Source organism: Wolffia australiana, chromosome 8 (assembly GCF_029677425.1).
Source record: "Wolffia australiana isolate 7733 chromosome 8, ASM2967742v1".
NCBI lineage: Eukaryota > Viridiplantae > Streptophyta > Magnoliopsida > Alismatales > Araceae > Wolffia > Wolffia australiana.
Genome location: NC_135842.1, coordinates 6,120,652 through 6,192,740, shown reverse-complemented (window position 1 = coordinate 6,192,740; position 72,089 = coordinate 6,120,652). Strand labels below are relative to the sequence as shown.

Here is a 72,089-nt window from a genome sequence, read left to right as displayed (position 1 = left end):
CAACGCGACTACGGATCAGCGGACAGTCAGCGACGGCTGGCCTGATCAGTGAGCGCAGGCGTCGCATGATATCAGGCGAAGATCCACGTAGACGGCGCTGTCAAGGCACGATCGTGATGGAGAATGACGGGAAGAAAACACGGTCGCGAATGAGGGCACAAGAGGCCCTTTGGCCAACCTGTGGGCGATGGTCCTGAGCGAGATCGTGATGCGTCATGATTTCTTCTATCCGTTGTCCAGTCCATCTTCTCTTCTTCTTTTCTTCTCTTCCTCTTCTTCTTCCCTCTCTTCTTCCTTCCTCTTCCTCCTAGGGTGAGATCTGCAAACGATAGTAACTGCAACAAATTCCAGATCTGAAAAAAGAACGTGGGGCCATCATGGCCTTATATAGGGCCATGATGCGCCCCTTACAAAGGGTCCAATAAGGGGAGTCCAATAAGGGACCCCCCCCTTTTACAACAAAAATAAACCACATTGGAATTGAAATTACGAGACGGACGAAAACAACGATGAAAATAAAACCGATACGAACGAAGATGAAACATAATGATGCGACTGCGGACATGCTCTAACCAGGGTATTTGAACTCGGGAATCTTCACAAATGCTTTGGCGTGCCGGTCAGGCTCGACTCGAACCGGTGGCAATGCTGATGACGGCGATGACGGCTCCGCTAATGGCTCGTTGGCATCATCTTGATGCTCTCCATCACTTTCGCTGCATATCATTTTTATTTTTTCATCCATGTCAAGGCCTCTAGAACCCAACAGTGTCATGACGCTGGATGTCTCGTAAGAAGTTGGAGGCATGTCCAGTACTGGTGCGTTGTCACTGTCGCCATCATTATACTGACGTCCCTGAATACGTCTAATGACCTAGTGAATTATGATGAGATCATAATACAACAATCACTTGTACATGTATTCTAAATATTCCAATTAGATGGATAGTCAAGATGGAGAACGAATTATCTGGATAGAATAGCACTATCTGATCCTACTAAAATGACCAATATGGTTGATCATATGGTCATAAGTGTAGAGAAATTAAGGACAGATGGGGGATACTCTTTGAAGAAAGAGTTCATTAAATTGACCCATATGAATTCCTGAATAGTATTGTACCTAAATTGCAGTCATGTATATGAGAAAGATACATTAGCCTAGAAGGTCACATGCATAAGATCATAGGAGCGTTGATGGATATATTTTTATTAATATGTTTTTTTGTGAAAAAATCTAAAGTAGAATATAAATAGAGGTGATTCATGTCATGATTTTATTAGTGACATATTGACCTGAGATAACAGGGACATCTTATGGATGAACAACTTTGTTTTGACTATGGCTTACGAGTATCTAGCCGTAGGATTCAAACAATTCTTAACTCGGATATAGTACAAAGCACACAGAGATGATTGAGTGGTTAAGATGGGATCATCAACCCTCGGTATAGGAGGAGATTGGTTGAGGAAGATGATGCCTAAATCCCTGGCCATGTAATGAGGCTATTTGATGTTGTGTTCTCCAATGATTCTCTTTTAAACATAAGTAAAAATCGAATAATGGATTAAGGTTTCATAACAAACCATACCCTAAGTTATTCGAGAGTCTCGTGCAGATGAAGGATTACATGTATATGGTAGATGATGACAGTAAAGCTTCAATGAGAGAGTTCGGACACTAGACGGTATCTTATAGAGCATGAAGTGTAGCTTGGTACCCCATGGACTTGAAACTTAATATATTGATTCGGTTAAATCACTGTATAGTAATTTATAGGTTGATGTATTTAATTGATAAGTTAGTCTAATTATTGTTATTGTGTTACTTAAGTTATTAACTAGAATGATACATGAGCCTAGAAGGTCACGTGCATAAGATCATAGGGGCATTGGTGGATATATTTTATTAATGGGTTTTTTTGTGAAAAGTCTTAGGTAAAATATTTATAGAGGAGGGGAACCCATTTTAGGTACCAGGCTATCTCCACTCATCCAGGTAAGGCGTCTTCATGATTAGAAAGTCTACAAGAACTTCAAGAAGACTTGGAGAAGAAAAAGCGGATATCCAAGAGCAACTTGATTGCACGGATGCTTCTAGAAACTAGACATGTGAACGACTTCAGAAAAATCTTCAAGTCAGAAAGTCAAGGGTGTAACAATTTCCCCACAAGGTACATGTGATGTATGATGTTTTACAGATCAATTTGTAATTGATCTTAGCTTCCACATCATAGAAAATAATTTTCTACCCTCTAATCAAGGCACCAGAACCCAGGAAAAGGTTCTAAAAGAGCATGAGGTGTAGCTTGATACTAAATGGGCTAGAAACTTAACCTAGTGATTGGGTTAAATTGATCTTTGGTTAATTAATTTTATGTTGATATAGTTGATTAATAAGGTTGGCTAATTAATGTTAATGGCCATTAAATTTATTAACTAGAAAAAATTACCACAAATCCTTATGTTTTGCAGAAACTTGTGAGTGTAGGTAAGCTCCTCGTTGACTCTATTGCCTCTTCTTGCACACCTAAGAAACCAAGAACATGCGTAAAGTATATTAGAAACTCATTAGCTTTCAATCTGCCTACAAGCATATGAAGCACATTTAAGGATGAATTTGACAAGGATTCAAATGGCATGAATGGAAAGAGGGAATGAAGATGATGTGACACTTAAAATTTCAGCTCAATTGACCCTCTAGATTGTGAGATATCAAGCTTTGAAGTTAGAGAAATACTAGTTGTCCATTTTTTCTCCCCCTCATCATCGGCATTGTTGCTTCATCATATTTTGTTGATATTTACAACATTAACTAATCAATCATTTAATGCTTGAGTCATATTCCTCATCTTTTGTGAACGCCAAATCCAAGAGTGGCAAATGTCCCTGCGTAGAGGAAGAAAACAAAATACACTTTTATTACTCATTTTGATGTGGCAATGCATACCTACTTGCCTCGACACCATTTTTTTCCTTTTCTTCTTTCTTTAATAAATGACATGCTGAAGAGTGTGGTTTATGTCAAAAAAAACCAAAAGATTGCATATGCTTATGTGATGTAGCGTCGTGTTTTTGGGTGCCACATCATAAACATTCTACTTTTAATCAATTCAGGTGATACATGTGTACATTACATGTACTGCTGAGACTTTTGACATTTTGAAATATATTTTTAAAATCATTTGTATCTCAATTTTTTATTCACATTTACAGAAATATAGGTCCATTCTTTTTTCTATTGGTCTACATCATCCCTGCGAATAAAACAATAAGAAAATGTGTTAGTAATGATTTGCACGAGTAATCATTGCAGAAGCTCTTGATTAGTTGCCATTCAATTGGATCAAATGGCAAAACGTGGCAGGTTCAATTTCCAGACCTTAACTATATTAGTTAATATCTGTAAAATAAATCCTCAGTCATAATATTGAATAAATATATATATTCCTACATAAAATATTAATATTTCTTTGAATATAATATTCAAAAATGGATTAAAAATATATTTTTCCGACTCAGAAAATATATTTCATTAAGAATATGATATCATAAAATATTTAAAAATATCACTCTAAAATAGGTTTACTAATATTAAGTTTGATAACATGGATAGATAATTATTTTTAATGTATAGACTTGTAAATTGAATAAAAATAACTCACGCTTGAAATTATTGTTAGCTGGAAAAAAATCAAAATTATTAATCCCTATATAATTTGATGGATTAAAAAATGTCAAATGGGTTTATGTAGTCCTAAGCATATATTGTTTTTGACTCAAAGAATCTGCCATTTTACTCTGAACACTTGGTTTATGTCATGACACAAAATTAAAGGCTTGTAAGAATTCAGCCCACTTGGCATGCATGGTTAATATACTTTTGCGAGTTAAAGTAGTTACGACTTATGATCATAGAAAAGAATGCCTTTGGGGGAAATAGGTACTGGTGCTAGAGTTGGAAATTTTTTCATATGTTGAATATTAATATTTGGTTACATTCAGTCCTTCACTATAGAATGTGATAGGATGCCCATAATCATTGACAACATTATTTAAATGTATACCATAAGCATCATTGTGTGACTTTAAAGACAACATTAAATTCTAGGAAGAAAATTATAGGGGCTTGGTCTAATAGGTCCTTGATTTTTGAAAAGGCACTATGTGCTGATAGTGTCCATAAAAATTTTCGTATCTTCAAATTGTCCATGACAGTATAATGATGAATATAAATTATTGATAAAATAATGGTAGAAGATCAGTTAATTACAAAAACATTTTGGGATTAACTGATATTACTTTGTCAACTATGATGAAACCCAAAAGGTTTACTTCTTTTGGTAGATTGTGCACTTCTTTTGGTTGAAAAATAACATTTGTTATTAAATAATTATACTAACTTATTTCATGGTGAAAATATATGTGGTGGCAAGCCAATCACACCTTCCACATCTCATTCAGAATTCCTTAATACAATCTAATCATTATAATGCAGTTACATTCATGATATGTCTTAGTAAATTATAATGAGATCATAATACACTGATGACTGGTCTTTATGCATTTTTTTGACATATTCTTATTCAAAGGGTACTCCAGAATAACATCAAAGTATCCACATAAATTACTTTGTGTAGTCTCACTCATATGATGAGTATGTCTGATCCCATAGCCATTAGTATATGGATACTAAAGATAGTCTGTGGGTCTTCTTTAGCAGAAATAGTTCACTGAATTGATTTTAAAAAATTTCTGAATGGTACTTGATAGGCCTTAAAAGTTGTTAGTCAAATTCAATTAATTATGTCATTAGAATTAGATTTATGTAATTAAGTTTTTAATGTTTCCCTTTATCAGAAAATAACAATAGTAAGATGAGAAAGGGGTCGATCCACATGGAGGAAAATTTTAAGAAATTCTCATGTTTTTATTTTGAATAAAGTTTGAGAAACCTAAGATGTACTTAGCGAGCTTCCCCGTTGTGCCTTATATTGTTGTGTAGTAACTAGAATGTGTTTATATTTTTATTGGAAATTAACTTTTTGGTCAAATAACTTCAGAAATGAAATTAATGACCTATAGTTTTAGTAAAACTGAGATCAACATGCTGCATCAAAAGGACTATATGAAATAATTTTTATGGTATTTATTGAGAATCATTAAGAAAATAGTTGGATTTTAGGTTGGGTAGAGTAGATATGGAATTGAATTTTTCAACAATTATTTCCAATTCTAAAGAGAGAGAAGAGGAAATAACCTAGAGAGAGAATATAGAGAAAAATGGGGGAAAAATAGTTTTAGGTTAAGTTCGAATTGGATGTACAGATCTAAGATAACAGATGAGATGAGAAACAAAGAAGCAACATATTTTAGATCTAAAATCTTGAACCAGAATCAATATGCAATGCTCTTCACCACTCAAAAAACATCCAAAGGCACTTATATCTCGCCCATGCCTTGGCGTTTTGGAAACATTCAAGAAAGTATTCGAAGGTGAAGAAGAAAATTACCAAATCAGCTCAAGAATCAAGAAGACTCGACTTCAGAGGCAGCTATTGTGTCCTTCCTAGCCAACCAAGTTGGGGGAGAGCTTCCTTGGTGCTTTTCCGTTCTTTCTGATCTTTTTTTATGATCCAACCATATGGATCATAGAGGATGAAAAGATAAACATACCCTCAAAATTTGGGCCCAATTTAACGGTTAGATCTCAATATATTGCAATTTTAATTTCATTTAATCTCATCCATTAGATTCATTTTTTATCTCCTCCACATGGGCATGACTCAGACAAAAAATGTGTTGTGATTCGCCAGCGAGTTTCCTTATTTTATCTGCCATCGGATCATGTGCCACCACTTGTCATATGCATTAAATACAAAGTAATACCGAACCGATAAACGATAAAGAAAATATACCTATTGGACATCTAAGATTGTGCCACATGTTCCGATCTGTGTTGTCACATGTTGTGTAATTAATAGTAAAAGGTAATTTAGAATTATTTATATGTTCAAACAAAGATTGATCTGCCGCGTGCATTTATTGCACGAAAAAATGAGGATTTTTTAATCAGGCCACGTTCGGGTTATCATTGCATTTAATTATAAAAATAAAGGTTAATCTTGAGCGCCACGCCGTGTGTGCTAAATAATATCATTATTGGATACCTATGGCAAAGGGGATGAATAAGAGAAAAGAAGGAAGGTTCAGAAGAAAGTTGACCTGAAATATAAAAACTACCTTTAAATATGGAAAAATCGTGAAATCATAATAAAGGCTATTTTGGTATGTTTGACTATGATAACATGCAAATATGTACATTAGGACACATATATTAATGTAATATGCATGAGTATTCAAAGTTATTTTTCAAGTTATTAGTATTATACCAAATTGTCAATCAGGTTTATTCATGTCACAACTGTGTAAGTGGTCCTTAGACCTCAGACACCAAATACATCTTGTGGATGAACTGTTATACTTTGACTATGAAATATGAGTTCATAATCATGGAATTCTAAACAGTTTGACATGGGGGGCCAATAGAATTTCACAAAGATGATTTAGTGGTCAAGATGGAATCATCTGTTGTTGGTAAAAGAAGAGATAACTCAAGGAAGAGAATGTAATCAAGTCCTTGGCTAAGTTAGTTGAATGTTAGATAACAATTATCTGATACTTTTCAAATGCATCAGAACTAACTTAGATGACTAATTAAGGTAAGATTGTTGACCATATCCAAATTCATCCTAGGAGCATCAAGCGGATGAGGGATTATATGCACATGATAACATATGGCAAACAGATCCCATGATTAAGTCAATACACAATCATTTGTATATTCTAGAGTACAATGTATAGCTTTGCACCACATGAGCTGGAGACTAGGCCTATTGTTTGGTTTAAAATTGAGCCCTCATTAATTAATCTATACAATGATATAATAAATTAATTTTGACGGCCAATAAAAGTTATAGGGCCATTGGAGTCATTAGTAAGACTAATAAATGGGCCTAGAGGTTCCCATGCAAATGATCGTTTAGACATTAGAATGTATACTTAATGTTTAGGGTTTTATGAAAAATTTCCACATAGTATAGATAGGTGAAGACTATGAATGAAATTCATGTAGGGCAGAATGGTGTGGGCCTCCCTTTCTTGTCCCTTCACCCTTTGGTTCCTCTCTATTCCTGATGCAATCAAAATGGTGTAACGATTGATGATGGTGGAGCATAAATGGGGCTTGTTAAGGACAAGAAGGTTGGACATGTTAGGGATCATGTGGATATGTCTAGTGGCTGCACACTCTATCAGCTCAACACCTCTCACTCGAGGATCCAAGAAATCATGGATCCACTTTTTAGTTGTCATTTTGATTTCATTATCCATCTTCCGTTGCATGAATCCCTTGTGTTTCATTATCCAAGTCAAGGTTGTATAACCTGACATGTGAGGTGCATTGTGTTTTATTCTCTAGTCTAACCATAGACTAGTCATTGTTGTTAAATGACGCGTATCATGTGTAACTTGTTCTTTGTGGATGAGCTGTAGTGATGTAGTTGGTGATGAAGGTAAACGGGGGGTGGTGGCTTGTTCTTGCTCTTTTGGAAAAATGGTGTGAAAATCCATTTAGCTTTGTGGGTAAAGGTAAAAGAGTTTTACTATGAAGGATAACCTTCAAAGACCCAATATTATACTACCGACTTCCATTGGCAAGACATCTAACCTTGCATCATCTAAATAAGATGAGATTTGTAGACTGAATAAGCAGAGTTGTGTGACAGGAATGAATTCAGAATCAAGCCATGCAACCTAATAAAACACTGGACATGAATTTTTATGATACTTTCAGTTTCGTGATTGCTCCTAGGGGATTATCGCTGATACTACTTCCATGACCAATGATGATCATTTAGTGATTTGAACCTACACAATTGTAGTTAATTGAAAAGACGCAGATGTTTGATATGGTTAAGCGATTGATTAAGCAAGCAATGTATAACATTGATACTATCCATCTCATCAATTGGTTTGCAAAATTCTTGCATAACCACATATTCTTTCTCTTCAATGTACTTTTCACCTTCTTTGGCAAAAACACTATGTGAGGTAGAGCGCTCGTAGGTTATGATCATAGACCAATCCAGCAATGTCTAGATACCACCTAGGGGGAATTATAAAACGTTTAGTATTTTCAAGAAATCTTATGCAATGAGTGAGGGTAAATATTCCACTATTAAACGGCTGACTTATCCACGACCAAGAAATAAGAGAAAAGCATAAAACAAGTATACCTTGGTATGTCATTGATAGGCCTCATATGCCAGAAGCATTTTCACATCCTCTAGTGGTGTTGGTATTTGTAGGAGAGGAGGTATTATCATCCCCTTCATCAAATGTTATTGCAAGAGTGTTGCGATGAAGATAGAACATGTGTAGGTCATTGTGCATGGATGTCGCCAACATCTATGCTATGCACCATTCTTGTGTGGTCCATCGAGGAAGAGGATGTGTAGTGTGTGACTAGCTAGTTTGTGAGTCTCTTAGTACAATGCCTACCTCATGGGAGTAAGTTCAAGATCATACAACCTAGTTGGTGAGCACGTCTATTGTCTGATTCAGCTTACAATAGCTAGTGGAAGATATAAGTAAGTCCCAACACAATGATAACATCAAACTAAGCCAGAAAATGTACTTTCTATTATTTTTCTGCTTATGTTTAAGTTTGTAACTTAATTATTCACCATTTAACATTAAAGCGATGTAATTCTGATTTTTCTAAGTTTTTTCTGTAGTTTATTGATTTCGGAAACTAACCCTTGCTGACTGCTTAAATTCAAGTGGATTTTTCTCACAAATTCGGGGAATTTTATTTGAAATCTAAGACTTAGGTGAATGAAACAATGGATTTTGGATGCATATAGGAGGAAATGAGAGGGCCAAACCATGTCCTGGACCAAAACAAAAAGTCCAAGCCATGCAACATATAATAAAGAGATGGCCAACACATAAGAACTTCACTCTTTAAGACCATTTAACCTTTTTCTTAAGAACATGTCAAATAAAGCCGAGAATGGTAGAACTATTCTGTAATTTGATCTAAAAAATTCAAGTTTCAAGGCCGGAAATCAAGTAATTATAACCCTCAATTTGTTGGATTTCTGCTCACTACTTTTTGGTGGGCCTGGTCCATCAGATTTCCTTAATCTATTCTTTTTATACAAGAGTGTGGGAGAGAGGGTTCAAGATTGATCAATATTCATGGAGAAAAAACTCCAATGAGCCTCTAGGGGAAGTAACCGAAAGGTTTGTGGGATCTTCTATCTTTTTCACTTTGATTTTTTTTTCATTAACTCTAGGTAAATGTTTCGTCAGGTAGTCCAGAAATCAAGTTTTCCAATCCTGCAAACTGTTTCCACAAATTCAATAACGTAAATTACCATCCTTAGATGAAGCCCCAAGGCAGAGACTGACCTTATGGCCATCCAAACCAATCACTTGTGATCAGAAGAGACACTGATCTACAGGGTTTGAACCACACTAATTTAGTCAAATCAAATTGACTGGTCCAAAACAAAGTGAACGGCTCAAACTAACCAACTAGCTAGAACGAAAACAACCAAAAGAGTCAACTCTATCCAAATAGTCAAACCAAATCGACCAATGACAACCAAACCAACCAGCTCCAACCAAACTGACTAGCTTAAACTAAACCGACTGGCTTGAAATGAGTTGTTTCCAATCAAACTGACCCCTGCAAACCATTGAGTTGGAACTGTGTCCCAACTGATAAGTTCAAACCGATATGACCAAAAACTGAATTCTTAATTTTAATTTTAGAAAATTCCATAAAATTCTCAAAAATATATTTACATTATTAGAATATAAAAACACTAAAACAAAAATTTATTTCATATGTTTAGATTAGTTTTCACTAGTTTTCTCTCATTTTTTATTGAAATTAATAATTCCAAATTTTTAAAAATCCACAAATATAGAAAAATGACTCAAAATATTCTAAAACAGATTTTTTTAAAACTTTACAATCTCATTCATCACCCACTACCTGGTTATTCAACTCCTCTGATTGCATAAGTCAAAACCCTAAAATGAACTATTTTAGCCCAATCTCTGGTTTATCATCCTATAACATGTCTTGTCCTTCCAAATTCTCTATAGACTCTTTAGTTCAGCTTTGATCACATTATCTTGTGAAATATGTTGTGTGTAACTATGAGGTTTGTATTTTGGCATATAGCTAATAGATGATGAAATCTTCTGAATGTATAACATTGTCAATTTAATGTGTGTCACTAAGACATAGGAGATTGAGCATGCGAAGAGACCACATGAGACCGCATGCTACATTGGAAATTGTTAATGGGAAGGCCTGAGTCAAAGTAAAATGGCAATGGGGCTGATTTGGAGGGCCTTCAAATACATTTCTCATTGGAAGATTTCTACCAGAGAATGGGTTTTTGAGAGTTCGTTGTAGTCACTAACTAGGGATTGAGCATCAAGTTTCTTGAGGAAAGACTCTAAGATTAGGCACAATAATCTTATAATTGAGGGAAATAAATTCACTATATTCACTGGTTAATATGATTGTTTGAAGGTCCCCACATAATAAAAGCTCTCTTTTTATAAAACCCCATCAAACAGTAAAAAAATGAGATCGTGACTTTTGTGGTTTTATAAGCCTCATTCATATTTACCCATATAACAAGACAATATCTCCCCCAAATTTAGTATTCTTTAGGGCCCTAGGACCCATCAAAACTTGGTGACTCAACTTTATCTATGTGATACTCATGACTGGCGTTCTCCTAACGACTATTTCTGCCTCATAGTGGCATCTTGATTCTTTACCACGCAGGGGTAACAGTCTCCCTTCCATAATAGTGAATTACCTTTAGAATCATAATATGAATGATAATTTAGTCCATGATGAGTTTCTTCAATATGTTTTCTGAAATTCTTGAATCCAAGTGGGCATGGTTTCTTCTTTCAAGAGTGAAGATTTAAGGATTAGGTGCTTAATATTTGGCTTCTAAATAGGTAAAAGGAAAAGGAAAGAAGTGTACTGATAAAGCAAGTTTGGATGTGTTAATGTCATCATTTCTAACTATACTTTAATCAAATGATATTTTGGGAGTGTTTCATCTTGCTCTAAGATGTACATCAGAGAGTAATGTTGTCTCCTCGGGGATTGGCTCTTGAAGGCAGAATTAGTTGTTATTTAAAAGATAGGGATAATGACTCTATATTGCTAAGACTAATCGGAAAATTTAACTTATCATTGTTGAAATTCCAGATAGGAAAACTTGGGAGGGGATCTTTGAAGTCATTAAAGTGCAAATAGAGAGGCAATGAAGGGAGTGAAAATTAACAAGAATAAACTTAGAATAAAATCTTAAGTGATGAAAATCAAAGACTTCACTAGGTGTTTGTAGAAATTTCTAAGGGGAAGTGAGAGTTTATATTAGTTTTTATAAATAAAGTTTACTCAAAGATGGAAAGTTTTATTATGATAATATATATATTAGAGAATTATGGTCATTTTTATCAATTTTATAGAAGTCGAGTTACAGAAGAGACTACTGAATAATATTTTGAAAAAATGTGAGTATAAATTATTCGACGAAATGCCCAAGTGAACAAGAGTAGTGATATAATGTTTTTCATGCAGAACACAGATGAGTTTTGGATACTTATTATCATTAAATCAACAGAATAAGACGTGTGACTGTTTATGGTTGTTATATATTTTTTAGAGATTTTAATTGGTTTAGAATTATTTTAAAAGAATGAAATAGCATTTGTTTGGAAAGCAACACAGATGAACTGTTTGATGAATTGTGCATGAGGAAAATTCTCCACATACGATGTGAAATTTGTGCTCTGGTAGTATGTGAGCATCTCCTAAGTTTGCTTTGAATCATATAAATGTTCAATTATTACTTTTGGGTTCATGTTGACTCACCAGAATTCTCTGCCTTTTTGGGGTCTTCAATAGCTTCAGACCTTCCTCTGCCTGAGTCATCCTCTAGGTGAGCCCTCGGTCCTCTGATGGAAAGTGATGTAAAACATAGAAATTCGGTGCGCTAGGGGCATTTTGATCATTTCCCTTTACATGCATCTCTTTCTACACATATAAATAAGCTGGATAGTTATGTCTCCTGTCTCATCACACATCCCTGATTTTTAGAAATGATCCGTCACATGTCACATGACATCGTGTTATATTAACAAATAAAAGACTTTTTCGTTTAAGCTTTTTAAGAACTATTATTGAGAACTAAGTTTGTGAGACTTAGATTAGCTTAATTTAAGAGAAATATTTTTATTACTCAGAACTCCCTCTCTCTCTCTCTCTCTCTCTCTCTCTCTCTCTCTCTCTCTCTCTCTCTCTCTCTCTCTCTCTCTCTCTCTCTCTCTCTCTCTCTCTCTCTCTCTCTCTCTCTCTCTCTCTCTCCCTCCCTCTCTCTCTATCTATCTATCTCTCTCTCTCTATCTCTCTATCTCTCTCTCTCTCTCTCTCTCTCTCTCTCTTTCTCTCTCTCTCTCTCTCTCTCTCTCTCTCTCTCTCTCTCTCTCTCTCTCTCTCTCTCTCTCTCTCTCTCTCTCTCTCTCTCTCTCTCTCTCTCTCTCTCTCTCTCTCTCTCTCTCTCTCTCTCTCTCTCTTTGTGACTGTAGGTATATCGCTCTATCTCTCTCTTGATGCCACATGTCGCCATTCAATTCGCCTAACGGTGACAAATCATAGCGCCTGATGATGATTGACACCAGCCAATCATTAGTTAAGTTAATGATTGGCATCAGCCAATCATTGACCAGGAAATCATCACTTCCCGACTCGCGAAGTGATGATTGCACTAATGACTAACACATTTTTTATGAATTTTTGGCGCAGGGTGACGTGGTACATTTGTGTCCACTCATTTTAAAAAAAAATTAAAAAAGAGAAGAAATAAGAAAAAGGGTGATGTGGCGCACTGACGCGCCGCCCCATCAGCCTCGAGAAAGAGTTTTTTAAAGCTTTTTCTTTTGTTTTTTTCCTTTTTTAACTACATGTGGCGCGGAATACAAAAAGAGCCTGTGCGGAATACAAAAAGTGCATAATCTCAAGGGCTTTGACTTTTTAATGGAAACACAAAACAAGGACGATGATGAGGAGAGAGAATGAAATCAAGGGCTAGGATTAGCTCAACTTCAAACGACCATAACTTTTGATCTAAAACTCAGATTGAGCTGAAATTTTCAACATTGCTTCGTCTTCCTCTCCTATTTCCATCCATACCCTATGATCTATAAATAGAAGCCTGGATCATTATGAAATTCATCTTGAACTTGCTTCCTACTTGTATGGGGCGATTGAAAGATAGTGAGTTTTGAGATCCATCAAGTGTGTTCTTGGTGTCTTGGGTGTATGGGAGAAGCATAAGACAAGAGGAGGAGCTTACTGGCACTCGCAAATCGCCGTGATCCTGGCAGATGGTAAGGATCTAAGATAAGTGTCTTCGCCTTACGTTGTTTCTCTCCCAACACATCATTATCATAATTATAGTTTTTATCAACTTTTCATTTTTCATTTCGCTTACTTACGTCCCCATTATCTCATCTCTATCTTTAACATCATACGTGCATTCGATCACTATAGTATCCGTCGCACCATCCACCTTATTCCCGTAACACTTCACGCAATTCTACTGATATTTCCTCAATATCACTATCTCACCTATTATATTATTGTATTTATCTCTTCTCATACTGATTATCACTATAGTGAGAAAATTAAATCCTTAATCATCGTTCCCTGTGGAGATGATCCGTACTCATCACTAACTGAATATTCTTAATTAAGTACAGTAAAATATAATTGTTATTGAATAATCTCAGGTACCAACGACGAAATTAAAACCCTAAAATTAATATTATCATCTCTCTCCCTTTGCTTCTCTCTCACTCTCTAGCTCTCTTTATATATCTATCTACCCATTTATCTAACTATCTCTCTCTCCATCTGTCTCACCATCTTTTTCTATATCTCTCAATTCATTCATCTCTCTCTTCATACATCTGTATCTATATCTCTCCATCTCTTTATCTCTTTGTGACTCCATCTCTGTTTCACCATCTCTCTATCAATCTCTCTATCCCTCCATATCTTTTTCAATGTCTCTCTCTATGTCTTTGTGCCCTCCGTCTCTCTCTTTCTATCCCTTGATCTCTATATGTATCTCTCTATCCCTCCATCTCTCTCTCTTTCAATCCCTCAATCTCTATATGTATATATATTCCTCCATCTCTCTCTGACCATCCCTCTCTGTTATTCCTCTCTTAATACATCTGTTTCTTTATATCTCACTCCCTCCATTTACCGTTCTCTCTCACTGTACCTCTCAACATCTATCTCTCATCATATATCTCTTTCATAGCCTCTCTATCTCTATTTATCTCGTCCTCCCTCTTTCTCACCATCTCTCACTTTATCTTCTCCCTCTATCTTTCTCATCGTCTCTCACTATCTATCTATCCTTCTCCCTCTCCCTCTCTCTCTCTAACCATCTCTCTCTAACTATTGTTGAAGACACACAAAATCCAGGTATGGTTTTCGACTAAGTTTGGCTTCAAACTCAGAGCCTATTTGAGTCAAAATGAAGGCTTCAGACTCAGAGCCTATCTAAGCCAAAATGGTGACTTCAGACTCAGAGCCTATCTAAGCCAACTCAAAGTGGAAATTCAACCAATAAGAAATAACTTAACAGGAAACCAATTCAATAAGGACACATAGCCCACTTCAATAATAATAAAACTATAAACATAAAATGAATAAACCAATCAGGATTCAATTCATAGATCAGCAAATAAGAACACATGCCGCTTAAAGAAAAAACTACATGGATAAAGAAAACTCAAACATAGCAAAATATGTCGTAATGGTCAACTTGTTATTACGGCCTATACGACCTCTAACTGACCACCTTTCCTTTATGGCCTTAATGGCCTCCAAATCACAGGACGATCACCTTCTTTTTACGGCCTCAATCAGGTCTTAGATCACTGAATAAGATTATTTTATCTTCTCTTCTCTTGCCTTTCCATCCTTCTGTCTATCTTGTTAGTTTCTTTCATGGTATCAAAGCCAATTGCTTAACAGTATCAGACTCCCATCAAGATGGGAGATTCAAGGCCCAATGTTGTAGGAGCCCCAAAAACTCCAATGAATATTGTTGCTGCATGCATGACTACCTCAAATATTCTTCACTCTAGTATGTGCTAAATCCTAATTGAGGCATGCAATCAAACACATTTTATAGTCATTTTAGGTTTATTTTATGTGTATTACCTTCAACTTTATAAGAATTTGCATCTCATGCACTAAATGGAGAAAGTGATAAAAAATTTAGTTTTAGGTGGCTGCTAGGGCTGAGCCAGGGTGCAGCAGAGCCCAAGCCAACCATAGACAGGCGAATGTGGGGCCCTCAAGCACACCCGCAGCCAGGAAGGGGTTGCGCCCAGCACAAGCCCCCACAACCTGACACGGAGCCCACAAAGGCCCATGCACACCTGAGAGAGGGAAGTCTTTTATTTATTTCATACATTACCATCACAGGCATTTATATAATGTTACTTATTCTTGAATTTTCTGCTATGGGATTCAATTAGACTTTCTAAGAGAAATCACAAAGTATTAAGTTTATTAAATAAAAGACTTATGATACCTGATTCCTAAATTAATATAAGTTTAGTAAAAGGTAAGAAGAAGAATGAAGCGTTACTTCTGATGGGGAAATAGGGAATTAGTGAAAACGTGGAACATAAGTAATGAGCAATAAAACAGTTATTTATTATTAAGTTTACTATCTTTTGTAGGTGGGATAATGAAATTTATTTTTAGTATTATAACGAAGAAAAAGAGTAAGATAGGTACTGGAAAATTATTTGTAGATTTTGAATTAAGGCATGATTTATAACTTATTGGTTAAGATATTTTTCTTAGTACAAGATATTGTTGGTATTATTATTACTTATTTTTAAGTAATATTTAGGTTACATGTAAGATAGGGGTTGTAGAGCAAGTAAAGTAATATTAAGATTTAAGGGAATAGTGAATAAGGGTATTTTTATTTTAATTAGAAATATAAGAGGAAGGATGGAGAGGAAAAGGGATAAGAATTATGATGATAGTAAGAAAGATACTATTTGATTATATATAGATTAAGGAATTGGAGAAAGATTATGAATACGACAAGAATTAAGATAAATATAGAATTTAAGGAATGAGGTAAAGAGGGAGACGTACAAGATGGTAGAGATTAATAAGATTGATTAAGAGATAATTATATGCGTAACTAGAGGATAAAGTTGGCAGATGGTAATAGCAGATACATTAATTATTTATGAATTTAGGTTATATGATTCATGCCAGCACATTACATGGGCATTTTGGACTTCCTCCGCTGCCTTTTAAAGCCAGCCAAGCCTTTTCGGAGTTGTCATAGGCTCTGATTTGGCTGGGTGAGCCCCATACAGGTCGTCCCACTCAGCTCTGAAATCATATCAGAAGATGGTGATTTATCATCAAGAAGACCCCTTTTAATGCTCAGGATAGATCTCCAATTTTCGTATATTGTGGTTTGGCCTTTGAGGTCTTTTGGGCTCACATTCCCCCCCCCCCCTTCCCCACATAAGAATCCACCATCCAGCCAATGGAGATGATAGCTGCAATTAAATCATATTCATGGTCCTCTCTTAAATGATGCACCCAAGTGCCACATCTTCCACCCCATCAACCACCCCATCAGCTCCATCCACGTTGTCTTCTTGTCTTCTGATTCATCTGTCATGTGGCCTGACCGTATTCATCAGCGAGTGTTGACCAATCACATACCTGTAATATGAATAAAGGGAAAGTAATGTAAGAGTTTTAAATCTCATTGTTTGATCCACATTGACAAGATCGAACAGCTTACATTAAGTCTGCATACTTAAAAATAGGCATGTTATGATGCGGGCTGAGGGCTACGTTGGCTTGAAGCCTGGTCACTATTTTATTTTTCTTTTCTTAAGATTGCAGCATGTTGGGCCGTGATTCTTCTCGTCGCATATTGGACAGCTCACTGTAGAGAAAAGAAAATCAAAGAGACGCATCCCTTATCAGAAAAACAAGAAAGATGCCTGCACACTGGCTCCCATTGGCTGTTGGCTATCTTGAGCACTATGTGCTCACTGGCTTGCGGATAGCTTGAGTGCTGTTGCGCTTAGCTTGCCTATGCTGGCCGCTGCACATCCCCACCCTTTTTGGCTTCTTATCCTATTATTTTACTTCCATTGACCTCTAAAAAAATATATTGATGAATTCTAGAGAAGATTAAGGCTAATTTTTTTGCTTATTTTAACAAAATTCATGAAATTCCATAATATAAAATATTAGACCTGTAAATCCTGAAAAAATCATAAGAAAAATTTTAAATTTAACACAATGGCTCAATTCATATATGAAATGTAATTTCTAATTAAAATGAAACTAATATCAACATAAGGATGCCAAAATAACATTTAAATGCATACGATGTCATGTATCAATTTGAATTTGTCACCACCCAGCACTACTGACAAACCAAGAGGTAATTTAAAGTATTTTGTGCATTTTAAATTTGAAAAAAATTAAGGAAACAAATACCCACAAATGATTACATTCAGTTATACTCATTGTTAAAAAATAATTGTACGAAAATATATAAATATATAACTTCCTATAAGTCCAAAAACAGTTATCATTGAAGTAGTACATTCAATGATTATTATTTCTGGGAATAAATACTTATGCAGGTATTATTATGATAGTATGATGATGAAAGGTGTAATGGATGGTGCATGAAGTGATTACAGTGTTTTGAAGTGTTGTGAGAAGATGATGAGATATAGCTAATAAAATAGCAATGACGAAGATTGAATTTTTTTAAGCAAGAATATTTATCCTAAGTTATTACACTCTATAGGGCCACGATATTTTTGGTTGCAAGTAAGCTCCTCCACTTTGTAATTACTCATACATAATCAGCCAGGACACCAAGAACATCTTTAAAAAGTCTCAACTTACTCTCTTTAAAATGTTTACAAATCTAAAAAGCAATTTCAAAGATGAGAAACATCACCTAATTTCAGGGCCTGGATAGAAACATGAAGGAAATACAAAGCTTCCCTAAAAAAATTAGCTTAATTGGCGTCATGGATTTTCAGATATCAAAGTTTAGATTTGGACCAATCATCACCATTGATTTGATAAAATAATATCTCTTCCTTGTCAGTGTCAATGTCACTTTACCTTAAGCAGTTTGTTGATTTTGCGTCGTTAATATTCTGAAAGATTCCTCAGCAATCATTCTTTCACATTTTTTATCATCCTTGATCGATGAATCAGAAATTTACATGTGTCCCTTCGTGGAATAACAGAAAAATAAAAAGAATTAAAAATCATTAGATGCATGACATGGGGATGCATCACTGTGTGTTATGTCCTATTAAAATGATTAAAGGAAACTGTGTGTTATGTCCTATTAATCACATTTTTATCATCACTTTGTGTTCTGCTTTTGATAAATGAACTAGGATACATGTCCTATTCACCATAAAAATGTGTGTAATTAATAAGAAATTAAAGGTATGATGTGGTCTCGGGTTTTGTGAGGCACCATGTCAATGCAATTTTGTTTTAAACCTAATTACTTGGAACCACTTAGCATAATAGTTTTTGAATTTTCAATAATCCAATAAAGATAAATTACCAATTTCTTAGAGCTAACACGTGTCTTTGTATTTCTATCCTCAAAATCATTTTTTTCTATCAATTAGAAAATTAAAAATTCGTCAACTCATGATTGGCCTTTATGTCATTGTGATTGCCGACCACTAATAACTACTTCTTATCCCACATATTCAACCTAGATATTTATGTTAGTGTATGATCTTAATTGTGCTACTGAACTAATTATTTCCTTTAGTCCCCGTTCTTAATGTGGGCTTGTCTTAATGCTCCCAATATTTTGTGATTACATAATGACATCTTTTTGGTATTAGTAACAATGTGCTATCATGACGTATTATTTTCATTTATAACCAATTTAAACTTTTAATTCACACAAATTTAATGCACATTATCACATTTTATCACATGTTTGCTCATTTTTTTTGAAATTATCGTTCTTATGATGAAATTTCCAGCTTTGGCCTTTCTAAAGGACAAACCTTGGTAGATTAATCCTTTCTTTTGAGTTCTATGATGTGCATGAGCCAAGTTAAGAGAATTCATGCAAAAATGGTTGTTTCACACCAGGCGCAGGCAACCTTAGAATGCCTGAATGAATCTTATTTGATATTCACGATTAATGATTCCACATCCGCCTGGAGATAGAAGAATTGGGTGAAATTTCACCCAATTTGGGGCAGCCAATAGGAGATATGCATGTGCGAAGTCGAGCAGAAATACCTATTTAATCCTAATTTTTATATTATTTCTTTTTCTATTTACATGCCTTTATTTTGAGATTTTATTGATAAAAAGAAGACAAAGTATTTATTTATCGTGCACATGGCAGTCACCACATGGGCACCGCGTAGACATGAACACACATGGAACTCACGTGCTGCGCTGACAACTACTCCATCAATTTCTATAAAATGGGTTCATTTCTCTCTCCATGCAAGTAAGAATTTGAGACATCTAGATGAGAAAAGTTTGAATTATTGCTAATAGCAATAGATAGTAATAACTGGTGCTAGTATCTTTAATAACTTGACAAAAGAATTCTGTAAAATCAAACCCCTCTTGTTGATAGTATAGTTTTTACAAACCAGTCTAGCTTCATATTTATCAATGTCACATTTAGGTTTCTACTTCAAACTATATACCCCCTTATATCCTCTAGAATGAAATTTTGGGTTCCAAGGAGCCAGGTTCCTTGTGTTGGGTTTCCTTTAACCATGGACATATGAACCCATATCTTATATCCAATTTTCATTTTTGGATGCAAAACTAAATGAACCCGCTTCTAACATCAATTTATGTACCCATCAGAATGTACGGTATTAGATGTTTAATAACAGATTATGTTAACTTTGTTATCCTTTAATTGAAGATCTAGTAGATGCCTGATTCTTATAGGATTTAAGGCCCACACCCTCATAAAGGTAGGCATCTTAAAAATTATTGGTCTTTAAGACAACACCTGGTTCAGTTGACTGATCCAAGGTATTCATTATGTCTTAGTTGGATTCTATGAGTTCACTAGGATCAAATTTCAATGAATTTCCTGGCGCTTCTGTAAAATCTGATTGATCATGAAGTGTGTAGTTGCATGAATTCAGGAATAATGGATAGAGTGGCATCATCATATTAAGTCAATGATATAGTATATGTTGATTCAACAACAGTTTTATGTTTTAAATCGACTATTTTAGGTTTGATGTGGTTATTTTTTGATACATCTCTTGGATGACATCTAAGAAATCTGGTGTTTTCATTTGTCATAGACAGAGACCGAAATGGAGAAAAAAATTCAGATAAAATAGCATGTTGAAAGATAATTAACTTTCATGTATGGAGTGAAGAGCATCTGCAATCGATGAGCATTGAATTATATCCCAAAACAAACATTTTTTAGATCTTGCTTCCAACTTTTGATGTGCATAAGGTCGCAAATATGGAAAACATAAGCAACCAAAAGGTCTTAACAAGCAGTCAGATTTACTCTAAAATAAGACTTTGCATTGTGACTTGGTTCAAAGTATGGGGATTGTCACTCTTTGGGTAAGGAAATAAGTGATTACCATGACTTCATCCCAGAATTTATTTCCCATACTAGTCTAATGGAGCATAGAAAGTGCTACCTTTACTAAATATATATTGCTGTTCAGATGTTTTCAGGAGTTTGTGAAAAAGACACCCTATGAACTATGTCTTGAGTTTTGAGATATGTGCATAGAGATTTCTACTCTCTATCCCAATCAGATTGTGACTATTTGATTTCAGTAGTTAATTTATTTCCTATCCATTTATGACATTCTATATATCTATATATATATATATTATAAATAAACTACATCATTTTTTCCTTTTAATAGGATAAATTCAAGAATATTTACTGATCTCATTTATAAACATAACATAATAAGAATAACCTGAATATAAAAAGATAGGTGATAACCCCAAAGGAGAGACTGAATTAGTTTCAAGCATTCACTGGACATATGGTGAGTCGAACAAAATGAAGGCTTATAATATTTATAAGCAATACATGAGTCACAGATAAAGTGTATGTTCAAATGGGTTACAGGGAGACCAAACTTCTTTATTATGTTTCCAAGATTCTTGGTCGGAAAAGTCTAGAGTGCCATGTTTCTCATGATGCACTCTCTTCAAAATGATAATAATTAATAACATGCTTTTAGAGAGCAAATTTGATTATTTTACAAGTTTATTTTCATTAGAAATACCATAACTGCATGATATTTAAGCTTTAAACAAAGAATGAAATTCTGATTTTCCCCAATCATTGGAATTGAATTTATAGAAAAATAAAATCCATAATATATGTACATGGATTTATTTAATTTTTTATATGGTTAATTTTATTTCATAACGATATTATGATTTTTTCCAATTTCTGGTTTTCTATGGAATTTTATGAATTTAATTCATAAATAAAATAATTTTACACGTCTACTTGTGGATTTAGTTAAATACTTGTAATGTTAAAGCACAAATGTTTTTCATTTAATCATTAGGTGTTACAGTCCAATTCCTTAAGGTTGCGTCCATTGATTGAGGTAGAAAAAAAATGTTTTTATTTTAAAATAAATATTATACTCATTTCAGCCAATGATGCCACAGGTTTATGAATCAGTTATATATGAAATACTTTTACATTAATATTTGCGCAAGCTAAAAAAATAGGAAGAGACTTTTCATAATTAATGCTCACTGTTACAAGGATATGTACTAGATAGAGAGAACAAACTGATTTATATTGGAATCAATGCCCCTTATGTGACTCAAGTGTGAATGTCGATTTGGAAAAATGTGATTCAATAATGGGCAAATGTATTTATTGCATTAAAAATTACATTGTGAGTTTTTTAAGTTTCTGGTACATGTGGCACAATAACAGTGGATTCTCGGTTAAATTTACAAATTTCATGTCAATGATTTTTTTTCCTCATATGTAAGTGATGGTGCACTCATGATTGGGTTAACATCACTATATTTACATGTTTATTCACATTAAAATGATTGCCTATATGTTTTATGAAAATATATTTTATATATTTGTGTGTGACACATTGCTGCATCACACTCACATTACTAAACCAAAAACTTGATTTGATGTTACTAAGGCAGCAAAAATGAGGAGATATAAATATAATCAAATCAATGGATAGGATTCATCAACCTTTACGACTTGATAATTGTTGATCCAAAAGGCAGATCAAGCTATAATTTTAAGGGTAGCTTCTTCTTTCTATTATCTATCTCCGTACATCTGTATCTATAGGATCTGCTTTTAAAAGATTGTCTTTGAAATCACTTCCTACCTTGGTGGGGGTATTGAAAGAGAGTGAGGTTTTGAAGATCCATCAAGTGTTTCTTGGTGTCTTGAGTGCTTAGAGAGTGGAAATAGAGAAGAAATATCAGCTTGTATGCATCATTAAAATGTCATGTTCTTGGTGAAATGTAAGGACATAGGGTAAGTTCCCTCTTCACATTTCACTTTTCCATCATCATCAGATCTCACCCCATCATCTCCGCCTCTCCTTATCATCTCCAATACTAAAACCTAATTTAATCCTTTCTTCACTTCAACTTATTTTTTCTCTTTTTATTTCCATTATCGCATCTTTTTGCTCTCATCCATCATGTTCTCCATTCTTATCAAAAAGTGACAATCATTTTCTCACCTAATTTAATCATTCTTGACGTCAACCAATTTATTTACTCGATATTCTCATTATGGCATCTTTTTGTTCTCATCCATCATGTTCTCCCATTCTTATCAAAAAGTGAAATACATCTTCCCTCACCCCACTATAACTTGTTTTATATGTATCTCCTGTCATCTCTCTTGGATCTTCATTAATTACATGAGTATGAAATTTTCAAAATATATTGCTTAAACTCAAAAGCATCAGCAACACAAATATAACCCTCATTTTGAGTTTATCAAAAGGCACATCTTTTAATAATGTCATCAAAAGGGAATTATGATGCAGAATCTTCAAGAAACCCGTGGTGAACTGTCCCATACCTTCTGTGTGTCTCATGTTTGTGGAACCAGGTCTTTTTCGGTTCCAGCTTAACTGAAGTAGGTGGGGCCGCTCCCGCTTTCGCGACTTAAATATGATGATTATGTGCGACACTGATGAGAAATGATGAGGAGAGAGAAATAATCAATGACCCATTTAGCTCGCACTATAAAGAAATCTAACAATACACAAGGAGTTTTGGGCTGAAAATTTAAGAGTAATTCTTTTTTGCCTCACTTATCCATTTATAGTATCAGATCCATAAATAGACCAATCCATCAATATAAAAAAGTAACCCTTCAATTTATTCCTAACTATCATTAGCATTCATATTTTCTCAATTCAAAATCTCATTTGGGTCTAATATTAAGTTTTAAGAGCAAATTATGGAAGGAACAATGATCTGATCAAGACTTGTGATGACGAGGTTAGTGTGATATCCTTTTTCCTAGGTTATCTTCTTTGAGGATAGCCAAGGTTTCACCATCACACATGCTGCTATAAACTAAACTCCTCGATTCTCTGGCGCATACCCGCCTACTCTCCGTTGCTATCATTAGTAATAAGACCGTTACATTTCCCCACTATGCCACTTGTATGTGCATATCAATCACCACCTCGGCTGCAATCTACAACTGTAAAGTTCATTCCACTCACTCTTCTTGGAATGATCCCCAATCACTCAGCTCTATTAAACTATTGTTTTGAGTAACTTAAATAGAGTTAATTATTATTGTCCACAAGAAAATTCCATAAATATTCTAAAATTATTTTATGAAATTTTGATAAATTAGGTTAATTGAAATAGCCTAAAAGATAAAAATGACCTAAATTATGCCTTTTTCAATAGTTTCCCCCAAATAGATTCAACCATTACTTATTCTATGCTGATAAGGAAAACTATTGATATCGTTGTATAAATGAAAAACATTAAAAAACATGGTATTAACCCCAATCTTTAGTTTCTCACAATGTATTCTGCTTTTTTGGTGGATGAAGCTCCAATTACTAGAGGTTGTCCTTTTTTGTTACTTGTAGGAGGATTGATGAGTTTTATTATCCTTCACAAGGCAAGAATAAGCTTGAAATGTGACATAAACAGCATTATATGAAGTTACTTTTGAATAGATAGAAACTTTTTGATTCTTTCAGGAACATAAAGAATATTTTTTAAATCAACTTTTTTATCATATGTTGCATTTTTTGAAGAACCAATAGCTACGATTTTTAAACCTGTACCATTGTAATTGTATTTTAGTTGACATGCTGTCAGAATTGAAATTTTCTTGAAAATTTTTCATGACATTCCTTACCTTTATGCCCTATTTGTGAACAAATTTGGCATCAGGGTTGACCTGTGTTTTCTGCTTCTTCCTCATCCTTGGCCAAAGATCTGACATAAGCCTTTGGTTTGATTATAATCCCTTCTCTGAGTGTATTATGATGACTGGTACCGTTGTGTTTTGATGTTTTTGGCTTCTGGAGGAAAAATATTTCTGTTTACCCCTTTTTGGTACATTAGATGTGCATATGAGCTTTTAGATTTGTCATAATTTCATCAAACTTAATATGATTGGTGTTTGAATTAATGATGACTCCAAAGTGGGCATACTTAATCATGATTCCTCCTCTCAAGAAAGTGAAGATCATAGATGCTTCACTTGATGACTGGTTCAAGTTATTCAATGATTAATATTTTCAGAGATTCATCTGTAGTTATTATACCTATATTTGTATCATATAATGACAGGTGAATTTCCATCACCCCAGCTTGATTCCTGCAGGGGTAGATATTTTCCAATATCTCCCATGGTTCTCTTGATAATATTGCTTTGCTTATGTAGGGATTTACGTATTTAGAGAGGGTGAAAGAAGAAACCAAAGATCTTGTTGAGCAGTCCTCCAACTCTTTAATTCAAGATGTTCAGATGTGTTTCCTTATGAATATGGGATAGAAATTGGGGAGATATTTCTTCATGTACTTCTTCAGATTTTAGAAGAGGCAGATTGAACTCTTCGATATCTTATAATTTTCATTGTTGAGATTCAAGGGCACTATTTGGGATTATTGCTGAGACTTTTCCTTCAGGAGACATACAAATCTGACTTGAAGATCACAGAAGGTGCAATGGGGAGAGAATTCACTTCAGCCATCTTGACCGTCGGATAGCTTGGATACCTTGTAAATAATCAAACAGACTCAAGAAGAACAACAAGAGAGAGGAGAGAGATGAGAGAAACTTAAAGGAGCATTACTTTTTGTGAATCATAGCATTACATGTGTATTTATATCATAATATATTACATTTCTCACGGAAACTTTCTATGTTCTAATCCTCGCATTATGAGTAAAAAGCTATGTCTAGATGTAATCCAGGCTGTTGATATATTTTCTGATCATTTGTCTTTCCTCTCAACTATCTTTGAACCTAGATTGAATCATGTCCGTTAGTTCTCTTAACGAGTGTGGGGTACATGGCCATTTGTTGGCAAAGGTTTATATTAAGTCCAATTGGCCTAGGCAGTTACTGACTGGGCTGCGAGTTGCTGACTCCTTAATAGAAACCTTTGACTAAGACTATGATTGGTTCCTCATAAGAAGATGAACCATGCAGAAGGGGAAGAATATCAGAGAACACATTCGGAATTGGCTTAGATGTCCAAACATCCCAAAAAATGTTTTATCCCAAACAGTGTATAGCAGTATTCTTGTATTTTTGTTGATTGTCAATGTCGTCTGACGTCAGGGATGACAATCTCCTCAACCAGATAAACACAGAGAGAGAGAGAGAGGGCCAATTGTTTTCCCAGATACAACCAGGCTTATGTAGGAGGGAATAGAGAGAAGGAAAAAAAAGTAAAGTGATAAGTTGCCAAAAAAGTAAAAGGATAGAAAGAAGAGAAGAAGACATGGGAGAGAGGACGTGAGAGACAGCTGTAGGAGATGAGAGAGAAAAAAGAGACAGCTGTGGGATAGAATGAGAGAGACATTCATACAAAAATCCAAGCCCATAGTACCAAGTCATCATCCCCCTCGTCATGCCTAAATCATAGATGACCTTGACGATTAGGAAATAGTCTTCACCCATCCGATTTCATAGCTGACTTACCATCATCATCATCCATGAGAGAGAGAACAGTAGATAGGCAATATTAAATACTTACACCATCTATACAACATTGTATTACTATAATTCCCATCCATTCATCATCCGTCATCCAGTTTTTCACTTTCCAAACAAGAAGAGATGACCCATGAGAGAGAGATAGAGAATAAGGAGAAGCAGATGACGATGACGATGATGATTAAGGATAAGAGAATTAGACAGAGAGAGAGGGGTTCTTCAAATGGAGCATTCTCGGCAGTCGATTATATTCCTCGTCCGGGTACATCTACAGAGCTAACACCATCACGGAGATAAACAAGGCCAGCTTATTTACAAGGAGAGAGAGAGAGAGATCAAGAGAGAGAGAGAAACCTGGTGGGTCGATGGAGATCAGGCTGTCTGCATCTCTCGGGCATTGGTCGTATCCGAGGCAGAGACGGAGAGAGGAATACCTGCATCACCCTCTACGGGCAAGTCCTCGGCGGGCAGCTCGGTCCAGTCCAGGCTCCTCACAAACTGAGTGAAGGCCGGAAAATGCTCCGGCGAGAAGAAGTAGGCGCCCATCCTCTGGTAAGTGAATTTTCCCACTGCCCCCTTCCCCAGCGTCTCCTTGATCTTCTCCAGCCCTTCCCTCTTCCCCCTGGCCGACTGGTTCTCCCCCCACACCCCCACGCCCCGTCTGTTGAACGCCCTCATCATCTCCCCCAACAGAGCCTCCGGGCTCGCCTTCATTGCCTCTGGCTGCAAACCGTCGCACAGGTTCATGCCCGGCAGCACCACGCCGCACCCGTTCCGCGCAAACACCTCTGCCATTGCCGCGTACCCGTCCCGGCCCCCGGCACTGTAGTACCCCCCCGCCAGCTCCGCCGGGCGGGCCCGGGTCCTTGACCAGGGGTGCAGCACCGGCACCTTACCATGGACCTGCACGGGCAGGTCCGCCAGCAGGCCCCCTGCCATGGACAGAACCTGGTCCCCATGCGAGACGAGGTGGTTCGCATACCAAGAGAGGAAGAAGTCCCCATAGGGAGTCTCCCATGACCCCCCCACGTCCCGAAAGAAGGCCGCCGAGTCCGGCGCCTGGCTGTACCCTGGCGCGTCATGCGGCCCGGCCAGCCCCCAGCACGGGTTCCCGCTGGCCTCGGCGTGACGCTTCAGATGGGCCAGCATGTTCTTGTCGTAGCACTGGAACTCCCCAGCACCGCTCGGCTTCCGGTTCCGTTGGCCCGCCATGGACGGGTACTTGAGCTCACCATCCGGGCCCAGCCCCACCAAAATATCCTGTCAGTAATGAAGGTTCGATTTAACCCAATTGATAAATTAAGCATTTATGTAACCCGATCGATCTAACCCAATAACATTTATTGACCAACCTTATTAATCAATTATATCAACAGATAGATTAATTAAATATAGATTGATTTAACCCAATCGATAGGTTCGGTTACCGTGATAGTCGAGCCCAGGAATGGGTGGAAGTTGTCACGGAAGCTTTGGAGGAGAGAGGAGTAGACTTGGAGGGGGGTCCTGCCATGGAGGACGGGGAGCTCGTCGACGGAGAGCGAGAGGCAGTCTCTGTAGAGATTGCCGGTGCGGTCCGTGAAGAAGATGCTGGGGTCTGAGTCACCGATGGCGGTGATCCACTGCGGGAGCGGGATGGCGGGATCGGACGACGAGTGCGTGTAGAGGGACGTGCGGATGAGGAGCCCTGTGTCTTGTATCATCTGCACCAAAGACAAGTACCCAGACCAGTCGTACTTGCCCATGGCTTCCTTCTCCACGATGCCCCACCAGACGGGCAGCTCTACGCCGTCGACGCCGAGAAGCTTCAGAGCTTTGAGCCCCGCGGCGATGGCCTTTGAGTGGTTCACCGTGTTGCAGTCCGAGACTGCGTCCGCAGGAAGCCCCACGAACAGCTGAGGGCGATCCACCTGCCCGAAGAAACGAAGAAATTGAAATCAGCAAATCTCGAGAGAGACAAAATTGCAATTTTTCCACAGCAAGAAAGAGTTTGAATCCAGCGAAAAAGTTGGCCTTCCGGTGTATATCTTTCGCTCTTGAGTCTCTGTTATAATTATCCTCAAGTATTCCGTTAAAGGAGACCGCCAAAAAAAAAAAACCTAGTCACTCTGGATTTTTCTTCTGAACCAAGAAAAAAGTTGTAATCCAGAGGGGAAAAAGTGGGATTTGAAGTTTCCGAATCGGAGAAAGTTGTAATCCAGAGTCTTTATACACTTTTCATGATAAAAAATTAGAAAAAAGAGAAAAATAGCGGCAAAAATCATCCGAACAACCGAAATCAAGACGAGGAAAAAGAACGCACCGTAGACCGCCGGAGGGCCTCCCCCCTTCCCCCAACTTTCTTCGCCTCCTCCGGCCGAACCGCGGCGCGCACACCGATCGCAACCCTGCGACACGTCGATCCGAGGGCGATGCGACACTTCAAACGCGAAATCGGCAAGGCGGCGCTGCTCCTCGTTCGCCTCGCGATCTGCGGATGCCCGTTCTGCACCTGGAGGATCATCCTCTCTGATCCGCCCACGCCAGCTTGCCTCCCTACCGCCGAAACATCCATGATCACGAGAAACTCCGAATCGAACCTCGATCGAGCTGGCGGATCGGGAATTAACGAAATCTCCTCCTCGATTCAACGATCGAGCACGCGAATTAGCGAAATCTTCTCCTCGATTCAACGATCGAGCAGGCGGATCGGGAGGATTCAAGCGAGAGGGATGAGGAGGGGAGAACAACGAGAAAATATCTGTGGAAGGAGGAGAAAGAACAACGAGGCGCGGCGCTTTCCTCCTGTGAACGATATTTATATAGGATGAAGAGATAGAGAGAGAAAAAGGCATCGCCACGTGGCAGATACATCGCCAACCGCACGATGCCATTGGTGGAGGGGCCCATGGGTGGGCCCCGCCCCGCCACTTTTTATCCCTCTCTAAAATAAGCCGTCGGGGAAACCGACTCGCATCTTGTGGCTGACGTTTTAAGACGTGGCTCGTTGGATACTTTACACGTCAGCTTTTTTAGGGTAATTGGTGGCCGTCGGATTGAGGGAGGGCTGGGAGATGGACAGTAAGGATGAGGGGAAGGAGGGGGGCGGATAAGGGTGGGGAGATCTTATCGGAGTGGGTCTGGTTTTGGCCTTTTGGGCCGGGCCACGTGGGCCGGTTCGGACCGGAAATTGACGTGGTCGGGCTTTTGGACCGACGACCGGTCGTAGTTATCTGGAACCGATGTGATGGGCCCACCACTAATTATCTAAAATGACCTGTCCACACAAATTCACAGTACTCTCTCTCTCTCTCTCTCTAAGGTGACCAATTATAGAAAGGGAGAAAACCGACAAAAGTTTACAGCGGAGATTAATATCCAGCTGCTTCTCTCTCCTCTCCCTCCCTTGTCCCTCTCTTCCTCTCTTTCTCTCTCTATCATCTCCCTCTCCTCTTCTCTCCCTCCCTCTTTCTTTCCTTCTCCCTCTTGTCTCTCCCTCTCCCTCCTCTCTCTCTTTTCTCTCTCTCTCTACCACTTCTCCCTCTTATCTATTTTCTCTCTTTTCCTCTCTCTCCCTCTCCCTCTTCTCTCCCTCCTCTCTTTCTTCTCTTCCTCTCTCTCTCCCTCTCTCTTCTCCCTCTGTCTGTCTTCCTCTCTCTTCTCTCCATCTCTTTCCTCTCTCTTCTCTCCCTCTCCCTCTTCCTCTGTCTCTCTCTCCCTTCTTATCTTACTCTGTCTATCTCTCTCTCTCCCTCTCTCACTCTCTCTTATCCCTCTTCTCTTTCTCCTCTGTCTCTCTCTATCTCTCTTACCTCTCACTTCTCTCCCACTTCTCTTTTTCCTCTGTTTCTCTATATCTCTATCCCTCTTTCCTCTCACTTCTCTCCCTCTTCTATTTTTCCTCTGTCCCTCTTTCTTTTTCCTCTCACCCCTCTCTCTCTCTCTCTCTCTCTCTCTCTCTCTCTCTCTCTCTCTCTCTCTCTCTCTCTCTCTCTCTCTCTCTCTCTCTCTCTCTCTCTCTCTCTCTCTCACTATATATATATATATATTCTCTCTCTAAAGTAGTAGTTGGAATGTCACAAATCGTAAAAAGTGTTCTACCCATCTAAAGTCACAGTTGACTGACTCCAACCCAGCAAAGAATTATAGATCTTTGTGCTTTCCAGCCGACAGGTTGAAAGATGCTTGATCGATACTCATCAAACAATCCTATCTTCTCTCTCTCTCTCCATTTTGTTCACTTCCTCTCTCCTTTTCTGTCTCTCTTCCTCCCTTCATCTCTATCTCAATTTCTCTCTCTTTGCATTTCTCCTTTTTTCTCTTTTTTGGTCTTATTCTCCCTCAAACTTGTGGGTAAGAATTGAAGATTGGGCCCTGTTGAGAGGCTTTTGTTTATGTAAATATTATTTATTCATGTGGGGACAAAAGTGCAGACAAGTGGACGAAAGGGGCAACTTACTTGCATGTGAGTAAATTTAGTACAAAATCTATGAAATAGAAGAGTCCACGGGATCGATGTTTCATGTTACCTCCCTTCCCCTCTGACCCTAGAGTTGTCCACTTCTCCAATCTAATGAAAAGCCTGACAACACTTACTTTCATAAAATACACACGGAGATAAGTATGTGTCTGTATATGTAGTGAGTTATATGGCTAGAGTGTATCCAAAACAGCCACTAAAGAATTCATTAAAAATGTATTCTACTGAGAACTTTATAGGGAGAGGGATAATTGTAAACATTGAATTTCAGAGCTCTGAAGTTTGAGCAATGTTAACAGTTGAATTTTAGCTTTTCTCCAAAGTATTTGAACTTATTTGGTATCATAGGAAATATACCATAAGTATAGATAAACTTAGATCATAAATTTGAGGAAATAATCTCTCTTATTCATAGCCACACATTGGGAAGTTACTATCCCATACCTAACCTGGAATTATAACAGCCAGTCTGCATATGTCTTTTTGGGCATTCATTCATAGAAACTATAATCCCTTCAAACCACACAATCTGAGAAATAGAATCTGAAAATACAAAATAATACAGTATGATTCCTTTTATGGATAGACTCGTCAGAGTGGATATATCTAACTCTAGATGAGCACTCTAAATCAAGGTGTGTGTATTTTAATTATGGTTGACAAAGGATTCGGTGATATACTAAGAATGTACAATTTTTAGTCTTTTTTTATATAAAGCTTTAGGTTAACCGTTTGTTTTGTCTCAAGGGGAATGATCCCTTCCCTCTGTGTCCCTAAAAATCCCAACCAAAAAACAAGTGCATGAATAAAAAACAAAATAGTGCACTCATTTAGGTTACCTAAAACAATGCCCTCGTTATGAGAGGATTTAAGACATTTGCACATGTGAAATTATAATAGAAAAACACGAAAAACTTCAGGGGAGAAAGTCGTGTCACACTGATGAAGTATCCTGGTATTGAAGGTTTATATGTTGGTCTTAAAGCTAAATTGACATATTGCAGTGAATCTAAGTAATCAGCCAATTGGCGTTGATATATATTAGAAAAAATCATATGATCATCCCTCTTGAATTTATTTATATCGTGGAAATCTTGTCATCTCAATTCTTTTTGAATTTAGATCCCAGGAATCGCTTTCTCAGCTAAACATAAATAGCTTCGATGCACTAGATTTTTTGAACTGATTATTTATCTGCATTATGTATCATTTACCTTTACTCCTGTTCATATTAGAAAAAATATTCAATTTCTCAAGGATCTTATTGACTTTAGATCATTTAGTATTGATTTCCTAGATATCTACAATTATGAAGTAAAAGATATCCCACAATGAGTATCAATGAGCCCAGGTAGATTAGCTTTGATGATATAAAGTTAGAGGAGGTATGAACACGTGAAGCAAAACAAATCCTTGATATTTCCATTATCGAATTTATTTTTGGTTTCAATCTGGTTCTTCTTTTTATAAAATCAGTTTTTCATCTTTTATGTTTGAATCAATGCAAAATTCTGATCTCCCCAATCCATTGATATTTTCATCAAATCACAAACATTTAAATATGTCATCCTTAATCGTTGTTATAGGTTCTCCCTGCTAAAAATTAATGAAGCATTTGGGAATATTTGTATGAAAATATCATATATTTTTGTCATTTACAAATAAAAAATAAATCAATCCATGAATAAATATTTATCATGTTCCTCAGTCAAGTCAAAGTGACTGTACCAACATAAGGCCAATATAGAAAGTGCCTAAGAGGTTATTAACATGAATAATGCACAACTTGTCGTAATGAATCAAGAAATAACAGAATTTATCATGATATGTATAGCACTGATTTCACCATATTGATCAGTGTTTCAGTTAATCTACAGATTTGACGATGCATTGGAATCTCACATAGTAATCCAAAGACACATGATTTGGGTTTATATTCAGTAGGATACATAGCGTATCACTTGGATATACCACTACTAGTAAAATTATCGTAAGGATTAATGACATAGTGATAATTTTATAATTTATCCACACATCTTGTTATATGCATTATTGATGAATAAATGCATGCATATGAGCCCTCTTTGTAAACACTTAGTAGTGTACATTATGTTTCCAGAAGTATATATTATGAGACATGATACGATTAACTAAAGGTTTCAAAGACGTAGATTGCTCATCTTATGATTATAGTGATAATTAACTTATATCTTTATCTTAATCTCACATACTCAAATTTAAGAGGAGATAAACAGGAGTGTATGTGGGTTGATGATACTTATATATTTTCTAAATTATTCAGTACTCATATTTAACAATGCACTACATAGGTGGTTTATATATTAGCTTTATGGCATTATGCAAGTTTTATCAGAGTCTACTTCATCATTTTTATTCTGAAAAAAATCCAATACAAATTATTAACTATAGGGTCATTAATTTATAACTAACATACAAAAGAAATATCATGATCAAGAAAAAAAATTCATAGTTTATATTTTTAACTATATTATTATTTTATTTTATTTTGTATTTATGATAATTTTAAGCAACAAAATTAGCTATAAAAAAGTAGTAAAAGTGTCTAAATTCATAACTCTATTATTATGATTTACATTAATGGGTGAATAAACAATAAATTTAATTCTAAATTATAATACAACTTAAAAAATAGCTTCCTAAATATTTCATATTGGTTTTCTTTTTTATGTGTAAGATGGCCTTTCTTCGCGTATAACGCATTATATATAGTTCAGATTTGAGACATTAATGCAAGTATGCTCCATAAAAATAACAAATTAAATTAAACTGGGGTATAGCAATTATAAGCCTTTGAAATTTTCCTCTGACGGACGTGTGAACTGTTTTTCCATCAAATCACTCCCATATAAATCATTATCTTATAAACGGCTATATAACTTTGTATTTGGATGCTTTATCACACTTTTATTGATTTGGATCCATAAATTTTCCATCAATATTGGGATATTCCCACTTATTTGAAACTGAGTACATATAAAAATATCCTCAATTTTTATTATAATTGCATTGCATCATATTTTATTATGTATACCCCTTATCTGAAAAGCGTGCCCATTTTCTTAAAAAATAACTTTTGATTACATATTGAATACCTTATTACTGACCTGATCCACAATGGATCATCAGTTCACAATTTCCAAAGTTACATTCTCCTATTGTGTCTATTCTTGATCTTCAAAACATAGTTTGACCTTCATTATGATCTTGAACTACATATTCAGAATGTTTAAAACCTTTTATCCCTATCTCTTTTATCTTATTCAGTGGATATTCACCTCCATTTTATCATATAATCAGTATGGCTATGCTATTTAAAGTGTGTCTCTGTGGTATGTGGAAGAATGTCATAACTATAAGAGGGAGTCACAACATATAACTTTTTTATACGATTCTTAGTGTTGATTTTATATCCCTTTAATTAGAATGCATGAAATAAATTATGATGAACATACATACATCATGGGAGAAACAGATGATTGATGAATACAAATTGCATTGTTATTTTACTGTCGTTGTAAAAATAATTTGCCTAAAACAACTATAATTTTTAATTATGTAAACTCACTCAAATACTTTGATAGTAGGATTAGGGTGCTATCCACATGGACTGGACTTTTAAAAAATAATAATAATTGAGCTATAGCTAGGGAGAATAATATGCTAATGAGGTTGATAAGAGAAATTAGTTCTGAGTCAAGTAAGACAAATAATAAAACTAATCATAGTGAAGGTAAATAAAGGGTGGAAGATGAATAGTGAGTGGAAGAAATTAATTAGAGTAAGAGAGAATATTAGATGATGTGAAGTGGTAAGTAATGGTGGATAGAGTTGGAGTGAATTAGAGAAAGGGGAGGCACTATGGTTATAAGGAAGGATATTTGTATGATCACTAGGGTGAGTATATTTTATAGATATTAGAGTAGCATTTAAGTGGAAGAAACTATTATAATGAAGCAAGATAGTAATAAATGTAGTGCATGATATACTTTTTTGGATTTTAATGAAAATTTAGGAGAAATAAGGTGAAGACATAGTAATAATCATACTATGATTAGTAGGTTATATGTGAGAAAGGTAGAAATATTTAATGGTGAAGAAGGATAATTATGAACGGAATTAGAAAAGAGGGATAATGAGAATTAGGTAAGAAGTAAATAGGGAATTTATTTGAGTAACATATAAGATGAAGAAGAAAGGGGGTGAGAATATTAATGAGAATAATGAAGATATTATTTAACTAGATATAGATTCATGAATAAGAGACATATACATGCTAAGAATTCCAAATTCATAGAGATAGAGAGAATAGGTTTTTTTTAATTTTGGAATAAAAAATTAGGTCAAGGGAAAAAGAATAAAGGGAGAGAGAGAGATAGAATGAGTAATAGAGCTATTGAATTAATTATATGTATTACTATATATTTAGGGAATATCATTTAATATCATACTACAGTTTATATAAAGGAGCGAGATGAGTCGAGCTGCTCAAGAGTGCAGCCTCTAGACGTATACACGCGATCCTCAGCACGCCGAATCTCCTCCTTCTTGTTGACAAGCCCCGTTCAATCTCCGGCGTCGTCGTTACGTCATCCCAATCACCTCTGGAGTGGAGAGGAAGTGTAGGTAGAAAGGAGAAGAAGGGGAAGGTCCCTGAAAAATTCTAGCCTGGGTGAATTTCGTTCATAGCCTTCCCCTATTTATACTAAGTGGATATTTTTCATAAAACCCCTTAAAACTTAAGTATATCTTCCGACGTCCAAATATCATTTGCATGTGACCCTTTAGACCCATGTATCAGTCTAGTTAATGACTCGAATGGCCCAATAACCTTTATTGGCCTTCCAAATTAATTAACTATATCATCGTATAGATTAATTAACGTTAGATCGATTTAACCCAATTAATAGGTGGAGTCTTCAACACGTGGGCTGCCAAGCTACACCTCGTGCTCTAGAAGATTCAAAGGAGTGTGTATCAACTCACTCATGGAACATGTTCATCATTGGTTATCATGTATGTATAGTCCCACATCCAGTTGACGCTCCTAGGACAACTTAGGGTATAGTCAGTTAAACCCTAATCGGTCGTCCGAGTTATTTCCAATGAATAACTTGGGATAATTTGCTCGTCAAATAATACCACAAAGCATTATGTATAAATTGTACAATATCTAGAAGATTAATATTGCTCCTTATATTGGCATATATTGTGTTAAAGATAATCTTATAAGACAACATATATACGTAAAGATTTCTGTATTTTTGAGGATGATGAGATTTAAATAAGTTTAGTTGTGTGGCAAAATATTTAACTAAGAGGATCTATAAACATAACATGAATTTGGGGTCTCTGTATGATACCATAGGCTAAGGGAGACCCAATAATTCACAATTTGCAAGAATAATATATTTGCAATTTTGTTATCCATGTGTGGGATTCCAACCAAGACATGTGTCGTATTCAAATAATATCTCCATAACTACAAATATTATCTCAAATTCTTTAGCGTTTCACCATCTACGAATAAAATTCCACAGAAAAATATTCATAGGATTAGTGTGTATAAGTGAAAGTCTAGTGTACTGAAGGGTATGTACACACATTCTTGTCCATTTTTCATTTTAATCAAGTACCCATAGAATCTTTAAGGTATGAAATAAGGTTCTCTAAAAAAAATATTGATTTCATTAGGGACAATGTCCCATGTTGTCCCTGATGGACTAGTCACTCACCATCATCCAACACTCAAAGAAAAAACTTAAATGAAATGAGATTTAAGAACAGACTGGTTTCTTCACTTTGTGAATAAACCCATCTTGTAAGTACCATTATATTCTCCCCATGGTAATAATATCATCTTGAGCATGTAAAACATATGATTTCTTCCTCTAACATTCACTATGTCAATGAGCTAACTTTCCACCAGTGTTGGAGTAGACTGTGGATTGATTAATGAATCAGGCGCAATTTGGGTTCTACTCAGTAATGTGGTTAAAAATGTAAGGAGTTTACTTACAAATATCTATTCACTCTACAATGTATTTTTTAGTAAAATTTGAGATTGATGTGATATTTTAAGATGATCAAAGACCTTCCTAATAGATGTTGTCTCCACTCCTATAGGCAATACATTACAGCAATGACTTCTTTGTAGTGTAGCCCCTGTTTTACTCTGCGTCATTTAGCTTCCAAAATTTTAAAGTTACTGGGTTGAGTATCCTATTTGTCAATTGAGATGGACAATTGAGTCGGTGGCAATAGTGGAGTATTTTGAGGTGTCTTGTTATGTGTAACAGTTTAATCTCATGGTTGCTATATCTTTGTAAGTAAACTGGTTTGTAAGTTTCTGAGTAAATCTTTGTACACATTATTACTGCATTTGTACTTCACTTATACTCCTACATTATCTTCAAAGTGAGACTCTTCTCTAGTTTTGAATAAATATTTGCCATTTTACTCAGAGGGCAATTTTACGACAGATTCTGCGTGAAATGACATCTAATAGAACCTCAATGCTTCATTTCTTATGGTGTCATTCAGACCCGAGTTACAATCTACCAAATTGTTCCATCATGCTCTTAATGTTTGATTCACTTAGATTGAGATTGTGCCTAGTCATGATGAATATTGATTTGTATAGTACTTGGCTAAATTAGAGAATGATTAGATGATTTGTGATAATTAAGATTCGAGGGAATGGAAGCAGAGTCTTAAACTAAGGGAGATGAATCTAGATCTGATGAAATCAGATATTTGGAATAGAAACTGGGAAGAGATAAGTAGATGGCATTAATGATTCCGTATCCATGCTACCTCAACTTATTGAATCAAATCTGGCACTACGCATTAATGAACTCAAGTTCAACTTTTTCAGAGCATAAAGTACTCTCATGGCAGCTTCATGAGCAAATCAATTCTCCTATATTCAAGTGAGCTTCTATCTACTACAAAAAACCAACCACCACCCCATCTCTATGATGAATAATGGAGTGAATAAAGCAGAAATTTCTCATGGATCAGATTCAATAAATCTGGAGGATAATATATCAGTTGTAAAGTCCTTGATCTTTGGTTTATTGCATTTGATTTCAACGTGATCGCCATCCTCCATATCATGCCCACCCCCATTGATATCGGTTATCATCATGTCCACAATGGTGGGGGATCCCCACCACAACAGTCATGGTCCCTGTCAAACAGTTGTCATCCCCATCAACAATGGTTGTTCCTGTCCACAACTGCCAACTTAGAAGTCACCCTCATTGTTGTAAGCCAATTAATTGTGCAGTACATCAGTCTATATCTCTATATCTTAATTACAATATAAACAATATGTTTGAAAACATTGGCGCTCCAATTCTTCTTTATTCTTTTACCCACACCTTTCATAGATCCTATTAGCTTAATTTCTTACCTTCCACTAGGGATCGCCAAACATCATCTGTCGCGTCGCGCATCACCGTGACAGAAATGTGACAGATGACGTGACGATGACGGACTGTGCATGACGGTGACGTGACGGTGACAAGATACCCCGGACGCGTGACGTGATAAAATGTCCGTCACAGATGACGGGCCGCGCTCCTCCTCGCGGCGACGGCGCTCATCCTTGCCACCCCTGCCACAGTCCGGCCAGGCACCGGCGCAGGCAGCGACTACCCGGGGTTTGGCTTCCAGGGCTGGGAGGCAGGACCACCTTCCCACTGGGCTTCGCGAGCAGCGGGTGGTGGAACTTAGGCGGCAGGTGGGGCGGCGGCTACGGCGGCAGCAGCGTGTGGCGGTTGTCGGTGGTGTGCAAGGAGCGGGGGCTGTGCTTCGAGAAGAAGCTGAGCGGGTGGCATGGCCGGGCGGTTCGAAGTGGGTAGTCGGTGGCCGATGCTGAGGAGTCCTTAGATAGTAAAATAAATAATATTATACTTCGACTATGTTTATTAACATAGTAGAATAAATAATATTATTACCATCACCGGTGACCGTGACGGAACAAGGAAGAAGGGACGTGTGACAGGTACATGACGGAATTTTTTAAAGTCCTCGGACGCGTGACAAGACGGTGACGTGACGAACATTTCGTCATGTCATCATTCGTCGCGCATCGTCATCCGTTCCGTCACGTCCAGGGCGTCACGGATGTGCCATTCCCTACCTTGCACAGTATCTGCACAAAACGCCAGAAAATAAGCTAAAGATGTTCAGTGAAAGGACAAAAAACGCTCAGTGTAGATGGGGCCAGGAGCAGTTTTCCCAAAAATAGGGGTAACTAAAATAATGGATCTTTCAATGGCAAGATTTATGAAGCGAAAAATGTACAGTGCAACATACATTTATGTTTCTAATTGAAATCACATGCACTCATAACGAATGCTTACAAGAACTGAGTAAGAAGCCAAAAGTTTTGTCGGAACTAAGTTGTTCATTTGCACTGGATTAGATCTGATGATGTTGGCACATATAAAGGATTTTATCTGGTTCTGCTCACTGAGTATTTTTGTAGTCATGCCAGAACTTTCAACCGTATAATACGCTATATCATTTCATCATTCTGGAATGTTTTTCTACCTATGGGGGATCACCCAACAGCATATTAATATAGAATTTCCACAAGATAACCGATCGGTGAAACAGTGAAAGATACTGAAAGAGACAGGTTCATAATTACATCCAAAATTGAAAAAATGGGTAAATGCTCACAGTCAGAGATAAGCCTCAGATTAGCATTTTGGCACTGTCATCTTCGCCAAAAAGCAATGCAGGAAAAGAAACCTGCTGCGCAGATATGCTACGGCTCATGCCACTTGCTTTCATCATTGGCGCCAGATTTTGTGATTTTACAGAAAGAAAAACGATATGCAATATCAACATTTCAAAAATTAAATCCATTCCCAACATCAAGAATCTATAAATGGTCTTTGGTCACAGATTTCATTGACAGAACAAACCCAAGAAAATAACATCAGCAAGTTAAGAAAATATAGACAATGATAAGATTATTTCAAGCGGTAGAGTATTAAATCGATGAAGATACTTCTTTTGTAAATATCGACGACTCAAAAGTTAAATCCGTTCTCAACATCAAGCATCTACAGATGGTCTTTGGTCAGTTTCATCGGCAGAAAAACCCAAGAAAACAACATCAGCAAGTTATGAAAATATAGACAATGAAGCGATGATTTCAAGCGGTAGAGTACTAGATCGATGAAGAAACTTCTTCTGTACTCCGAAACAAATCTCACGACGGAGGAAGAGTACTCCGAAACACGAGCAAGTGCTGGCATCAGATTAGCACTACGGCACATTCATCAGTACCGGGAGCAGTGCAGGGAACATACCTGCTGCGCACATTTACTCCGGCTCATACCAATCGCTATCATCAACGCCACAAACACGAAAAGATCGATAAGAAAAAGAGGGCAAACAAGATCGCAAAATCGAATGACCCGTTATACCATAATGCAGAAACGGAAATCTCGCATCTGAACTGAAAAATCGACACCAAAGTGATGCGATCAACGTCGCGAAAGCCCTTGAGAAAAATCATTCTACTCATCTTAGAGATGAACCAAGCTCCAGCTATGCAACTTCTAGGGTTAGAGATTCTAATTGGGCCTTGGGATTAGACGGCCAAGCCAATCTGGTTAGCCCATTAAGAATGTTTTTTTCCAATTGGCAAAAATACAATGACGGGTACGGTCCGTCTCACCGGTTGTGCTCGTAATCCGTGCGTCCCGTTCGTCATCCGTCGTCCGTCCTGCGGCGGCAGCCTGAGAGAAAACCGGCCAAGTCTGGGCAGAGGAGAAACGCGGTGGGGGCGCCGCCGAGGAGCCGGTACGAAGCGAGGTACATCGGCGGGGGGTACGGGCGATCCATGGCCGTAGGATGGAGATCGAACGGCCTGGGAGCTTCGGCTGGCCCTCTTCTGCACCGTTGGAGGGGCGGCGGCGCCGACGTGGAGGGGAGGTGGGCGGGCGGCGGAGGGTGGCGTTGGGCGAGGGGGAGGCAGAATTTTAAGATACTTCGACTGGGCGGGGGTTTGAATTGCAGAAATAGGTTTGAATTGCGAGCGAAGGGGATGAATTGCAGAGATGGGTTTGAATTGCGAGCGAAGGGGATGAATTGCAGAGATGGGTTTGAATTGCGAGCGAAGGGGATGAATCGCAGAGATGGGCACGGCGAGTGGAAAGAGGAGGAGGAGGAAGAAGAAGAAGAGGAAGGGTGGGTCTGGTCGGAGGAGGCGACTCCGTATCAAATCCTCGGCATCGACCCTTCCTGCTCGCCTTCCGAGTTCAAATCGGCGTTTCGATCGCGGGTGTGTGTGTGTGTGTGTGTGTGTGTGTCTGTCTCTCTCTCTCTCTCTCTCTCTCTCTCTCTCTCTCTCTCTCTCTCTCTCTCTCTCTCTCTCTCTCTCTCTCTCTCTCTCTCTCTCTCTCTCTCTCTCTCTCTCTCTCTCTCTCTCTCTCTCTCTCTCTCTCTCTCTCTCTCTCTCTCTCTCTCTCTGTTGATATCTCTCTCTGTGTATCTCTCTCTATCTCTGTGTTGATATCTCTCTCTCTGTCTCTGTTAATCTCTCGCTCTCTATCTCTGTTAATCTGTCTATCTCTCTCTATATATCTGTGTTAATCTCTCTATCTCTCTATATATATCTGTCTTGATATCTCTCTATATATATCAACACAGATATATGTGTATATCTGTGTTATTCTCTCTATCTCTCTCTCTATATATCTGTGTCTTGATATCTCTCTTTCCATCTCTGGTTATCTGTCTATCTCTCTCTTTCTCTATCTCTGTGTTGATATCTCTCTATCTCTGTTAATATCTCTATCTCTCTCTCTATCTCTGTGTTGATATCTCTCTATCTATCTCTGTTAATATCTCTATCTCTCTCTCTATCTCTGTGTTGATAGAGTATCTCTGTTAATATCTCTATCTCTCTCTATCTATCTCTGTGTTGATATCTCTCTCTATCTCTCTTTCTTCTCTCTGTTGATTTCTCTCTCTTACCCACTCTCTCTCTCTATCTTTGTTGATCTCTCTCTCTTTCTTCTCTCCGTTGATTTCTCTGTCTTTCACTTTCTCTCTATCTCTATCTTACTTATCTCTCTTTCTTCTCTCTGTTGATTTCTGTCTTTCACTTTCTGTCTATCTCTGTCTTACTTGTCTCTCTTTCTTCTCGCTGTTTACTTCTCTCTCTCCCTTTTTTCTCTCTGTTGATTTCTCTCTCTCTTTCTCTCTATCTCTGTCTTACTTGCCTCTCTCTCTGTCTCTATCTCTCTCTTACTTGTCTCTCTTTCTTCTCTCTGTTGATTTCTCTCTCTCTTTCTTCTCTCTGTTGACTTCTATCTCTCTTTCTTCTCTCTGTTGATTTCTTCTCTCTCTTTCTTCTCTCTGTTGACTTCTCTCTCTCTCTTTCTTCTCTCTGTTGACTTCTCTCTCTCTTTCTTCTCTCTGTTGATTTCTCTCTCTCTTTCTTCTGTCTGTTGACTTCTATCTCTCTTTCTTCTCTCTGTTGACTTCTATCTCTCTTTCTTCTCTCTGTTGACTTCTATCTCTCTTTCTTCTCTCTGTTGATTTCTCTCTCTCTTTCTTCTCTCTGTTGACTTCTATCTCTCTTTCTTCTCTCTGTTGATTTCTCTCTCTCTCTCTCACTTTCTCTCTATCTCTATTTTTCTCACTCTCTCTATCTCTCTCTCCCTCTTTCTTCTCTCTGTTGATTTCTCTCGCTCTTCTCTCTGTTGGTTTCTCTCTCTCGCACTCTCTCTCTATTTTCTCTATCTCTTTTCTCTGTTGATCTCTCTCTCACACTATCTATCTCTCTCTTTCTCACTCACTGCATTTCTCTTCCTCCGATCTTCCCATCTCTCTCTCCCGATTTCTTTGTCGATCTAATGACTGAAAGTGATCGACTGATTTTAGAATAAATTCCGAGGCTGCTCAAATGATGACAAACCTCGATCTTATTTTCCAGAAACAAATGAAAGATTGGATTACTTCTCATTTCTTTCTCTGAATCCAATGACACCAATCGATGCAAAGATTGAAATTCTTTCATTTTTTTCACTGCAGGTCAAAGAATTCCACCCAGATATCTGCAAAAACAACAGACACTCCGAGACCATAATCCGGCGCATCATCCAGGCGTATGAGGTACAACAATATAAACAGAATTGATAAATATCTTACTTCACTGTAAGTGAAAATTCAAATTATGATGCAATTTGTGAACTGCAGAAAAGAGGAAAGACATTTTCAGTATTGGTTATATTGAAATTGGGCTTGCAAGATCGGGTTTCAAGAATATAGCATTTAAATTTAATGCGATATAATTTCTTCAAAAAAAAAAATTTAATGCGATATATGTTCTTTTTAAAAGAACTTAATGCTATTTTATCTTCGATGATGATCATGCCTGCAGATGTTGTCCAAGTATTACAAATTACAAGATCAAGGAGGGTAAAACAGCTTTTTTTTCGTTAGTAATTGAATTATGTACGATTAAAGACGAATTATTTCTTCTAGTTTGGACCTTTACAGAGAATCTTCAGACCCGTTTGAAAATCCGGAGTGTGAAGCATTTGACATTTTTGTTAATGAAGTCGTCTGCATGGGAAAAGGTAATGAGTTCCTGCGGCTTTTTAATCTGCTGCTAGAAAAAAAAACATAATATTTTTTCTTCAAAAAGAAATTTTTATCTGCTGCTGCGGCTTTTTTTCTTGCATGTTCTTCGGCAAATTCTGATCATGTTTTTTAAATTGTTAGAGTATATGTAGGTGTGTTTTTGTAAGACAGGCAGACAAAAGCAAAATACGCGGAAGAGGATTGAAAAAAAGCTGAAGAATCAAGTTATAGTTTTCAAATATAATATTTAATTAGGGGTGAAGCTCAGTATTGTGTTTTTTTATGGAGAAACATTTATAGTCTCGTTCCTTGCGTTGATTTTTCTGGTATTGAAAAATGTTGTCAGTCCTCGTCCACTTTTTTAAGCTCCCTCGTCCACTTTTTCACGGTTTTTATTTTGCTTATTATACTGGTATTTTTTAGATCCCGTTATTGTTTTTTTTTTAATATTTGAATGCCATGTGTCAATGTCCTCAGTTGATGAAAATATAATTGAGCTTTTCTCGCATATTTTTATTTTAACGTTGAGTAATAGCACATGCAGAGTTCTACGAGGGAAAATAAAGAACATGAATCAGTCGGCCACTGATGGCATCTTGTGAGATTCCATAAATAGTTGGTGACTATTTGAATGCGATTAGTCTAGCCATCTTTAATTTATCATGCAATAGAATGTTAACAGCCTTTTGATGCTGTGAATTATTGCTTCAAGAATATATTTTTTTAATTTCTTGTCTCTGATGAGAATCTTCTTCCTACAGCTTGTCCATATCCATGTGTTAAAACTGCCCCACATGTCTTCTCATTTTCCTCCACAGGCGCTGCCCGTGCAATGTCCCATGGTCAGATATCAACCCTTCAAACTACATTATCCTTTCGATGTACTTTCTTTATCTAATGATATATATTTGTATTTATTTTCATCTTTTTCAGTTAATGAACCGAAAGGTTGATATTTGATTCGTCAATATCAGATCATCAATATATTGCTTTACATCTTTCACCATCAAATGTTTTTTGTGATATTGATATCTTGTGTCTGCTATTTACACTGCAAAGTGATATTTTCTATTAGCTTTTGATACGATCCCCGTCCTATCTAGGGTTAGTTTATTCAAGTTAGCCCATTAGAGGCATTTTGGCCATTTGGCTCCATTAAACAGTCAGCCCTCTCTGAATGGGCTAAAATATTTTTCACTTGTTGACTGCATTTGAGATATTGATATTCTTCTTTTTGGCCATTTATGATGAGTTGTTTATATTTCTCTGTGATTATTCTCATTTCTGTCATTTTATTGCTGATGTTTCCACAGTCATGTATCCATAGGGTAAAATACTTTTTGCTTTTTGATTACTTTTCAGACATCGATATTCTTATTTTGGCCATTTATTAGGAGTTTTCTATATTCCTTTGTGATTATTCTTATTGACCGCTCCAATTTCTGTCCACTTATTGCTGATGTTTTCATTTCTCATGGATACATGGGTTAAAATATTTTTCACTTTCTAGTACTTTTGAGATATTGACATTCATCTACTGTCCATTTACATAACCAAGCACATAAACTTATTCCAAAGTAAAAACCATGATTCATTAATCATATATTTCATTATACAAGGTGTAATGGAGGACTACCAAGTGCAGCTTGCAGTAGGCCAGTGCCCAAGAAAATGCATCCACTATGTGACCCCTTATCAGAGATCCATGTTAGAGGAGCTCATCCAGGGGTTAGATACTTTCCACAACTTTATATAATATCCAAATAATTAACCTTGTCATTTTTCACTAAAATCATTTTCTGTATTTTTATATTTTTTGTGATTGATCAGAATCTTGAACTCACCTTACGATGAAGCAGAGGTGGCTTATCTCGAGGCCCTCATCGCCAAAGCAAGCATGCAAAACAACATGTACCAGAAACCGAAGAGGGGCCAACCCAAGTCCGCGACGGAATATGCCGACTTTTTCTAGATATTAATGGATAAAACGTGTTCATATTAAGAAATTGGAGATGATTATTGTTCAAGCTGGATAAGAAACCAATACAATGTAAAATAATCTTCTTAATTTTGATGGCTATGTCGAGTGATTCAGAATCAGGTATGGATTATTCTTCTTCCTCTCCGAACCAGCTTCAGAAGATGAGCGTAATGAAGCTTCATCTTACAAGGAAGATCGTCGGATCGAGGTTCTACTTTAGATAATTTTGCGGGCAGATGAGCTGAAGACAAATTCCAAAAAATGTTTTTTGGAATTAATAATCTACTCTATCTATTCTCTAGATAGATAGGAGAGACATCAATGCATTTAGGCGCCATTAATCATTCTCAAATAATGCACTGGCAGTGCATCTTCGACGCAGTCATCAATTCTACCACAATTAGCGAGAGCAAATCATAATGAGGAATGCTTCGCTACATTATTATTGGACTTGTTCTTGTGTTTTGCCCAAACCTGGATGATGAAGATTGACCTGAAGATAAATATGCTGATTCAGACCTTTCTCTTTAATTTTAATTCACAAATAAATATTTTGGTGATGTTTCTTTTTGGAAAACAGGGTGTCCCAAATTGGCCAGTATACCCGTTAGCGGTCACCCGTCCCGAAACCAGTATCAGATCACGGTATCAGGACGGATGCTGTACTGGATACCGGAAAATCAAATTTCTGGTATCCATTTTTTCCAATACCCGGATATCGGATGATGATATCGATTATTGGTTGCTACAGTACTGATATCTGATATCGTGATGCATCTCAATGTCGTCATCCGCCTCCGTCTCAGAGGAAGGATGACGATATCAGATATCGAAGTCTGATATCCAACATAGTATGGTTGTTAAAAATAAATTTTCAACGTCATAGTTGTCCAGCCTTATGTTATAACACAGCAAATAGAGTGTTCTTAGGAAACCCTAAGAATAGACATACTGTCCAGCCTGCTGGGATTGTAGTTTAATTGGTCAGAGCACCACCCTGTCAAGGCAGAAGATGCGGGTATGACCCCATAAATCTTTGAATTTCTGTCTGTATTGTTCCCGACGTTCTAGGTAGGCATCTTTATCTCTTTTTTAATATATATAGCAAAGAATTCTTGTTTTCTTCCATAGGGGATAATCTGATTCGGAAACTCCGAATCAGATTATCCCATATGGAAAAAACAAGAATTCTGAGTTTACGAATCTGATTAACCCATATGGAACAAAACAAGAATTCTTTGCTTTATATATATATATATATATATATATATATTATACGAGGGAATAATAGATTAAAGATAAACTTATTATATATAAAAAAACTTATTATATATTAAATGTATTATTAATTTATTTAATATATATAAATACCTGATTATCTAAAATCATTGTTTTCTGCCATAAGGGACAATAAGATTCGGAGTTTAATACTGAACTCCGAATCCTATTATCCCATATGGAAGAAAACAAAATTTTATGGTGTATATATTGAACTGAGGTATTAATATAGTAAAATTATTTGAAGTTATGATCATTAATGATATTTTCTCTTGATGCCGGATACCGGTTCCGATATCAGGATACCAGTTCCAATATCCGGATATCTGAATCCGATATCCGATATATGTCGCGTCCTTACCTATTCGGTATCCATCTTCGATATCCGTTTTCACCTATTGGGCCAGTATCTGATATCAGACACCGTCCTGTTCTTTTCTGGATAAAGGATATCAAATGTCCGATAATGGATATCGGACGGACAATCCATAATACCCGTATCTTGGTGTTCTCATGGTTCAATAAAATTAAGAGTACAGCATGCCTATGACAAATGAAAACATTAGAAAATGAAAAGTAAAATGTAAGTTGAAAGTACCATATTTTCTGAAAATCAATTGACCATGTTAAATGAGACATCCCCAACAAAAAAAGTACGGAATAACTTTTAGAAAAATAAACCTGAGAATAAGCATCAAATTTCCTTTTGAAGAACAAAGAATCATGATATTTCATTCAAAGATGATTTTCAAACGAGCACAGGTACCATTCAAAGATGATTTTCAAAAGAACACAGGAACAAAGAATTATGAAAATAAACCTGAGAATAAGCATCAAATTTCCTATTCAAGAACAAAGAATTATGATATTTCATTCAAAGATGATTTTCAAAAAAGCACAGGTACCATGTCTTACAGTAGATCTAAATGGAGAGAGATCAGATTTACAACAGTTGACGGAACCGGCAGTTAGCAGAAGAAAAAGGATTTTTGTCACCTAAGCAGGCTTCAGGACCTTGTTGAAATACTTGCGGACTTCCGGAATTATCCGCTGAATCAAATGAGAACACCTGCAACAGATCATGCCAAATTTTTTTTTCATCAAAATTCCCAAATTTAAATAAAACCGCCTTCGAAGAAACGATTCTACTCACCCGGGACGAGTGCTGAGCTTGCCGAACTGTTCAAGGATGAACAAAATGCATGTGGTTCGGAGCGACACAGCGTGGAAAGCCTCCGACAGCTCGTACATGCTTGACACGTTATCCAGATTCACATCCTTTAAGAAAGGAAAAAAAAAACTGATATGAATTTTTATTCTTAAATTAGTGTCTTTTAAGAAAATAAAATAAAAATAGGACCTGAGCAATGGAGTATTCGCAGAGGCGCTTAAGGCCTTCGAGGAGATACTGGTCAGCAGCACTGAGAAGGTCCTGGGCAATCTCCACGGACACCTCAACAGAACCCGTGTAAATGAAACTGCATTATATAAAATCAAGTATGAAAAAGGTACCATGATAACATAGCAAGAACTTTTGGTTTTAGTTGAAAAGTAAAAAATAATAATAATTACCTCATCATCAAGTAAAACACGTCCCACTTGATATTCGGAATTTCAATATCCCTGGCCTCTTTCTCCTGTGATTGGGTTTTCAAAGAAATCCAACAGAGGAAAGGATAAATAAAATTACAAGGAAGAATACATCAATCTTATACATTCAAACCTCAACCATATGCCTCAAGCACTAAACAATAAACCCCAATTTACATATTTAAAACCCTCCTGGGTTGCGTCCAGGGCATGACCGGATCGGTCTACGAGACAAAAATTCAGGTTGGTCACCCGGCACCATGTTTTTCGCCAATAAAAAAACACAAACCCTAACATTTAAACAAAAAATGCTTAATCAAAATATTATGCTCACCTTGTACCCGCCGTCAAACATTGCTCGGAAGGCATCCGATGAAGCAAGCAAAGCAATCCTGTGCGCATAAAAGCGTTTGCCTGAAAGAAACATAAAGCTCAGAAAATTTACATTGATTTCATGCTGGAAAACCGAAATAATTATTTAGAGTAATTCAAGGTAAGAAATTATTACACCTTCGACGAGAAAGGTCACATCGGAAAGCGTGAAATTATTCACATACTGCTCACCAAGATAAACCTGCATTGCAAGAACCAATTACTAAGAGCAGGAAAACCATTTCTTATCCAAAGAATCAAGTGTTTTGATTAATCCCGATTAACTATTAAAAATTTTAATGAGCTAAAGTCCTTCCAGAAAAAAAAAATTTCGATTCCGACATCATGTTAACTGAACCTGCGGCGTGGGAGACGGGGGCGCAGCATTATTCACAGGAGAGAAGGCCAGGGCTTTGGTGGCCAATTTGTAAAGAGCCATGGCGCCATCCTGCTGCTGTTTTGTATTATTCGATCCAAACAAGCCCAAAAGCAATTCAAGCCCTAACATCGACATCACGACACGAGTAAGATTTCAAGGCAGTCATTGCCAATATAAATAAATCAATCAAGGTAAAATACTACCATTGTTGTCAATGAATATTGCCCTCTGGTCATCGGGCTGGCAAAGATGAGCGAGACTAAGTGCAACTCGTCTCTGGACAGCCTTCTCAGAGATACGCATCAAATATAATAAATGCTTCAAAACCTAAATCATCATTAAGAATAATAAAAAGAATGATGATGATGCGACAGTGGACATAATAGATGAACGTCGACTAGAAACTTACTCTTCCCTGGATCTTATCCTCTAGCCTTTTTAGGGTTTTTGCGACGCAGTCTTTGGTAGCCTAAAAAAATGAGAAAAACACGAAAAAAATATCAATCAACTCAGAAAAAAGGGAAACTTGCGGTCAGAATCAAATAAAACTTTTATAAATATGATTCAGAAGATACAAAAGCTCACTTGGACAATAAACTCTCCCTCTTGCAGCTTTTGAACCCCACCAACCTTGATAAAACTGGAGACATTATCCTACAAGAACAAGACACTCTCAGCGAGGATGTTCCCCAAAACGTTAAATCCCCACACACACTTAAAAATAGAGATGTAATTTTACCTCGTTGTCTGCAAGACCATAAAGCGCAAAAGCAGCATTATGCTGAAGGGAACCATTTTTCGAGTCAAGAAGCTTTAAAAGAGGAACCAAACCACCGTTGTAAGCAATACCAGCTTGGCTGTGCACATCCTACGTTAAATTAGGACAGAAATCAGAAGGCATCCAAGTCTCTCAATAATTCGCAAGAAACAGTTGACATAACCCAATCCTCTCTCTCCCGAGCATCTTCCATTCTTTTGCCCGACTTTTTTATGCAAGACATGTATGATACGCATTGAATAAGAACTTATCAAACGAAGAAGAGGAAAGTTCAAGTTCATAATGCCACACATGCGGACTGATCCACACGTGTGGGAGTTTGAAATAACGCGGGAAAGGCGATTCGAAAAAGGAGCTACTAGTGGGGTATAAATAAGAAGGAGAGGGGGGAGAAGAGAACGGAAAAATGGAGTCATAGAAGCTGCTCGTCGGAGATCCTCCCCGAAGCCTTGGTTGTCGTCCGATCCGGCCGACACCACTACCTCAACTACAAGTCTTCTACGTCCTCTCTACGGTGTTCTTGGATTGTATCTCTTACTTCATGAAGCCTTGAATCTTTATCTTGTTCTCGTTGGATCTTTGGTTTATCGACTATCTTGTGGATGTTCATAAGATCTGCGATTCTATATTGTTAGATTGACGGTATTCTAACAATGTCCCTCGTAGGAATGGGAAATTTGGTGTTCGTTGACGAATAAACACTCGCTGGGTGTGGTTCGCGCACGTGTTTGTGTCCGAATTACATGCTCATGTCCATGCTTGTTCAACAAACAAAGGAACAAATTAAACTTCCAACCTTAGTTGGAGAGGGGAGAGTCGAGAAAAAACGTTTTTGCCAAAGAATTTATGTTTTCATTCAATGCTACATTGGCGATCTGACAAACCAGTTCATGTTTGTATCAAAATACATGATCATGTTTGTTTGTGTTTGTGAACGAACAAACTTAACCTCCCATCCCCAGTCCCTTGTCAGCAAGAGGCCCATTCTGGTGGTTCTACATGATTCCTTTCTTTTTTCTGTGTTTCCCCACCCTTCTCGTATTCACTCTTTTTTTACTTGAATGGGCCTAACGAATAAATGGCCAACTCCGACTTCTTAGCAGGTCATTTAAAACCTCTCTCAAACCTCATCACCCATACTCAGGGAAGGAGACAGGGAATGAAAGAATACTGCATAAGCGTTAAGAATTCACGGTTTAAATACCGTGAACCCACACCCATTTACATGATGTCCGACGAGGGATATTGAGATACAGAAATAAAAAAAGAAAGGAAATCACAGAAAACAGAAAACAATAGTCCTATGGTCGACTTATCGTGTGCCCACTTATGGAGTCCTCAATTAATGCTTTTCTTAATGGGCTTTGGTTCAGACCTGTAAACTGGTATTTAGGGCAGCACTTAACGAGAATAAATCAGATATCTCTTTTGAAAATCTTAGACGTCTGGTGGAATAGATTTGAGGCCCCGGAAAAAGCATATCTTTGCCCAAATTTGGGGTCAAGTTTTGACAACCCACGGTCAAATGGTTCCACGAAGAAATATAAAAGTGTTATGTTCAATCTAGGTATCCAGAAGCCGGGGAACTTGAAATTCTTGAAATTCAGTCTTTTTAAATGCTTCTCAAGAATTCACATACTGGCAGAATATTGTACTAAAAGAGGGATAGAGCGATGAATGACCTGAGCCAACCTCCCAAGTGCAAAGGCTGACATCTCCTTGCGTTGAACGTCGGATGAATGAAGCATATCAATCAGAGGGCGCACAGCTCCTCGTTGAACAATATGCACCTGCAAGATAATATTGGAGGAATTACGCAATAAAAAATTCCGTCACTAATATCAAGGACAGAACACTACCTTACAGTCTGAATCAGTCGCAGCAAATTGTCCAAGCAGCAAAGCCGCCTCCCGCTGACTTTCTGTGCAGCATGAACTGTATAGATGAATGATTAAGACATGCATCAAAAACCACGTAACTTTGCTTTCGTACACCACGTCAGAACTTTGATCACAGTAACCGCACGTTAGAAGTAAAAAAAATCGGAAAAAAGAGAAATTCAAGAATAGGGACGAATGGTCAGCCTAGGAGCGAACTATGCGCTTTTTTTATTTCTTTTATTTAAGTTGGCTGTATTTAGTATATTTGCGTAAGTGCCTTTACCAGAATCACGTGTAAGGGTCTTTCTAATAGACCCAGAAAGGACCACTCAATAAGAGTAGCCCACATGATAATCCTACATAATTGTTTAGGGGATACTTAGGGATGACCTGAAAGTCCATTGTTTTGTCTACCTCGTCAGCTAGGGTTTCGGCAGGTGGTGCCGACAGAACCAGCAAAAGTGACGCCAGCTGCTGACACAAATCAGTCAGACTAACCATAACTAAGCATCTGAATTTATTTTAGGTAGAAGAAATAGAAGAGCCATTTGACAACATAACCTTGAAAAACTACTGCCCAAACATTCGAACATAACCTTTCAATATTTGATATGACATAGCCGGCGGCAATAAAAATGATGACGTCCCAAACACAAACCTTGCTTCAGAAAGGTCTTTGAGACTTCTACTTCGGAACAAAGTTCTACCAGGCTGATCGACCAGACTAACAAAACTGTATCAGAACTGAAGCCAACCATCGACATTTTATGGTTATACAATCGAAGCTCGGACAGACTTCAAAGAGAACCTTTCCACAATTGAGCAAATACTAATATTTTGCAAAATTATTTCTAGATTCATAGCGTTCTGAGTATTAATCAGTTGAATTTTCTTTGAGCATCTCTTTATAAAGCTTTTCAATTTTCTAATCCTTATCAGCACAATGTCTTCTAAAGTTTACTACTTAAACCCAGAGTTAAAACATATTTTTTTGGCCTCTTAAAACTCAACCAACCACCAGCATTTCGAGACAACCAAAAATTATATTAGGTGATTAAAAGTAAAATTAACTGCAACATATTATACGATACATGCTTTCCTATGATATTGTTTTTCCATCACGGCATAGATGAGCCAATTCCTCAAGTGTCGGTTACCCCTCGGGTTGGATGCGGTGTCTGAATTATGGGTCATCAAAAAGAACAATTTCGTTACATTTTAATTCACATCGCCAGGTTTCCCAGTGATGTCACTATCATTCATGGGACCATGCACACAGAGCCATGAAACCTTTTTCCGAAAACTGATGAAACTAGATATATGTGACAGAACAAGACTGATGAAACTAGATGAATGTAAAAACAAACATTGTTGACATCAAACTTCTACACAAAGAATCCAGATATGGGTCAAACGGATTAGTAAATAAAACATCTGAAAGTATCGAATGAATGGAGCGATTCCAGAAATAAGGAGAATATCGAAGATGAGTAACACCCTTGATCTGAAATATGACACTTGCAGATACAGTTTTTGGGTGCTTACCTCAGCAACCCGATAACAGGCTGTAAAGCTCCAGCTAGGAGGACCTCCTTCTTGATAGTCGGTGATGAATGAACCAAATTTCCGATAACACCAACCTAAGACCGACCAACGTTTGGGAAGTAAGAGATAGAAATTTACAGCTAGAAAGAGTGACTTATTCACAAGCGTGAACCACCCACCGCCTCATAATGAATGGCAGGGTCTTCAGAGCAGAGCATGAGAATCAAGGTTGGAAGTGCATTGCAATCCACTATCTGTCTAACATGAAGAACAAAAGTAAGTAATTCATCTAGAATCAGTTTATTTATCTCTTAGACTCATGCCTAAACCTGATTTTTGTTCTCGTCATTCTTGAATGCCAGAGTTCTTAGGGCTCCAGCAGCTGCTCTTTGGACCTTTAAATCTGCGAATTCCAGAAGTTCAACAAGAGGAGGAATTCCGCCTTGGATTCTGAAACGAAAAAATATATAAATCACATATCTGTGCCACAAGTTCTAATAAAGCGCCACTGAGTTAAATTACCTGACTGCACTTTTGATACTGCTATTCTCATGGGCAAGATTAGTAATAGCATCGGCAGCCCTCCGTATCACACTGGTAACAGCCCGCGAAGGTGGGAAAAGTTGATGCGTTTTTAACAGGTCCACGAGGTGTGGAAGTGCACCAGCATCCACGATCAATTGTTGATGTTCTGGCTGAAATATAAATATCAGAAAATAATATTAAGGTTTTAGAGACGAAATTATATAAGAAGAGAAAGAGAAACCAATAACGATGAACAGTTTCTAAAAGCCTTTTAGCAGGAGTTAACTCCATATTGATTCATCATCTCAAGGACATTAAAAGTGTAAGGACGAAGTAGAAGTCGGAGATAAAAGTAGATAAAGAGATTTCTTACCTTGACGGCAAGCAGACCAAGAGCAAAAGCACTCAATTTCTCGACCTCAAGCTCGCAAGCACGGATAAAATCTCTTTCAACGTCCAAATAAGGGGTCTGCAGATGCCTCACCAGCGCCGGCACAGCCCCACCATCCACAATCGTGTTCACTACCTCCTCTACAAAAAAAAATGAATCCCCCAAAACTTTTAACTCTTTTCATGGGAAACCATTTAGCAGGAAAAAATGGTTTAACTCAACATATGGCAGTAAGAAGTACACTAACTTGGTCATAAAATTTATGTTCTTAGCGGAACAATACAGAAAACAATCAGAAGTTACGCATGACGATAAAATCTCCAACACTTTTAAATCCTTTCATTGCAGATGATTTATTACCAAAAACTAAGAACCTCGACACAAGGTATTGACAAGGAAATAACAGCAACTTGGCCATTAAATTGATGTTCATAATGGAACAATACATAAAAAAATCAGTTTTGAACCTCTTCATAGAAAATTAATCATTAACAAAAGGAAATAACAACTTGGTCAGACAATTATTTTCGTAACGGAAGAATACTTACCATCAGACATTACCCTCACCGATCAAAGCTCCCACACTTTTCAAAACTTTCATCGCAAAACATTTACTGGCAAAAACTTAAAAACTCGAAATAAGGCAGTAAAAAGAAAGCAACAGTAACTGGGCCATACAATTGTTGTCCATAACGGAAAAAACTTAAAACAATCAGACATTACACTCACTTATCAAAGCTCCAACAGTTTTAAGACCTTTGATAACGAATCTTTTATTAGCAAAAAGGAAGTAACTGTCACTCGGTCATGAAATTCCCGTTCATAACGGAACAATACATCAAACAATCAGACATTACCCATACCGATAAACCCTTAACAGTTTTAAATCCTTTACCAGAAAATCATTTATTAGTAAAAACTCAGAAACTCCATGCAGAAAAAAAGGAAATACGGTAACTCGGCCATACAATTTTCCTTCATAACGGACCGATACATAAAACAATCAAGCATTACTCTTTGCGATAAGACCTCCAAAACTTTTAAATCTTCACATATGAAATCAAAAAAAACAAATAGCAGTGACTCGGCCATACAATTTCCGTTCATAACGGACCAATACATAAAACAATCAAACATTACTCTTAGCGATAAAAACTCCAAAACTTTGAAATCTGCACTCACCAAATCGAAAAGAAAAATAAAAATAACTCGACCACACAGTTGCAGTTCATACCGCAAAAATAAATAAAAGAATGAACCATGGCTCTTAGCGACAAAAGCTGCAAAACTTTGAAATCCGCACTCATCAAATCAAAAAATAAATAACAGTAATTCGGCCATACAATTGCCGTTCATAACGAAACAACATATAAAACAAACATACATTACTCTTAGCGATAAAAAACTCCAAAACTTTGAAATCCGCTCTCACCAAATTGAAAAAAAAATAACAATAACTCGACCGCACAATTCCAGTTCATAACGCAAAAATAAATAAAACAATCAAACATGACTCCTAGCGAGAAAAGCTCCAAGACCTTTAAATCCTCACATACCGAATCAAAAAATAATTAAAAATAACTCGACCACATAATTGCAGTTCATAACGCAAAAATAAATAAAACAATCAAACATTAATCTTAGCGACAAAAGCTCCAAAACTTTGAAATCCGCACTCATCAAATCAAAAAATAAATGACAGTAACTCGGCCATACAATTGCCGTTCATAACGAACCAACACATAAAACAATCAAACATTACTCTTGGCGATAAATACTCCAAAACCTTCAAAACCTCACATACCAAATCAAGAAATAAATAACAAAAACTCGGCCAAACAATTCCCGTCCATAATGCAACAATACATAACACACCCGGCCATAACCCCGACAGATCAAGACAAAACCTCACCGTTCTTGGCGAGTTCGGCGAGGATTTGAGCGGCGCGCTTGGCAGCCGACCGATCCGGCTCGATCCACGCCGTGGCCGAATTGAGGATCTCGACCTGATTCCTCACCTCGCGCTCCAGCGCCTTCTCGGATTCTTCCCCCTCCCCCTTCGCCGGCACCGCCCCCTCTTCCAGCTTCCTCTTCTGGCCCTTCCTCACCTGTGATTGATGCTCTTGCTCATGATCCATCGGCGATCGGAGATCCGCGACGACGACGGCTCCCTCGGAGAAGAAACCCCTCCTCGAACACCCCTCCTTATTGTACTGTCTTGTTCATCAGAACGAGCGGAGGTAACCGTATCTCCTACCATACCGCCACGTGCCGGTTCCGATCTAACGGGAAAATCGGCACTATAGTCCCGACTTTCGAAGACGGAGACGGTATCGTCTGTTTGACCGCCACGTGGCGGTCTCCCTGGGCGGGAAACTCGCCAAATTACATACTTGGTCCTTCATTTTTAACCGCGCAAGTAATTTAAATTGGTAAAGTAGGCCCCCCCAGTTCCCCCCCCCCCCCCCCAAGCGTTCAACCCAATTTTTTGTCAACCGGTTTAATCTAATTTTCTACCATTTTTTATAGGGTTAATAGCACGAAATATCCTAAACTTTTTCAAACATCTGAGATATAACCTAAACTTTTTTTTTTGGCACGGTATATCCCAAACTCTCTAAGTCGACACCGACATATCCCGGTAATGACATGGAATCCATCGTGGCTGCCACGATGGATTCCACGTCATAACGGGGATTCCACCTGCCAGGTGCTTTCCGACAAGAGAGAGAGAGAGGCATTCTAGCGAGAGAGAGAGAGAGAGAGATGCATTCTAGAGAGAGAAAGAGAGGCATTCTAGAGAGGGAGAATGGGAGAGAGAGGTAGAGAGAAGAGAAGAAGAGAAGAAGAGAACGAGCAGGGAAATGAGAGAAAACTCACAGAATCGGACATGAGAGCATGGTCGGGGTCGTCGATGATGGGCGAGAGCATGCCGTCGTAGTCAAGCAACAAGGCCACTCTTTTCCCCTTGGCTTTCTCCGCGATTTGCTCGGTCGGGTCTCTCTAGAAAGCCTCACTCTCCCTTTCTCTCTCTCTCTAGAATGCCTCTCTTTCTCTCTCTAGAATGCCATATTTCTCTCTCTAGAATACCTCTCTTTCTCTTTCTATAACGCCTCCCTTTCTCTTTCTAGAATGCCTCTCTCCCTTTCTCTCTCTAGAATGCCTCTCTCTCTAGAATGCCTCTCTTTCTCTCTCTAGAACGCCTCTCTATCCTTCTTTCTCTCTCTCTAGAATGCCTCCCTCTCTTATCTGAAAACACCTGGGAGGTGGAATCCCCGTTATGACATCGAATCCATCGCGGCTGCCATGTAGATTCAGACAGGTCAAAATCTGGCCAGAAATCCACCTGGCAGCCACGATGGATTCCACGTCATCACCGCAATATGTCGGCGTCAACTTAGAGAGTTTGGGATATACCATGCAAAAAAAAAAGTTTAGGTTATATCTCAGATTTTTTAAAAAGTTTAGGATATTTCGTGCTATTGACCCTTTTTTATATTTACATGTCAACCTATCTATCTCTCTACGTATATTATAGTATAACCGTCTACCTCTGTCTATCTGTTTACCTAGCTATATGTAGGTAGAATTTTATATATGTATTTTTTATTTATTATATTATATATTTATATTTATATCTGACTTTATAGCTACCTATCTCTAGGATTTTATATATATTTTATATGTATGATATTATATGTTTTTATATTTACATGTCAACCTATTTATCTCTCCACGTATATTGTAGAATATTCGTCTATCTCTATCTATCTGTCTACCTAGCTATATGTACGTAGCGTTTTATATGTATTTCATACGTATTATATTATATCCTTTTTATATTTACATGTCAACCTATCTATCTCTCTACATATATTATAGTAGATTCGTCTATCTCTATCTATCTGTCTGCCTAGCTATATGCAGGCAGCATTATATATATTTTATATGTATAACATTATATATTTATATCTCTATCAGACTTTCTAGCTTCCTATCTCTAGCATTTTATATATATTTTATATGTATTATATTATATCTTTTTATATTTACATGTCAATCTATCTATCTCTCTACGTATATTATAGTATATTCGTCTACCTCTATCTACCTGTTTACCTAACTATATGTAGGTAGAATTTTATATATGTATTTTTTATTTATTATATTATATATTTATATTTATATCTGACTTTATAGCTACCTATCTCTAGCATTTTATATATATTTTATATGTATGATATTATATGTTTTTTATATTTACATGTCAGCCTATTTATCACTCCACGTATATTATATTATATTCGTCTATCTCGATCTATCTGTCTACCTAGCTATACGTACGTAGCATTTTATATGTATTTCATACGTATTATATTATATCCTTTTTATATTTACATGTCAACCTATCTATCTCTCTACATATATTATAGTAGATTCGTCTATCTCTATCTATCTGTCTGCCTAGCTATACGTAGGCAGCATTATATATATATTTTATATGTATCACATTATATATTTATATCTCTATCAGACTTTCTAGCTTCCTATCTCTAGCATTTTATATATATTTTATATGTATTATATTATATCCTTTTTCTATTTACATGTTAACCTATCTATCTCTCTACGTATATTATAGTATATTCGTCTACCTCTATCTATCCGTTTACCTAACTATATGCAGGTAGCATTATATATATATTATGTACTACATTATATCTTTATGTCTCCACCAGACTTTATAGCTACCGATCTCTAGCATTTTATATATATTTTATATGTATGATATTATATGTTTTTTATATTTACAGGTCAACCTATCTATCTCTCTACATATATTATAGTATATTCGTCTATCACTATTTATCTGTCTACCTAGCTATACGTAGGTAGCATTTTATATATAGTTTATATGTAGTATATTATATCTTTACATCTCTATCAGACTTTCTAGCTACCTATCTCTAGAATTTTACGTGTATTATATCATATCTTTTTTATATTTCCACGTCAACCTATTTATCTCTCTACATATATTATAATATTTTCGTCTATCTCTATGTATCTGTCTACCTTTCTATATGTATGCAGAATTTTATATATATTTATGTGTATTATAGTTCTATCTCTAGACATTATTTTATCTCTCTCCTTACAAATAAAATATTATATTTGTGTCTATCCATCTATTTGTCTACCTAGCAATCTCTACACATCACATCATTGTCAATCTGTATACCTAATGTTAAGGATTAATGCACTAACCATGGGCCTAAGGCCATGTAATTGTAATAGAACTGTTAGGATATTTAATAAAAGAACTAATGACCTTAGGATGCTGCTAATGGCCCTCTGCATGGCCCATTAGAAGCCCAGTAATGGCCCACTAAGGGCTCATTACACGCCCACTATGGGCCCACTAAGGGCCCACTGAATATCAGGCCCAATCAGGGCCTGATATATTCTGGGCCTGTTCTGGACAGGCCCAGCCTCCAACGGCTAGTTTTTTAACTAGCCGTTGGACCCTCCAACGGTCACTTTTCAAAAGTAACCGTTGGAGGGTTACTTGTTTAACAAGTAAGGAATTACTTGTTAAACAAGTAACTCTGTCTGAAAGGGCTTTTTGCCCTGGATTAATTCTGTATATAAGGGGAACTATGATGCAGTAATAGACATCTTTTCTTGCCCCAATCTTGTGCACTCTCTCTCTCTACTTTCTCTCTCCTCGGATTACCATTATCACACCTAACAATGTCTACACATCATTCTATCTCTCCACCACTACATTTATTATATCGTACAAGTCTATCTCTTACAATATGAACACCTAACAATCTCTACACATCATTTTACCTCTCCATCTCTCTGCATATACTATACTACATCTGTTTATCTGTACGAATGTCTACCTAGCTATATATTTGCATCATTTTATGGCTCTCTCTCTCTGCAAATGTGATATAACATTTATATGATTATTTCAATTAGCATATCTCATTGTTATTTATATATTTGAAAGATCTATATGCTCTCCTGTCTTTCTCTCTCTACACATAGGAGTAAACATTATTTAATTATATATTTCTGACTATATTTTGGTGCATCTGAGATCTCTCATTAAAAATATAGTATAATCCTATGTATCTAAATATTTTTTTGTTTACCCGATACATTTATATTTGCAAATATTTGAATAACCCAGAATGTACACGTGGAGGAGAGAGAATAAGAGAGAGAGAGAGATGAGCTCTGATTATTTTTGTAAAAGAACAAGAATATAGTGGAAAATATTTGTTCCATTAATACTTCGAATATTTACAGCAGAGAATTCCAGGAATTTATCCAGGAATCTACTGAGACTCTCATTCCCACAATTTTGAATTTACAATTTCACATATTGCGGAGAAAAGCAAAATACATTATACTTCATAAATAATTTCAAAATGGGTGTGCATGTCACTAGAATATCCTCCTCTCATCAAGATAAGTTGTTTCCAGGCAAATACCTGCGAAGAAAATTCATGATTTTTTTCATCTGATTGATCAGGATGCAAAGAAATTATTGACTGCTCACCTAAAGTTCAAGCTATTTCTCCTCAGGCCTGATGGAATTGGACCACGCAGTCTATTATTCTCAACATATCTGAGAAACATGGTAGAAAAAAAATCACAGAAAGAAAAAAAAAATTAAATGAATATCAAATTAGCTGAAAAATGAGGGCTTACAGTTCACGCAAGTCGCTGAGGTCTGCAAGCGAGGAAGGAAGAGGGCCAGTGAAATTATTATTCTGTAAGTGCCTAAATTTAACAATAACGGAAAAAATGGAGTTAAATGAGAATTTTAAAACAGAATATGACATAAAAAATATCCTCTCTTCGTCATTTCACAAGATCTCAGAATATATTTGTGGGAATCGGTCATTTCCAAGATATCCAAAGGGGTTATACGTAACTATATTGATGTTTTTCCTCATACAAATCAACAAAAAATGTTACTAAAACTCCATAAATAACTTAGGATAGACTACTCCCGTACAAATCTAACAAAAAAATTGGGGCGATTCTTCAAAAGAGAGAAAAAGAATCACCATTGGGGATTTCAAAAGGAATAGAATTTCAAAAAGTGTTAAAACTTAGAGGGAGTCATTAATTTCTGGGTGGTTTTTCTCTTTTCTTTCTGTTGACCTCGAATAAGAAAACATCAGCCTTGAAAAAAATTACCTAAAAACTTCGTGGAATAAATCACTCTTATAAAAACCTAACATGTATCTACAAGACGGGTCCCAGAAATAGATGAAATTCAGTTTTTAAAAAAGCCTCATCAATGATCTTACAACTTCTCCAGGTTCCTCAGCCTATTAAGATCGGGAATTTCTCCAGAAAGACTATTGTTTCCCAGAATTCTGCAAAAACAGTTAATTTTATCGTGTCAAAATCAGCCAAAAGAGACTTAAGTAAGAAAATGGTCTTTTTTGTATTTCAGATGGCTTACATTTCTGCCAACCCAGACATCACGGCGATTTCAGGCGAGATAGTCCCAGAAATATTCATCCCAGTCAAGTTACTGCGAAAACACATATCAAGAGAGGAATAAGAAAAGGATAGGTTTGTTTTCAATTATTCAAATCGTTGGGGTTTATTTGCAACTCACAGGCCAATAACGCGAACCACGGAGTCTCCGGCACAGGTGACACCAGTCCACGAGAAGTCAACGGGCAGGCAAGGGTCTCCAGCCCAATTAGAAGGGGGATTGACCAAGCTTCTCTTGACCGCCTCCATAGCAAATACTGCACATAAAATAACAAATAATAATTTTAGACCAACCAAGGAAAAGAATGTACGCATGAAGATGAAAAAGTTTCCTCACATATACAGACAAATCTGTATCTTCAGATTCTTCGTGCAGGAATAAATTCAAGGGTTAACACAAGAGTGTTAATCCCAGGTATAATGCAGTACGTCTAGGGAATGGCAGCCATCATCCGTTACGTCACACGTCACGGTGACGGCAACGTGACGGATGACGTGATGGTGACGGTGACAAAATTAGGGGCCTGTGATGGTGACGGGGGGCCTCAGACGAGTGACTTGACGGGACGGCCGTCACGGATGACGGCCGTGACAGATTTTTAAAAATGACCAAAAAAGCTTTAAAATCGTTAGATTTAAGATTTTTGACCGCCGAGATTTCGCCACATGGTGTTGCTAACTTGATTTCTTGGCATTTCGCAGAAAAGTCCCTGCATTAATTCGCACGCGCAAAAGGATGCCGTTCAAAGATAATTAGAGATATGCCCCTCCAATTCTCTCTCCTCCATATGGTTGTTTTTCCCGTCACACGTGACGGTGACGCCGTCCAGTGACGGGGACGTGAAGGGGATGCCGCAAACCATGATGGTGACACGAATGTGACGGATTTTTCTGAAACCCTCGGACGTGTGACGGGACGGTGACGTTACAAAAGTTTCGTCACGTCACCGTCTTTCACGGATCGTCATCCGTCCCGTCACGTCCGGGGCGTCACGTCCCGGACTTGCTGTTCCCTAAGTACGTCCATTGTAAGCTGGCTACATGTTATAAGTGGGCCACTACGTTTAAAGCCCTTTCTGAGTCACTTCACACGAATGAAATGAGGGACTTAAGTTAGACGGCCCCAGGCCTGCTTTGTATGATCCAGTATATAACTGGCGGAGATAGATACAATGGTAACTTTTGTGTTCTTCCTTGTGTCTAAACCTAACAGGACACATGGCTGGCTGCTGCTCTGAATGTTACGATCTTGGCGTAATGTAAGGATCGTTTCTTTTACACAAAAAAGAACTGGCAATAAACCAGTGAATAAAAAATGTGATTGAAGCCATCATGAAAATGGTACATTTACCAACTAAAATTGATTGTTTCACTCTTTTAAATAATATTTTGGCCGAAATTATGAACCTAAAATTTCAACTTTAAAATTATTTTTTTACCACTTTCGTGACCAAATTATAGGTTTTACCAGACCAAAACTGATCTCGGATCAAACTAAGATCATCCCAAAGTTTAGGAATACATTTAAATATTCTTAAAACTGATACTGAGACCAAACCGCAATTCCCTAACCATAGGCTCTAGAATATTATCATTTGATGCCGAATTGAATAAGTGACACGGAAATTCGACTCTATCCTATAATTTTTTCTGTCAGCAACGTTAATTTGATGATCATCTTTTTAAAACTTTTGCTAACATAAAGTTAGCTCATGAAATATATACCCAACGGAGTTAAAAAAACCAAAAATAATAAATTGCCTCCCATTTGCGGGGTTACAAGAAGTTGGGGGTCTTTATATATCCAAAAAAACATCTGTATATTTTATGTTAAATTTGGTCTTGGAGATCTTCTATCGGGAACGAAAATTCTAAAAGATATCGAATTTGATTTATTAAAATATACATCCAAGAAATGTGAAAAATACAGAACGATAGTAAAATGAAAGTAATAAAAAGGAAGATAAACGGATCTAAATTACGGAACTATTCCAGATAAGCGACATTTTTTTCAATTACTCTCCCCGAAAAACAAACTGAAAATAGAAAATCAAAATAACAGTCAAAGATTGAGGAGAAGAAGAAGATACCATCTCTGGAGAGAGTCAACCCCCCTAGCTTCAAAAGGCTGAAGATTTCCCCCCCGTTGACCAGCGGAGAATGCTCTGATCCATCTGAAGCAGCCAGAGATATGACAGTTGGCCCAGAGAGAACCCACTGAGAGGAAAAGACACAGGCGCCTGATGATGTCACTCTGAGGTTTCTAGAGAAGGCGACTCCATTAATGGAAACATCAAGAATTTCAGAGCTCCTCGACGAAGTAGCTGCAAAGTACAAGGCAATGTAGAAGGAGGCGTTTGGGAGAGAGAGAAGGGGCCACTGAAACTGCCGAGGCGTGGCACCATCGACGACGAGGCCATACTCGAAGATGCTCTGAGGTGGCAGATTCCATAGCTCTAGATTCGAGACATTTGATGAGTATCTGATGGTCTCTGCCTGGTCAACGAATGGATGCCATATCCTGTTGAATCTGTCGTTTGGGTACCTATAAGAATTAGACCAATCAGGGATTTTCACACTAAGGCCGTAAGATACTATGTGAATGGGATCTAACTCTTTCTCTCTACTTCTCTCAGAATATTCAAGATATGGTGGGAAAAGCTCTCTCTCTTTCTCTATGTCTTCTTGCATCTACATTGCTCTATCTGTGTACCAGGTATAGTGCAGGGATGCGGACGGGACGATTTTTTCGTCCCGTCTAAAGATACGGACGAATTTTCACGACAAAAATTCGTCCTGGGGACTACCGGACGGGACGGTTTTCGCCCCATGGGACAAAAAAACTGTCCGTCCAGAGGTCTCAGACGTTGGACGGACGAATCTGAACGGAATACCGCCGGATTCACATCCGACGGTAGAGATATAGCCACGTGGCCACGCAATGACAATTTGCATCAAAGTCCCTGTTTTTTAAGTGCGTGCAAACGGAGGCCGCTCAGAAATAATTATACATATGGCCCTTCGAATTCTCTCTCCTCCATAATTCCCTAAAAAAGTTAGAAAAATCTATTTTAATATATTTAAAACATAAAATGGGTTTTTTTTGTCCGGGACGAGGATGGGATGAAAGTTCGTCCCAGGAGGAATGGACGGGACGAAAATTCGTCCCGTCCTTCGTCAGTGCACTGAATCCGGACGTCGGACGGGACGAAGTTCATCCCGTCCGGTCCATATCGTCCACGTCCAGGACGGTCCGGAACTATAATACCAGGATCTCTCTCTCTCTCTCTCTCACACTCTACAAAAGCATCAGAAAAGGGTATCCAGAGTATCTGTCCCAATCATTTTATTGTAACATCATTCTGCTCAGACTGGGATCATATAATGATGACTAAAATCCCCTTCTCCCTCTCCAAATGCAAGGCTTCAACGAGTTGACAGAAAATCTCCATCTCTTAATCTAGTTTCATGATAACATAACAAGAAACTCAGTGCAAAATGATGATCAAAATTTTGTCCCTCTTTTTCTCTAATTATTCTCAAAGCAGATGAGCCCATGAGAGAGGAAGAGCTTGCCCTGTTTCAATCTCTTTCTCCACCTCTCTGGAGACTCTCGCACAATTAATCAAAGCAAGGAATTAATAAAATTTGAAATTAATCATTGCATGTCTTCCCATGAACAAAATCCAACGAAGTTCTAGGTCTTAGAAACATTCAACAATGATTTCGATCAAAATTTCATAGAAAACTGAGCACAGCAAGATCAAGCAGAGGATTACCTGAAGATCGATCCACTCTGACCGAAGCTGTTCCGGGCAACGAGGGCCAATGCGTACCGATCAAAATCGGTGGAGTTGTAGACCGATTCCTCAAGAATAATCGTCTCGATCGACGAGATAAAAGGGTCTGAATCTGTATAATCGTTCCCCCCCAAACACAATCTGATTATCCTTCCCCTCGTCTTGTATATCCCTTCATAGTAGGAAGAAAAATTCCTCGCATAATCAGCCGTGGTATTGACGACAGCCCACAAAGTCCCATCCACGATCAGATCAAAAACGGGGGGATTCCGTTTTCCCCCGACTCCTCCGTAGAAAAAGCTCGTGCGGACGAGGTACTTAGCGCCTGGGAACGCCGGAATGACGTAGCAGAACTGGCGAGGAGGTTCAGAGTTACGGAACGGAAAGGAACGGACAACGGATAGAACTGGGTGAAGCCCCGGGATGGAGAGCCTTGTAGAGATGCCCTCTTCGACGAAGGCTGAATCAGGAAGCCAGACGACGCCGTCCACCTCGCTGCCGCTGAAAGATCCGCAATTGATGGAGAGACCTGCAAAGGATTTCGAAGATTTGAACGGAAAAATCGACGGAAATGATCAAGATTTGGGGAATCACGGCGATTGAAGAGATTGACCTCTGGGACCGATGCGTTGGGCGATCGCGGCGGTGCAGAGGGCGAGGAAGAGGAGGCTGCTCAGCGAGAGATGAGACATCGGGGCGGAGAAGAACGGGGAATATCGATCAATCAGCGAGATTGATCGAGGACGATCAGCAGATGATCAAAATTTGAGGCTGCACAGCGATATTGATCGAGGACGCGGAGAGGAATGATGAAGATCGAACAACAGCTTCGATCGAAGGATTGGACGGCGAGATTGATCGAGGACGCGGAGAAGAAAGGGGAAAATCGATCGGCAGCTTCGATCGAAGGATTGGATAGCGAGATTGATCGAGGGCGCGGAGAAGAACCGGGAAGATCGATCAACCGCTTCGATCGAAGGATTGGATGGCGAGATTGATCGAGGAATGATGAAGATCGATCAGCAGCTTCGATCGAAGGATTGGATGGCGAGATTGATCGAGAAATGATGAAGATCGATCAGCAGCTTCGATCGAAGGATTGGATGGCGAGATTGATCGAGGAATGATGAAGATTTCGACTTTGAACAGAAGAAGGGTCTCCGGTCAGCGGTCAAATAAGTTGACTGGGGTGTCTATTTCTTTAATAAGTTGAGATAGATGTCTGTGTTATTTCAATTGGATTAAAATTTGGGGTGTTGCTAATTACGAATCGCAATTTGCGATGGGGGAGGTGGGGTAAGTTGTTTTCTTGAAACGCGTTTTTTTTATTGTAGTTGAATTTTATTTTATTGGAATTTGGGGGATGATTCTCTCTCTCTCTCTCTCTCCCCTCTCTCTCTCTCCCCTCTCTCTCTCTCCCTCTCTCTCCCTCTCTCTCTCCCCATCCCTCTCTCTCTCCCCCTTCCCTCTCTCTCTCTCTCTCCCTCCCCCCCTCTCTCTCCCTTCCTCTCTCTCTCCTCCCTCCCTCTCTCTCTCCCTCCCTCCCCCTCCGCTCTCTCTCTTCCTCTCCCTCTCCCTCTCTCTCCCTCCCTCCCTCCCTCTCTTTCTCTCTTTCTCTCTCTCTATCTGGCTCTCTCTCTCCCCCCCCTCTCTCTCTCTTCCTCTCCCTCTCCCTCTCTCTCCCTTTCTCCCTCCCTCCCTCTCTTTCTCTCTATCTCTATCTCTATCTCGCTCCCTCCCTCCCCCTCCTCTCTCTCTCCCACCCTCCCTCTCTCTCTCTCTCTCTCTCCCTCTCCCTCTCCCTCTCTCCCTCCCCCTCTCCCTCTCTGTCCTCTCCCTCTCTCCCTTCCCCTCTCTCTATCTCTGTCTCTCTCCCTCTCCCTCTCCCCCCCCCCCCCTCTCCCTCCCTTCCTCTCCTTCTCCCTCTCCCTCTCTCTCTCCCCCCCTCTCTCTCCCTCCCTTCCTCTCCTTCTCCCTCTCCCTTTCTCTCTCTCCCTCTCCCTTTCTCTCTCTCCCTCTCCCTCTCTCCCTGTCCCTCTCTCTCTCCATGTCTCCGGGTCTCTCTCTCTCTCTCTTGGTGAGTTGGTAATTGCAATTGGGGGTTATTTTCTTGAATTTTACTTCATTAGAATTTGGGAGATGGTTCTCTCTCTACCTCTCTCTCTATGTCTCCCTGTCTCTCTCTCTGTGTCTCTCTCTACGTCTCCATGTCTCTCTGTGTGTCTCTCTCTACGTCTCCATGTCTCTCTGTGTGTGTGTCTCTCTCTTTCCCTCCCTCCCTCTCCCTCTCCCTCTCCCTCTCTCTCTCCCTCTCTCTCCCTTCCTCCCTCTTTCTCTCCCTCCCTCCCTCTCTCTCTCTATCTCCTCTCTCCCTCCCTCCCTCTCTCCATGTCTCTCTGTTTCTCTCTCTCTCTTGGTGAGTTGCTAATTGCAGTTGGGGGGGTTATTTTCTTGAATTTTACTTCATTAGAATTTGGGAGATGGTTCTCTCTACCTCTCTCTCTCTATGTCTCCCAGTCTCTCTCTGTGTGTCTCTCTCTACCTCTCTCTCTCTATGTCTCCATGTCTCTATTTGTCTCTCTCTCTCACGATCTCTGTCTCGCTGCCTCTCTCTCTGTCTCTGTCTCTCTTTCTGTCTCTATATCTCTCGTCTCTCTCTCTCTCTCTGTTTCTCTCTCTGTCTCCATGTCTCTCTGACTCTCCCTCTCTCTCTTTGATTCTGTGTTCATTGCCCATGAAGTAGTAATGTTCCCTTCTCATTATGTTTCATAATGTTGTAGGCTGATGTGTTATTTCTTTACCTTGATGTTCCATGAAAAGTCTAAAAGGCATATGAAGCTTAGAACCTTAAAGAGGAGGTTACAACAAAATTAGCATATTTTTTTTAATTTTCTTTTCTCATTTCCCTTCAAGACATCGTGAAGTTTACAATGACATTTTTCTAGTAGCTCCAAGATGTAGTGGCACTCTAGCATCTACTTCTAATGATGGTGAACTGAAACCTCATTTTGGGGCTTTGACAGATAATGCAGGTCAATTTGTTTGGCCAAGCTAAGGCAAAAGTATTTCAGAGCCTTCAGCCTACTAATTGTGATGGTTCTTTATCACCCCTATTGTCACTAGCGACATATCAATGTTGTCAAATGACTGGTGAATTTTCTTGGCAAAATAATCATTGTGATCCTTCTTCGGCACCATGCATGTCTGATAAAACAACAAATCCAACTGGACAACAAAAAATAGGGCAAAATAAATACAACGGAAATGAAAAGGTTTAAAATCATGAAACAATGAAAAAATACAAATATAATTCAACATCTAAAAAGTTAAATATGACCATCCTCCCCCACCCAGCCCCCCCCCATCTTACCCTCTCACTCACACAACCCCCACCCATACCCCCCCCCCCCCCCAAATTCATCGTATGCCTCACCCAAGTAAACCTCTCATCCATCTTACCACCTCACCACCCAAACCCCAAGCCCATAGTTCCCTCACCAATCTCACCATCTCACCCTACTTAATTATATAGACTGAGTTTGAGTTTTTGATATCGTCGATTAGAATTTACTTGGTATAAATTGAAATTATCTTGATTTTGGTCAAATTGGTCGGTTTTTTAGATTTCACAAACGAGATTTCATCATAATTTATGCATTCTTGAGGGATTCTTAGGATATATTGACATTGGAATATGGATCATCTTCTTGAAGGCTTATGGGTGGGGTAGGAAGTGATACCAACCTGATTTATATAAGATTTGGTAGTTGGGGATTGGAAGAGGATCCTCCAACGGTAATGAAAACACTAAGAGGGGGTTTTGAATTGGTGTTTAAAAATATCACCGCTTATTTTTTTATAGATTCAATTTTTATATTCCTATAGTAACTATTGCCACTCTTATTAATTTAAGACAATGGTTTACCCTGGTTCAGCTGAAAAGAATTGTTAAAACTATGGATAATCTTTGGGAAAAAACAATAGATCGTCTAAGTTACAGATTCAATTTGTACTCTTCACACGCTCATCTCGCAATAGTATATAAATATCTCTAGATATGGTAATGATGTCACACGATGGTCAGAACTGACACTTCGTGTTACGTCCGGAAAATAAAGTCTAAATGCGATGTTAATGACATGGAATAATGTATTTGATTTGAGAAATTAATAACGAGAAGTAAGTCAGTCGTTGGATGACACAAGGCGCAGCTCAATTGGACGACACATGACGGGTTTTGTTACGAGCAAACTCTCAATGATCCATGTGTGCAGATCAAAAGATGACGAGTGGGGAATGTTTGCATCCAAGAGCGTCTGCACCATCAACGTAATCGATCAGTTCCAACACCGGCGAGGAAAAGCCTATTCAGAATATGGTGGCTAATCCTAAAATTCTTGTTCAAATCACTCGTGGCAATGAGCACTTTAGAGATCAGCACTGAAAGAAGTAAACAACACTGTAAATTGAAGAAAGGGAACAGACACACCTGCCGGGTTTAGCCGTCTGTGGACTCATGTGATCGACCAGAACGGTATCACCGTCGTGAGAAAACAAGTCCTGATCAATAGAATTCTCGGTCGAGATGGTGAGTGTATAACTGCACGTGAATCCGTAGAGGCCAGCGACAACTCCCACAAGGGATAACGTAAGACAATGTGGATCCCATTTTTTCCACAAGGCAGTGGTCAACACAGCCAAGGGTGAAGGACTATGGACAAGATACAGCTGCAGATCCAAGAACACTCCTAACTTGTCAACCGCTGGGGAACCGTGGTCGTGGTGGTGTATCCAACGGCCTCGAATTGGTAATGCTCGTTGATTGGTCGGGTAGTGGAGGGCTTTTGTCGAAAACAGAAGTTCTGCAGCTAGGTAGCGTAGCAGGATTGAGATGTCCTGAGCGCATGGACGGAATTTGCGGCGGCTTTGATTGGTAGGATCAAAGGGGGTCACAATCAGGTGAGCAAACGACAGGGCAACCGGGTCATTTGAGAGTTAACCGAGAACCAAGGCGTTATGGGCAATCCACGACGGTCGAACTGAATTTAGGAAAGCATAGCGGATCTTCAATGGCACCGTAAGAATGTCTGCACCAGTAGCTTTGACAAAATAAGTGCACAGACGACAGGTCCCAGACAGGAATTAGAAATGGTGTCATTTAGGACCGGGCGCCATTGTTGATCTGTCTTGAAAACTGGCTGCGGAACTCGCGGAGAATATCTTTTGCAAACGGAGAATCAATCCGCGTTACTAGCTGAATGGGGGGGTCGACAGAAAGAACAATCACCGGCCATTGGAGCAGGACCGTCGTAGGGCGTCGATTCAGCAGTCACATGAATCTCCACGGTGATTCATCGGCAGCAACTGTAAGGGGACGATGCTAATGCGGTGAGGACATGATCGGATTCTTCTTCTACGAGGTATCTTCTTCTTCTTCTACGATGTATCTTCTTCTTTCAGAAACAAAAACGATGAACAATAAATAACTGCCAACAAGAGGCAATGGGATCTGGAATTTGCAGCAGTACAAGCCTCATCGATCCCACGTCCACTCCTCCCCCTCTTATTGAAGTGAAGTGGAAGTTGTGGGTGGCCCAATTGGGCCCCCTTTTAAGGGGAAAGCTGATAACTTGCAAATTAACATGTTTAATTGATGAATATTACTTTAAATTTATGTGTTTTAATGACCATATTTGCATGTTATCATATATAAATGGAGATTAATGATATACATTTTGATTTTATTGTTATTTATAAATTTATAGTATTTTTACATGGTATTTAACCTCATTTCATTGAAGAAATAATTTTTACAGGCCATTAAATACTTGGCTAGAGGTTGGTAACGGTTTTCCTATTTTTCTAGAATTTTTACAGGCCATTAAATACTTGACCATTCCATAGCCAAGAAATGATTTTACAAATTTAAAGAATATATTTTATTATTTATCTAGTATTAAAATATGTTTTTTTTAAATTATGACGTCCACGTCATTTGCCCGAAAATTCGAGCGAGTGATTGGAAGCACCATAATGAACAAATCATTAGCTCAAAAGGATTAATGTGGTGCGGTCGGCGAGAAAATAAAGGTACATATTTTATTTTAGTACTTTTTTGTGCAATAAATGCACGTGGAGAATTGATCTCCGCGTGCATTTATTAAATGAGAATATACCTTGTACCGCAGTCGATTAGTCGCGTGCATTGATTGCACGCGGCAACAAACACGTGTATATATATTTTTAAAAAGAAGAAGAGAGAGATTTGCGTTCTATTTATTAAACGCGGAAATCGATTTGCCGCGTGCATTAAATGCACGAGAAAATCAATTCCACATTTATCTATAAGCTTAATAGATTCCTCGTACGTGGAATCGAGTAGCCGCTTGCATTAAATGCATGCAGCAATCGATTCCACGTACATTTAATAAACGGTAAGCTCACCTTTTTTATTTTTTATTTTAAAAGAAAGGGCGACGTGGCGCTTTG

The 72,089-nt window shown here is 37.9% G+C and overlaps 4 protein-coding genes and 1 long non-coding RNA gene across 7 annotated transcripts; 1 reads left to right on the top strand and 4 right to left on the bottom strand.

The window, feature by feature from the left end:
* Positions 1-26,451: 26,451 nt before the first annotated feature.
* On the bottom strand, positions 26,452-29,212 carry LOC144706924 (inactive beta-amylase 9-like). Of its 2 annotated transcripts, none has more exons than XM_078580014.1 (4): positions 28,735-29,212; positions 27,860-28,342; positions 26,787-27,692; positions 26,452-26,700 (listed from the first exon to the last, which is right to left on the bottom strand). In XM_078580014.1, exons 1-3 carry the CDS (start codon positions 28,984-28,986, stop codon positions 26,805-26,807), a joined length of 1,623 nt encoding a protein of 540 aa, XP_078436140.1. In that variant the 5' UTR covers positions 28,987-29,212; the 3' UTR covers positions 26,452-26,700; positions 26,787-26,804. The 2 variants fall into 2 exon arrangements, with proteins under 2 accessions (XP_078436140.1, XP_078436139.1); XM_078580013.1 differs by having other exon boundaries at positions 26,452-26,708; positions 28,735-29,211.
* Positions 29,213-38,179: 8,967 nt separating this feature from the next.
* LOC144706367 (uncharacterized) lies at positions 38,180-40,623 on the bottom strand. Its single transcript, XR_013582244.1, has 2 exons — positions 39,625-40,623; positions 38,180-39,091 (listed from the first exon to the last, which is right to left on the bottom strand). It is a non-coding gene; the product is annotated as an uncharacterized LOC144706367 (long non-coding RNA).
* A 45-nt stretch (positions 40,624-40,668) lies between these two features.
* Positions 40,669-45,648, top strand: LOC144706366 (Chaperone DnaJ-domain superfamily protein). The gene is made up of 7 exons (XM_078579282.1): positions 40,669-41,239; positions 42,997-43,077; positions 43,346-43,383; positions 43,450-43,544; positions 44,310-44,390; positions 45,168-45,276; positions 45,379-45,648. Exons 1-7 carry the CDS (start codon positions 40,799-40,801, stop codon positions 45,518-45,520), a joined length of 987 nt encoding a protein of 328 aa, XP_078435408.1. The 5' UTR covers positions 40,669-40,798; the 3' UTR covers positions 45,521-45,648.
* Positions 45,649-47,652: 2,004 nt separating this feature from the next.
* ARIA (ARM repeat protein interacting with ABF2) lies at positions 47,653-56,476 on the bottom strand. 2 transcript variants are annotated; one of them, XM_078579628.1, is made up of 19 exons: positions 56,180-56,473; positions 54,250-54,407; positions 53,874-54,046; positions 53,681-53,801; positions 53,531-53,605; positions 53,352-53,446; positions 51,786-51,861; positions 51,609-51,716; positions 49,888-50,016; positions 49,734-49,802; positions 49,558-49,617; positions 49,352-49,475; positions 49,128-49,270; positions 48,908-48,971; positions 48,732-48,811; positions 48,380-48,444; positions 48,168-48,285; positions 47,961-48,085; positions 47,653-47,876 (listed from the first exon to the last, which is right to left on the bottom strand). In XM_078579628.1, the coding sequence occupies exons 1-19, from the start codon at positions 56,403-56,405 to the stop codon at positions 47,804-47,806; spliced, it is 2,082 nt and encodes a 693-aa protein (XP_078435754.1). In that variant the 5' UTR covers positions 56,406-56,473; the 3' UTR covers positions 47,653-47,803. The 2 variants fall into 2 exon arrangements, with proteins under 2 accessions (XP_078435754.1, XP_078435755.1); XM_078579629.1 differs by lacking the exons at positions 47,653-47,876; positions 47,961-48,085; positions 48,168-48,285; positions 48,380-48,444 and adding an exon at positions 48,499-48,621 and having other exon boundaries at positions 56,180-56,476.
* A 4,072-nt stretch (positions 56,477-60,548) lies between these two features.
* On the bottom strand, positions 60,549-66,780 carry LOC144706608 (Leucine-rich repeat (LRR) family protein). Its single transcript, XM_078579602.1, has 9 exons — positions 66,214-66,780; positions 65,580-66,129; positions 63,891-64,345; positions 61,922-62,057; positions 61,763-61,834; positions 61,605-61,673; positions 60,997-61,068; positions 60,845-60,913; positions 60,549-60,776 (listed from the first exon to the last, which is right to left on the bottom strand). Exons 1-9 carry the CDS (start codon positions 66,290-66,292, stop codon positions 60,749-60,751), a joined length of 1,530 nt encoding a protein of 509 aa, XP_078435728.1. The 5' UTR covers positions 66,293-66,780; the 3' UTR covers positions 60,549-60,748.
* Positions 66,781-72,089: the final 5,309 nt, after the last annotated feature.

Bases quoted from the DNA above. Each gene is read 5' to 3' on its own strand.
- LOC144706608 (XM_078579602.1), bottom strand. From the start codon at position 66,292: ATGTCTCATCTCTCGCTGAGCAGCCTCCTCTTCCTCGCCCTCTGCACC. The intron at 61,069-61,604 runs GTAAGATCATTG...TGTTAAATTTAG, and splicing joins CTGAGGAACCTGGAGAAGTT to GCACTTACAGAATAATAATT. The intron at 60,914-60,996 runs GTAAGCCCTCAT...CATGTTTCTCAG, and splicing joins CTCAGCGACTTGCGTGAACT to ATATGTTGAGAATAATAGAC.
- LOC144706366 (XM_078579282.1), top strand. From the start codon at position 40,799: ATGGCCGTAGGATGGAGATCGAACGGCCTGGGAGCTTCGGCTGGCCCT. The intron at 43,078-43,345 runs GTACAACAATAT...TCATGCCTGCAG, and splicing joins GCATCATCCAGGCGTATGAG to ATGTTGTCCAAGTATTACAA. The intron at 44,391-45,167 runs GTCAGATATCAA...TCATTATACAAG, and splicing joins TGCCCGTGCAATGTCCCATG to GTGTAATGGAGGACTACCAA.
- ARIA (XM_078579628.1), bottom strand. From the start codon at position 56,405: ATGGATCATGAGCAAGAGCATCAATCACAGGTGAGGAAGGGCCAGAAG. The intron at 53,447-53,530 runs GTGGGTGGTTCA...GGTCGGTCTTAG, and splicing joins CTGCCATTCATTATGAGGCG to GTTGGTGTTATCGGAAATTT. The intron at 51,717-51,785 runs GTAGTGTTCTGT...ATTATCTTGCAG, and splicing joins CGACTGATTCAGACTGTAAG to GTGCATATTGTTCAACGAGG.
- LOC144706924 (XM_078580014.1), bottom strand. From the start codon at position 28,986: ATGGATGTTTCGGCGGTAGGGAGGCAAGCTGGCGTGGGCGGATCAGAG. The intron at 28,343-28,734 runs GTGCGTTCTTTT...TTCTTCGGGCAG, and splicing joins AGGCCCTCCGGCGGTCTACG to GTGGATCGCCCTCAGCTGTT. The intron at 27,693-27,859 runs GTAACCGAACCT...CATTACTGACAG, and splicing joins TCCTGGGCTCGACTATCACG to GATATTTTGGTGGGGCTGGG.